Source organism: Panthera leo, chromosome F2, assembly GCF_018350215.1.
Source record: "Panthera leo isolate Ple1 chromosome F2, P.leo_Ple1_pat1.1, whole genome shotgun sequence".
NCBI classification, from domain to species: Eukaryota; Metazoa; Chordata; class Mammalia; order Carnivora; family Felidae; genus Panthera; species Panthera leo.
The window spans coordinates 39,303,170-39,375,258 of record NC_056695.1 but is presented as its reverse complement, the minus strand read 5'-3'; positions in this window follow the sequence as shown (position 1 = coordinate 39,375,258).

Genomic DNA, 72,089 nt, shown 5'->3' with positions numbered 1-72,089 from the left:
AGGGGTAAACAGGTCCCTTCTCAACCTCGAGCATCCTCAGGTTACTTATTTAGCAATATGTGAGAAGGTCTACTTTCCACCCTACTTTGGATACTTAAATGAGCCTAACACTCCAGTTAAGTTTTTAAAAAAAATTTTTTTTAATGTGTATTTAGTTTTGAGACAGAGAGAGACACAGAGTGCAAGCAGGGGAGGGGCAGAGACAGAGGGAGACACAGAATCTGAAGCAGGCTCCAAGCTCTAAGCTGTCAGCACAGAGCCCGATGCGGGGCTCAGACTCACAAACCACGAGATCATGACCTCAGCTGATGTCGGACACTTAACCGACTGGGCCACCCAGGGGCCCCCAGTTAAGTGTTGAATTTCCAAAATTCATCTGGTCTCATATGCCATTCTAGCTATAATAAGTACTTGGCTCCTTGAAACCCTCCCTCCATTTTGTGTGACTCACCTATACAGCACCCTCATTTTGAGTTCTTCTGTTGGCTCTCACTCCTTTACTGGCTCTCTGGAGTCATGCTCTAATTTTGATCTTCTACCCCAAACTCTTACCTTAGATCCCTTCCCCGAGTTGGAATTTAGCCTCAACTTCCGAATACCATGCACCCCTGAAATTTGGGTCCTTGTCTATTCTGTGCCCAATCATATCTTATATCCAGTTGGCTTTCACACAAATAATTACAATCAGAATACTAGAACAGAAGGGGAATCTAGACTGTCTATGCCACCAAATCACCTTTTTAAAAATCAATATTTCATTAATCCTACTAGTCTCTTCTGTCTTCAAACTCGAAAAGTCTTATGCTGTTTCTGGAGCCAAATTTATTAAACCACAGAGTCTTGGACAAAGGCCTCCACTTTTGGACTTCAGAACAGGGCCTACAATCATTTTGCAAGCTAACACCTGGAGAGTTTGGTAACCACACAGAAGACTGAGATTATCTCCACACCCACTTACCTGAGACACATTTGATGTCAATCTGAAAGATAGTTTCGAAAACATGTGTGTGCGTGTGTGTATGTGTGTGTATCTCACTGTCCAAATCCCTAAGGAAATATTCTTTAAGCAAGGCTTTACCCCTTGCATTTTGTGCTTCTCCTTGGAGAAATTCCCCCCTAAACACTTATAAAATGCGATACTTTTTAGATACAAAATCTGTCAAGTCTTAACCCCAGGTAGTATGACTATAGGGATTTCACAGATTTTGAGAAGAGTTATAAATTGTCAACAACTTGCTGGTGACAATGGGCTTTTCTTGTTGTTAGCTTTTCTTTTCTCCTCCCAATCATATTTCTACACCAGCGTTTTAAATCTAGTTTGAGAACAAAACACCAAAACTTTGGTAAACAGAGTTGGGAACATCTGACCATTTGGGACACAGAACTGTCAGGTAGCATCCCCTCCCTAGCCCTAGGATGGCTAGATTGGTCAAGAACTTTAAAATCTCAGATACTGAGTTAGAATTCTACCAGTTGTCAGCTGTTCCAGAGTGGATATAAAAAAGCAGAGCTCTAAATATCACATCAGAGGCAGGAATTTTGAAGACTGAGAACCTTCCCTCATGTATTAATTAATTCATTCAACCACCACTTACCAGCACTGGCTTTTCCTAGTTCCCCAGTAGAGGGTGTAAAGATAAATACGATTTTAACCCTGCAAGGTGTGACTCTTCTTGGTTTGAAGAGAGTTACTTTGCAGTCTTACATACATCTTATCTATTTAACTGTTTTCCAACATATCTTCCTACCTCAGGTCCTCTCAGTTTCTACCCTAAAGCTTTACCAACCTTAACTCTAGTACTTTGCCCAATAAAGGTCTGTCAAAAGAACGAAAAGCAAAGAATCAAATGGGTTTACTATGTGCCAGTCACTCTAGGTTAACTAGAAAAATAATGGTCCTGACCACATTTTACAGTTTAGAGAGAATATAATCAAACAAAAAAGCATTTATTGATATTTCCCTGTGAAGGGAAACCCAATACTTGGGGCCAGGAGACCTTAAATTGAAAGCTAATAATATAACAACAAGTAAGATAAGCCAGGTGAAGAGAAAGACATTCGTGGTTTAGGCTAGGAGAGAAAGATACTTTTTTAGGTGTGGAAAGCAAGAAGGTCCACAAGGAGGACACAGTGAAGTGAATGAATGAATGGATGAATGAATGAACAAACGAATGAATGATGAAGCATTTCCTAACCTGACTGCTTGTCCAATTCTACCCATCATTTAAAGCACTGGAAAACCAGTCATATTTCCTCTGCAAAACCATCTTGTCTGATCCAGTTCTCATTGAAACCCACACAGCACCTCTTATTTGAGTTCTCTTTTACGTTACTTTCTGTTTACATCTAGATCCATTTCATTTTTGCAGATAGATCATTACCTTCTTGAAGAAAGCTGTTATACCTCAGTAATTGATAATGGGCAAAATAAATAGAAAATCTATATACATCTTTTGAGCTATCCAGGTGTCTACAATTCGAAGGAAAACATGAATCTGAACACTGTCGAGAGGTACTATGAGTAACACACTAGAGTGGAAACTATTTACCGAATGCCAAAGGGGTGTTAGGGACTATGCTAAATGCTCCTGGTGCAAAACTAAGTGAGGTGTGATCCATGCAAGCAGGCAGCAGCACTTAAACAGATAAATTGCAATACAGCATGGTAAAAGTCTGTAGTAGATGTGGGAACTCAGCCCCGTAAAAGCCCAGAAGACAAAGGGATCCTAAGGCTGGAGCCCCGGGGACAGATGTAAAAGTTTCACATGGGAAACAGCAGCTGAGCTGATTTTTAAGAAACAATATGAGTTTTGCCAGTGCAGGTTCAAGGGCTGGGCGGAGATGGAGAGAGGGCCGGTCCCTCTTGGCAGTATGCATAGCGTGTGCAAAGGGTTCGGCGTGGTAGGAGCATGGTGGTGGGAAACTTCTAAGGCTGAATTGGCTCGTTAAAGCCTTTTGCAGAGACCCTCATGGCCTTCTGGTTGTTTTTCCTGTGGCAAAAGTGTGCTCACGTTGAACTGGAAGAAGTTAAGTGGCAATCATATTAGTGTTTTAGAAACTATAGTGTAAGACAGAGACTATAGTGAGGAAAGAAGCTGACGGGAGCAAAGTACGTTATTTTAATACTTGAGGCAAAGGATGATGTGTCTAGATTGAGGGTCCAGAAAGATTTCTGTAAGGGGCCAGACAGTAAATATTTTAGAGTTTGTTGGCCACTTGGCCTCTGTCTCAACTATTCAACAATGCTGTTGTAGTATGAAAGCAGCCATAAACAATGCTTAAACAAATGGACATGGTTAGGTTCTAATAAAACTTTATTTATAAAAACAGATATTGGGTCAGATTTGGCCAGATTCTAGTTTGTCAACCTCTGGTCTAGATAAAAGTAATAGCAAGAATGGAGAGGAGAGGCTGGTTGTGAGGTTCATTGCTGAGGTGGAATCTATGTGGTTAGGGGAGAGAACAGTGTAGAAGGAGTAAGGTAATGCCATGTTTGAAATACAAGGAAATGCTAATGCTAGTGAAACATTTAATAAAACAGGAGTTGACATGTTTAGGGGGAAGGGGATTATTTCAATTAAGAAAACCTCCTGTTGACTTTGAAGCGCCATGGAAATAGATGTCCAGTAGAAAGATTCTTCTCATGTTTCCATATTGGATACCTTTGGAAGATAGAAGGGTTCTCACCAACTCATCCTAAATGCTGATTTGTACTTTTTTATATTTATTGATGACTTTATTCACAAATGTAATAGTTTTGCTTTGTACTCAAGTAGAAGAGAGCTTATTCTAAGAATCTCCTGGAAATGAGAGAGATAAGAATGTCAACCCCAGACAGCTCTTTGCACCATGGCTATGCCAGAGCACTCTCCCAAAAGTCTCATAGCATAGTTCTTCTTCCTAGCACCATTCTAAATCTTCTAGTTAATAATGTGTCTTAATAAAGCTTACTAGACTAGAATCTCCATGAGGGAGGAATCATGTCTATTTTCCATTTTGTGCCTCCAGCTACTAGCAAAGTGCCTGGGATGCAGTGGTTGCTCAATAGTTATTTGTTGAATGAATGACCATTCCATATAGGAGCTCAGGACAGCCTCAGAAAGACCCTAAATAAGAATAGGAACTGTTTTTACTGTTTGTTTGTTTGTTTGTTTGTTTGTTTGTTTTATGGAAACCTAGACATAATTTTGGGTATCATTGAGAACCTACCATAACTAGCAACTTATTTTGTCATCCCATCAACAGCTAAAAGTCATTGATCTCTAATGTCAGCTATTACATTGATTCAGCTTCTTCTGTTTTGCCTTTTCCGTATATCTTATGTTTCCATTACAACCATCTCACTTTCTCTTAGAATTTCTTACATTCAAATTCCCCTGTTGTCCTTGTTGGATAAAGCTTTTGTGCGTTGAGTATTTTTTTAACTTTTTAAAAATGTTTATTTGTATTTGAGAGAGAGAGAGAGAGAGAGAGATAGAGAGAGAGCGTGGGGGAGGGGCAGAGAGAGAAGGAGACACAATCTGAAGCCGGCCCCAGTTCTGAGTTGTCAGCACAGAGCCCGATGCAGGGCCCAAACTCACAAGCCATAAGATCATGACCTGAGCTGAAGTCAGATGCCCAACGGACTGAGCCACCCAGGAAACCCTAGTGTCTCGATTCTTTAAAGACCACTCGTCACTGAATGCCCTTGGGTCAGTTACCAATTTCCTGTTCAAGTGACACGTAGTCAGGATGGTGGGGTCATTTGGCATAGAAGATGACAACCGTGTGTTAGGAGTTGCTTAGCATAGCTTCCTTCATGAGTAGATGGGGCAATTTGTCTGAGGAGAAGCCTGTAGGTATGGCAGGCATCTAGAGACACCTCTTTAGTAAAACAAGTATTTTTAGAATACTTGGCCAGGGCATCATGCTGAGAAAAAAAAAATGCTATTAAGTGGAAATTTCATGTAAAAAAGGTTTTGCCTCAATCATCTGGATAGTCTTGGCAAATGCATATTTTGACATTCATTACCCAGAAAGTTGCCTGGGGGTTCTATTTCACTTTTAAGAACAACAACAACAACAACAACAACAACAGTTTGGCAGAATATTTTTAATAGACTTTATTTTTCAGAGAAGTTTTAGTTTCATAGCAGTTTCGAGCAGCAGGTACAGCGATTTCCCATACGTCCCCTGCCCCCACACATGCATAGCCTAGGTCATTATCAATGTCCCCCACCAGAGTGGTATGATTGTTACAGTTGATGAACTTACATTGACACAGCATAATTACCCGAACTCCACAGTTCACATTACAGGTCACTCTTGGTGTAATATATTCTGTAGGTTTGTACAAATATATCATGACATGAAACCACCATTATAGAATCGTACAGAGTAGTTTCATATCCCTAAAAATCTTCTGTGCTCTACCTATTAATTCCTCCCTCTCCTTACCACCTGGCAACCTCTAATCTTTTTATTATATTCATAGTTTTGCCTTTTCCAGAACATCATATAATTGGAATCATACTACAAGATGTATTTTTATTTATCTCTCCCACACCTTTGTGTGTGTGTGTGTGTGTGTGTGTGTGTAACAATAAGCTAATGGTATAATGTAACATCAGCCCTAAGGACAGTGAGAAATAGAGAAATTCAGATTGCTCTGCTCATTTGGAACACCAAAAAATGAGCTATTATTAAATAATGAAGGCCTTGGATTTCCAAGCCCATAGTACACACCTGACACTCACTGGTCTGCCTAAAAATAAAAATTGTCCTTTAGTAGAAAAACAATAAATAGAGTGGCCAGTGCCCCATGATTCTAACTGAGCTGAGATTTTAAAAAAATCACCTTAATCAAAGAATGACCCATGCCCAAACAACGGCCCGATTGCTATGCCCCAGATTCCAAATAATGATGAGAACTGTCAGGATCCTTTCCAAGAGTTGATATCCACTTTAATCAGGGGTTTGAACCTAAATGTGGTACAGTTTTCTGTATCTTTATCCCTTTTAGCAATTAAGATAATCTGGATGTAAGGGCTGGCAAGGATGAATCCACCTGAGTCTCTCAAGTGATTGAGCTCGTCAAGCAAATGTACAGAGAGGGCTAAGCCAAAGGTTTTATAGAAATCTCCTGTAGCTCCGCCAGGGCCAAGAACTTTCTCTTGGGGAAGATTTTTAATTACTTCATCTATTTCTGAAAGTAAAAGGGAATCAAGCAATTCCCCAGTCTTCTGCAAATCACCTAGACAACTTGGAAGGAATGAGAACTGACTGTTTATCTGTTCATGATATCGAGTTTTAATTTCTGTATCAGTCTGCATCCTATTTCTGAAATAACTTACTAAGGTGTCCTGGGTCTGTATTTGTCTTTTTCTCCTTTGGGCACCTAACTCCCATTATAGTTGTGAGATTATTGTCGGAGCTCAGCATCCAGCAATAGCAACCGCTGGCTCTCATCCCCCCCACTGGTGCAGGTACTGCCTAGCTGAGTGATGGATATCTTCACTTTATGGATTATGAGTGAGCTCAGAGCCGCTGGGGCGAAAGAAAAGTTTGCTTATGACTTTTGGCAGAGGTTATCCTTCAAGTCTGGGTTCTGCCTTTCTTTGCTGGATAGGTTGTTTTTTCAATCAACTTTGTCCATGTCTATTTTTATTGAACAGGAGAACTCGAGTCACAAAAATAAAACAAGAGAGCAGCCAACAATATTCAGGACATACCTATAAAGGAAGCAAACAGTCATCATAAATCCTTTGGGAAGATAGATGGATATGAGTAAATCCAATAAATGAAACATAGATTAATAGATTTCACACCAGCAGAAACATTTTCACTTTTGTTAATTTGTGTCATTCAGTGTGTTTTATGACAATTTGGGAAACTAAACCAGGAAATGCATTTCACTAAATCTACTTTCATTCGTCTCAAGACCCTGAAAGCTTCATGTGACAAACATTTTGTTTTGCCAAGAAGACATTCACTAGGACAAATTAGGAGTTTCTCAAGTGATTGTGTTTTCAGGGAAGACTTTTTAAAAATCTGTAACTAGATCAGAACTAGGAATCAAAGCACTTAAGATTCATTTTTATAGGTTTTCCCTTTAAGTAATCGAATGATAAGCTCCGTGGCCCCTTAATGTTAGAGAATTTATTTTCCAAAATACAGTACGGTCTACCTCAAAATGCAGGTCACCATTCAAGTACTTACATAGCACATCAAACGTCGTCATTTCCATTAAAAAAAAAAATCTCCTTTTCACGTTCAGTACTCACTTCTTAAAGTCATGTTGCATTTTACATTTTAAGTGTTGATAATTACGTACACTTTTAAGCTTAAACTTTACCCCAGCTATTTATTTGTTATGTATTTTTGTGATTATTATTAATAAAATTGAGTTTTTTAATATTTTTAAGCAAATTTTAATGAGCCTCTTCAGATACTTGGCATTGGGCCTCCAAAATTTGTTCAGTGTTTTCCAAGTTGTTTAGACAGCAACTTGATCAATATGGTAATTTTCTGGAAACTCTCTTCTTATTATAGTTGATTATTTTTAATTAACTCAAATTTAGTTGCTAATCTGTTATAATCCTTAGTGATGCATGGCACAAGCATGTCTTTTCCTAGTAAGCCAGCATTGATAGCAGAATTTCTGGGCTCTGGTCTCCTCTTTAGACCTATGAAAGCACTAATTATTTGTCCCCCTGGGTGCAGAAGGGGAAATTAAAAGCCTTGTAGTGCACTCCTTTGTAAACTTGGAATTTTGCCCTCCGGCAGAGACCTTGAAAATGAAGGCCTTGTAGAGTCCTTGCTGGCAATGCCAGTTTATAGTTCTGGTGACCAATGAGCCTAGATTTTTCCAGATACACCCGGTTCAAATATTCCGTCCTGTTGTCTGACCATATGTCATCAATTTGGGTTTGGAAAATATGATCATTGCCATCTGACTTATCAGAACATACTCCCAGAGTGCAATTCCCCGCGATTCCTGCCTCTCCAAGCCTCATCTAAGACAGACACATATGACACCTTCGTCCTTTCCAGATCATACCTCTTTAGATATTGCGGACAGGGATCAGGACCATACAGTGGCCCCCTCCTGAAGCAGGAAGACTGCATAAATAGCTTAGCCCAGGGTCTGCACAAAATGTCACTAAATGATAACAACAACAACAACAACAACAAAACCCAGCAATTCAAATCCATATTCTCTGACAATAAGGCAGATTTTTGTTTTGAGTTTCCTTAAATGGAGTTGTAGGGGTTTCACACAGTTCTACACACAGAAAAGTTTCTTAGATTTTCTCCTGAGACACTACTCCCTTCCTCCTGAGTTTTAAACTCAAAGCTTCTGCTAAAACCTTCTTTTATCCCTGACTATCCTCCTCTACTCCCATATCCCTAACCTTAATCTCCCTCTACTCCACGGGGAGTAGTCTCTTTCTTTGCCCCTTCACTTCTTCCACCTCTCCTATGATTCCTTACCTCCCCAAAGGGTTTTTTTCATCCACCAACCAGCCCTACGGGACCACTTCCAGGTACTTAGACTATTTGATCGCCCCTCTGACCACCATCCTCAAACTGTTTATTCCAGAAGGAAGTCCACAGAGACTCCTGGGAAGTCATGTTCTTTCCTCATCCTTACAGATTTTCTCCTCGGAGGATCTTTTTGAGAATCCCCCTTCAATATCAGTGTACTTTGTAGGAGGGAATAAAGAGATTCCACATGTGATAACTGTTTATTTTATGCCAGGCCCTGATGGGCAGTGTGATGTACTAGAGTCCTCTAAGATTTTGATCAAGATTGAGCCAAGTTAGCGCCTGGGTGGCTCAGTTGGTTAAGCGTCCGACTTCAGCTCAGGTCATGATCTCATGGTTCGTGAGTTTGAGCCCCATGTAGGGCTCTGTGCTGACAGCTCGGAGCCTTGAGCCTGCTTCAGATTCTCTCTCTCTCTCTCTCTCTCTCTCTCTCAAAAATAAATAAACATTGGGGCGCCTGGGTGGCTCAGTCGGTTAAGCGGCCGACTTCGGCTCAGGTCACGATCTCACCGGCCGTGAGTTCGAGCCCCGCGCCGGGCTCTGTGCTGACAGCTCAGAGCCTGGAGCCTGTTTCAGATTCTGTGTCTCCCTCTCTCTTTGCCCTTCCCCTGTTCATGCTCTGTCTCTCTCTGTCTCAAAAATAAATAAACGTTAAAAAAAAAAATTAAAAATAAATAAATAAATAAATAAACATTAAAAAGAAAAGATTGATCCAAGTTAGCTACCTATCAGCTCTGTGATCTTGGGTAAGTTTATTATCTTCAGCACTCCTAGGACTATTGTGAGAATCCAAAGACATAATATATGTCACGAGCTTAGTACGGAGACACTCCATAAGTATATCTTTGTAACGCCTTAAGTAAATTTTGCAGGAGAGGAAGCTGATTTTTTCAGGAATTAAATACTTGACCTATGTCACAAAGCTGGTGAATAACAGGGCCAGAAAGAGACCTCAGCCTATAACAAGCGACAGGGAACACTGTGCTGATGCTACATCCATTCAGGGCAGGTCCTCAATAGTGAAGGTGTAGGTCCTCAATAGTCCTCACTGAAAAGTTTTCATTTGGGTTTAGATCAGCAGCTCACATGTTTCATCATCAACATTACTTCCGATCTCCCTTCTACTCCCTGACAACAGAAGCGCACACACTTACACATCGTAGGACATCTGAACTAAGTATTGCTTTTCTTGTCACAGTGCTGCTTTCTCTCTTAGATTGAAAGTTATGATTGTCTGGACAATTCTAAAAATAATTAAAACAAGCTTTCAGTTCAACTGAACAGAAATCAATCATTTCATCTGAGCTGATGGGGAATAGCAGGGCTCCTGGAGTTTCCTTTATACCCAGAACAAGGTCAAAATAAAAAGTGTACTTGTTTGACTTAACTGCCTTCAAATATATTTCAATCTGTCTGCTCAGCTTTGGAATCCAATGTCTTATGGCACATATTCCCTTCTCTGATAACAAGAACTTTATTATAACGTACATGTATTACGTAATATGTAACCGTTCATCATGAGATCTTAACTCCTCTCCGAGTTGTTTGGCTTTTAAAAGAGGACAACAAAAAGGTCAATGTTCAATCCAAGTAATAGGTGGTACCAAAAGAGACTAAGGATTTTGAAAGCATTAACTTGAAAAGAACTCTTACATATGAGATCGCATTTGTTCCTCTGGGTAGCCATGTGTAGATGGTGTTTATTATTCCTTTCTCCTCCTTTTTCCAAACAAAAATACTGAGATCCCAGAGATAAAAAATAGTTGTCTATGTAATCGAACAGTTCAAGCATAGACCTTCTCACCTCACAGATCGTACTTTTCTCACTATAAACTGACCAGTCTCTCCTCCCATGACCACTGCCCATTTCCGGCTACTAATGGATGAGGCACAGGGGAACTTGAGAACAAGATAAAGGACAAATTGATTTGCAGACAGTGAAAAATTGTATGCTGATAGCACCCACGGGGCATCCGTCCAAAAGTCATTTTATTACAATGAAATCTGAAAGTAGCAAAACTTGTGGTTCTGCCGGAGGGAGACAGCTTACACGTTGGAGGCTTCTTTTGCTCCACGGGGAAGGTATGGGTTGAGCAGATTCCTATAGGGCTACCTGTGAGAAATAAGCTGCCGTAACACAACAATACCTACACTGGGTCACTTTATTTGACAGTAAGGAAATTGGGATGTGATCAGGATATACAAGGGGACCTCTGAGACTATTGTGAGAAATGAACTCAATTCCTCTCTTTTTTTTTTCCTGTTTATTCCCAAACCTCCACTCATTATGATAAAACAAATTGTTTTTTAATTTTTTTTAATGTTTATTTATTCTTGAGAGAGAGCGAGAGCAGGGGAGGGGCAGGGAGAAAGAGAGAGGGAGACACAGAAACAGGCTCCAGGCTCTGAGCTGTCAGCCCAGACATAGCCCAACACGGGTTTCGAACTCATGAACTGTGAGATGGTGATCTGATCCAAAGTCAGAGGCTTAACCAACTGAGGCACCCAGGCGCCTCACGCCAAAACAAAATTTTAAGAGCATTTTAAAGTAGCGCTTTACTACAAAAGTAATACAAACTCAATGCAGAAAATGTGTTGGAAAAATAAATTGTTCAAACCACCCTACCTCCCACCGCCCAAAGATAATCACAGTCAATATATTGAAATATATTTTTCCAGTAGGTTTTTTTCCTTTTAAAATATCACATTATACATATTGCTTTATTATTGTTAGTATAGTGTACCTTTTCAATTAAAGCGATTTGTGGTAAATTGAATATATGGCCCCAATGTTTCATGGCACCCTAGATTTGTGCTCTTTCGTTGTGCCTTTGCACACTGACTCTAGGATCTGCCGTGTGACCTGCTTAGGCGAGTAGACTGCAGCAAACTTGAAGCAAACAGACCCAAGTTAACAGAATTTTCCAGCAGACTTTTTTTTTTTTTTTTTTTTTTGAGACAGAGAGAGAGACAGAGCACGAGCAGGGGAGGGGCAGAGAGAGGGGGAGACGCAGAATCTGAAGCAGGCTCCAGGCTCTGAGCTGTCAGCACAGAGCCCGACGCAGGACTCGAACTCACGGAGTATGAGATCGTGACCTGAGCTGAAGTCGGGTGCCTAACCGACTGAGCCATCCAGGCGCCCCTCCAGCAGACTTCTTTATAGACTTTGAGAGACGGTTGTTGTTTTAAGCAAATAGATTTTGAGGTAGCATATTATGTACCAATAGGAAACTGACACAACATCTGTAATGGAGACATATACACACAGGCATATGCCTGTTAAATTTATTCTTTTTATCAAAATTTTTTAACGTTTATTTATTTTCGAGAGACAGGGAGAGACAGAGTGCAAGTGGGGGAGGGGCAGAGAGAGAGGGAGACACAGAATCAAAGCAGGCTCCAGGCTCTGAGCTCTCGGCACAGAGCCCTACATGGGGCTGGAACCCAAGAACCAGGAGATCACGACCTGAGCCGAAGTCGGACTCCCAACCAACTGAGCCACCCAGGCGCCCATAAATTTATTTTTGACTATTCTATCATTTTATACCTATCAACCAGAGTGATCTGATTAAAGTGGAAATCAAATCATGTTATTTTCCTGTGTAAAACATTTCTATGGCTTCCTCATTGTTTGGGAATAAAATTCAATTAACTCAACATGGCCTATAAACCCTAGATATCTGACTGCTGCCACGTGTCCAGCCGTATTTCTTGGCTTTTCTCCCTGGCGTACCGCATTGCAGTCACACTGACCTTTTTAAAACATCTCTTTCCCATTTTAGAGCCTTTGAACAGGGTGTTCTTACAGCCTGGAATGTTCTTTGTATGCTACTGTTCATCCTACAGCTCTGATTTTAAATATCCTTTACTCAAAAAAGCTTTCTTAACCATATTATCTACAGAAGAGTCCCTCAACCCCTTAGTTATTTTCATCCTCAGATGCTTTATCATTTCTCTCTTTAGCACTTGTTACAATAGCAATCAATCCACTTAATTGCTCATTTGCTTCTTATCTATCTATCCTTCTTGGCCATCATATCAATGAGAACAGGGGTTATGTCTGTTTTGTTCACCACTATATTCCCAATATCTAGAAATCTGTGAACCAAACATATTTTGTTTAAATGTATGAAAATGTATACCATATTAATTTTTAATATTCCCTATTATTAGGCATATAGATAGTGTTCATATATATAACATATATATATATATTTGCCTCATATACTAAATATTTATCAAAGTTTTTAAAAATCAATAAGAAGAAACCCACAAGAAAATCAGAGAAGAATATGAACAGGCAATTTCATTCATAAAAAAAAGAAATATTGGCAGACAAAAGCATATATATAAATGTCCCATCTCACCAGAAAGGCCAAGTAAAATATCATGCAAAACATTATACACCATTATTTATATTTCTAAAACATGAAAATCAGTGTTACAACAATTCAAGAATAGGCCATTCCATACACCACTAACATAAGCATAGATGAATATAATCTTTCGGGAGGTTTCACAAATATAGATATCAAGTGTATTAAAAATGCACAATTCTTTTACCCTATGTAATTTCACTTCTGGGAAGTTATCTGAAGGAAATAGTGCTGGAAGATTAGTACCTTTGTAAGATTCTGCCTATATAGCCACGAAGCGACCGCTAAGATTCTGCCCTGCACTGGCCACTCTTGAGAACAAATGATATATAAGGGACAAGACGGCAGAGCCTATCCCTTCTTGTGCACATTTCTTTATTTACTTGGAGTGTTGTTTGTTTGTTTGTTTTGGATACATTCAGTAATGCGTTCCGACCTCTGATAAACCTGCCCTTTATACTTTGAGGAAACACACGCAAAAAAGCTTCATTGCCCTCCTAATGATACCTACTTATCACAGTCTTCTGAAAGAATTAGTCACTCTTTTGAATATCAAAGTGCACAAGTTCAGTTCCATAGAATAAAACTTAATTATTCAACCTCTTAGAGTTTCAAACTACATAATGGGGATTTAAAAATGATATTGTACATAAAATTGCTTTGTCGATTCTAATTGACGGTCTTACTTGAGTTTTTGTGGTGGATTTTTCACCCAGCTCTCTGGTGTCTCCTTTTTATTCACCTTTACTAAGGATTCTTCTTGTACTTAAGTGTCCATGTACCCCCAAATTCTGTTTTTGGCTTCATTTTCACAGTATATATAATTCCTGCGGTTTTTTTTACCTACTGTAATATCTTCAAATAACACTTACTAGGATTGATGGTTTCCAATTTATGTCACTGTTCATCTATGTTGCGGCTCTGCTCTTTTCTTCTAGGCATCTATGTATCTGAATGGGATTGTGTTTTCATTCCTTTGAAGCTAAATCTACCTGTGGGACTTGTTTTGGCCAGTAGAATTTTAGCCAAAAGAGACATGTGTGACTTCTAGAAAGAAGTCTTTAACAGACAGGATGAGATTTTATAAAGCTCTCACCCCCTCAAGGACCAGCCATTTCCCAGTTGATGAAGACTCTTTCATCTGATATCTTGGAGTGAGGACTAAAGGAATATGTAACATGAGCAGAAAATTTAACTGTTTTTAACTCATGAAGATTTCAGGGATGTTTGTTACTGCAGCATAACCTAAACTGTCTAATACTGTCCCAATTCCAATTTTATTTTCAGCCTGGATATCTGCGCTTTGATTTACACAAAGTATAATACAATTTTCCCCTCAAAATTGATCATCTTCTGGTTCTCCAAATTTGTTAATGGTGCTACTGCCCTAGGATTTATCTCAGTCCTTCTGTATCATACCCACATCGAATCAATCATGGAACCCTACCCTCTCCCCATTCACTCTAGCTCCTAAATACCTTCATATGAGTTACATACTCCATAGTAGCTGGTGCTACCTTGGTTCATGCCAGAGTTTTCACAAATCCCTCCCAGTCAGTTTCTAGCTCTTCGGTTTGCCACTCCAGTCTGTCCCTCACATGACAACAGCATGATTACACTTTCTAAAATGTAAAGCTGATCATATGTCTTCTCAACCGAAAATAATTCAATGTTTCCCTTTTTCATTCAAGATTAAGTCCAAAGGTTTAAATGGGATACAAGACCTTTTAACTGATTGTCTCTGGCTGCCTTTCAGGCCTTCTTTCTCTCTCACATGCATACGCTGCACTCTAACTGTACTAAACTTCTGGATGGATTGGCACAATTATTTCCTACTTTTTGCCTCTTTCTTTGCTTTCCTCTTCACCTGCAGGGCTCTCCCAGCCCTCACCCCATCAGCATCTATATATTTTCCAGCTTGTACCCAGTTTTCAAGAGTAACCTCAATCAGCACTTCCTCTATGAAGACTTTTTGGGCTGCACTCCCTTCCCCATGTCAAATTAGGCAATGTATTTTGCAAGTTCCCAAAGAGTCCCTCAACAACTGTTTTGGAGTGCCTGCTATTTTATTGAAAATATAGAAAAAAGGAATTCATCTGCTAATGCACAAATTTAATACATTACAATTATTCATCTGTGTATCTGTCTACTCTTCTAGACTCTAAGCCCATCAACGGCAAGGGCCATTTCTGATTAATGCTTGTGTTGCAGAAATTAGTCACACAGTAGTAATAAATGGTTAGTTAAAAACCAATATTTTAACATTCAGTTCAATAGGACTGAGTAGTAAGATCAGCCATATGAAATCAAAAGAAATCAAGAGTTAAAAGAAGCATAATTCTTTAATATATTTGCTTACTATTTCCTTTTCTCTTTCTAGTCTCGATTCTCAAACATCTCTCTGTCAAATCTCTGGCTCTGGAATATTACAAAGATAATTACACAGTTTTAACTCTGTCTTACAAAGTAGCTTGATTTCTTTTGAAAATTTAGCTAAGAATGGAAGGGAAGAGAATTTCACCATCTCATATTTTATTAAGAAAATGTTGTCTTTATCTCTATAAACTCGAAATATTTTTAAATCATTGTTTATCTTAGAGTTCTCTATGTGGAGCTGAAAACTGAGACTGTAAGTCAATTTATTTATTTGTTTATTTATTTATTTATTTATTTATTTTTGGAGAGAGAAAGAGAGAGCATGACTGTGGAGCCTGACACGGGGCTTGACCTCACGACCATGAGATCACGCCTTGAGTCAAAATCAAGAATCAGACACTCAACCGACTGAGCTACACAGGCACCCCAGACTGTAAGTCATTTTAAAACTTCAATCAATAGCAGGATTTTTAAGACTAGAATGGAATCCATTTGGAATGGTTAAACTCCCATATATCACACTCTACCAGTGTAATGTCTTCTGTGTAAAAACAATGTGTACTATTTAGCACTCAAGCCAAAATGAGTTATCAAAACAACTCTAATCCCATAACATTGCTAAGACCTTCTCCTTATTACCATGAACTTCAAAGTGGCATCCGTCCAATAAAACATAGGTGAGGAAGAAGTTTCAGATGCTGTCATCAAGCCTCAGGTAGAATAGCCTGTATCTTTTGGAAGGTGAAATACATGAAACTGTATTCTGATATCTATCCAACTTCTGATATCTATCAGTCCGATGAAGCAGGCTTGCTGGGAGTTGAAGGAGGTCAATGTATTTGACTGGAAAATACTACCACAAATTCTCATTACCACAAAATAACAAGACGTTATGTAAAAGTGACCTTCTTCAACTTCAAGATTAAGAAAATTACCCCCCAAAGATTCTATGTTGCCCTAGTTGTCTCACTTCCAACCCTCACCTGTCAGTGTTCCAAAGAACTGATCAGAAGCCATTCCTAACACTAAATTTCTTAGAACTAATGATATAAAACTCCTTTCAGAGCACTGTCACCAAGGTGACCCAAAATTTAATTCAGCATATCTTAAATGCTTCGTAATTTAAAGCATCTCAAAACTTGCCTTATATCAGGTAAGAGTGATAAGAAAGAAAATACATTTGTATCACCAGTTATAGGACTTCAGGCAGTTTCAGTTCTTAACATTTTTTTTTTAAACTTGCAGTAAAGATAAAATAAAACAACCATTTTAAAAGGAAGGACCGTTTGAGAAGTAAGCTATTCATCACTGGGATTAACTTGTCTTAAAAATTGTTTTATTTACTTTTAGTAATAATTAACTGGAAAAGAAAATGCTGGTTAAAAAAGAAGACAAAGAAGAAAATATATACAAAAAGTTTGGGGCTGTACCCTAATGACATCTATTCAAGAAAAGCAGGGGCTTCTGGGTGGCTCAGTCAGTTAAACGTCTGACTTCAGCTGAGGTCATGATCTCGTGGTCCGCTGTCCTTGGGTTCAAACCCCACATTGGGCTCTGTGTTCACAGCTCAGAGCCTGAAGCCTGCTTCTGATTCTGTGTCTCCCTCTCTCTTGGCCCCTCCTCTGCTCATGCTCTGTCTCTCTCAAAAATAAATAAACATTTAAAAAATTGAAAAAAAAAAAAAAAAAGAAGCAGCAAACCCAAAGGCAGTCAGTCTTTCAGAGTCTTAGGATGGCTCGATAGAAAGGAACAAAATATATTGGCTATTTCTTCTAGGAAGGACTACTTCTTAAACAATAAGCAGGTAACATGTTTAGTAAAGTCACATTCTATTATATTATAGCAAAGTCATGTTTAACAAAGTCACATTCTATTATACATTAAATTAATAAATAATTTTTCAACATATTTAGGAAATAATAATTACTTCTCTTAAATGGACTTGAATCTCCAGAACTGTTTCATTTGTCAAACCCTTAATATCATTTACCTATCTGGTTTTAAGATTATTTTCCTTTTAAGACAGAAGGTGGTGTTTGCGAAGGGGGGTATTTGGTACTTTGGAAAGACAGGTCTCCTGTAATTTTCTCGTTCTGAGGCAGCCTCCTGGCCAGCCTGACTCCCCTACCCCAGGATGCCAGTCTGGGGCTGTAGTTTAGTGCCCTTGCATATTGGTAAACAATGAGCTAACCATGAATTTCTACTTTGGAGATAAGGGATTGAAACATTTCTATGAGGATTCTAATAGCTTCAGGGTAACGCAATAGTATGAGTAATCTGCATTTTTTTCGAAGACTGCTAAATGTTATGAAATAATAAAAAATTCCATTCTGAAAACAAAACCATGGTGGGGGAGGGGGCGGGGGCGGGGTAAACAATTCCGCTATAACGTAAACTGTAAAGCTCACCACCTATTAGAAACAGCGAGGCATTTGATTTTTGAGTGCTATTGGCCTGAATGTGTATTCCCAAATTATAGTGATAAAAACCTCCATTTCCCACTTTGCTTTACCTACTATGTAGGTAGTAAACATTTATAGAAAAAAATTAAAAGTATTTGCATTGTGAAAATATGTCAAGTACAATTCTAATTTTTAAATTATTTTCCTAAACAGTTTGGCAATATTTATTTGATCTTATCACTAAAGATAACAAAAATAATCAGTGTTGGAAATGATTCCGAATAGCTCTCTTGTATTTCTCCATGTCTGGCAGGTAAGGCAATGGCTTCCCTTTGTTTCTTTGTTTTCAGGGATGGTTGGAGTGAACAGCCTTGGAAGAGAGAAATATCATCCTTCTCTGAAGTACAACTCAGGCGTGCTTACTACCAATTATAATAGATTGTGATTCCTAAGCTCAGAGTCCTTTCCCTGCAATGCAACCCACCCACTGTGCATGCAGACCCTTTGGAGCTCCGGGAACCAGCTCAGAAATGCTGATACTCTGGCTACTGCTAACGCTGTGAGGAATAAACTGTCTTTTGTTCCTGACCCAGAAGTTTCATGGCTTCTACCTACATTAATGAAATATGTCAGGTAGACTTATGAGTTTACAAGTGGAGTAAAATATCAGACTTCACAGTTCTAGACAACCAGATGTGTGGCATTGAGGATGCGTTCCAAACAACTAATTGGATTTAGTACAAGTTTGTAATGAACCTATCACTTCATTGGGTTAAAATGGTGATTGGCCAATGTTTTCTGAAAGGGCCACAGAGTAAAATATTTTAGGTTGTGCAGGCCTTACATTCTCTTTTGCTGTTGCTTAACTCTGCTGTGATAGCACAAAAGTCTATATTATATAGAAAATACATAAGTGAATAATCATGGCTGTGTTCCCATAAAACTTTATTAATGGATAATGACTTGAATTTTCTATAATTTCACATGTAACGAAATACTATTTTTCTTAAATTTTTTCCCAACCATTTTTTCAATTAAAAAAAAATTAAACCCCCCCCCCAAAAAAAAAAATTAAACCCCAGTTACCTCACAGGCTGTACCAAAACAAAGCAGGCATCAGGCTGGATTTGGTTCAGGAACCCTAATAGCTTGTCAACCCCCAGGATAGAAAACAAAATGCCAAAGAGGAAAATTAAAGATATTAGTGTATTTTTTGTTCTCTTTGTTCTAATTATTCTGGGTGAACCATAGGCACATGGAGATCTGGAACAGGAAATATTTCTTAAGCAGAATATAAAAATTTTCCGTCTCTTCACTTTTCAGCCTCAGATCCTCACGGTGTTCAATTTGCCTGTTTTATTGTCCAGAGTGCTAGGGCACAATTGCTAGGAGTTAATATTTAGATTTCCTTTGACTGCCAATAATTTTAATTATTTTTGCGTATATTCTTTACTCTTCTTTTTACCTTAGTCTTCCATGAAACCCTCTCACAGACAGGCGTCATACCTGTGATTAGTTGGTAATGTCTCACAAAGCTTTGTGCTCTTAAAGAGCAGAATCAACAACAAAAGATTTCTTTGTTATGTTATATTTTACGACTCACTCAAAGCAAAAATTATTTGAACCAATCTGATAACTTAAAGAAAGCACCTAGAACAATGGCCCACACGTAGGATGGGCCCAACAGGTACTATATTATTGGCTACTAATAAATGTTGGCTAGTACTATCGAATGATTTCTCAAAGTTTGACTCAAGCTTCCCTGAACCAGGTCATATTGGCTTTTCCAGATATTTTGTTTATTCACACAAACAAGAAAGTAAAGCATGCACCAATTTGCATAATGCTTAAGGCTGACTTTGGATTCACACCTATGTGAAGTTTGCTTTGGTAGAAATGGATGGCTGTTTTTTCTCCAGGAAGGAATTTATAAATAATAGGCAAACATTGAATGAGTGAATGAAACTGTCACAATCAACTTGACCATAAATTCACCCGCTAACCCAGAGCTCAGGCTCCAGAGGGCAGATTTCATAGACAGGTAAACTGGGTAGCTGTGTTTTACTTCTCTCTTTAAATTATCAAGCTGGTTTTTTTTTTTTTTTTCATCCTGAGCACACATAGAGAATGACCCAGCAGAACATGACCCCGCAGTTTGACCCTAATCAGGGCCAGATAATATCCCTGAGTGAATATGTTACTTAATTTGCCGCACAATGGCCGTGAAGCAATACCCAAATCTCAAACACTCAGCTTTGCATTCCTCACACACACATGCCTTCTATCTAGACAGTATTTTCAGTCAGGACTTAAGATTTTCTGCAGGTCTGGAAGAAACCTTTCCTTTGTAAATCAATGCTAGTCTAATAGCGTTAGCAATTTGCCAAGAGAAGAGTGATAACCCTATTGTAGCTCGGTTGACAACAAACACTTTGGTAATTTCTTAGGAAAAGTATTTCCTGTTGATCATTAAAAGCCAAATTTTGAGTCACTTCCCCCTCTGGATTAAATAAATACTATTAGTTTCTCAACTGTGTACAGTAAATATAGATTTCAAGACTTGTTTGTCTGCATTTCTTAAAACATTTATGAACATTGAACAGATGAATTTGTTTTAAGCATATTTTTTCATTTGAACACTTTTCCCAATGGTTTTTAATATGGATACTGTTCATCACATATTGAATAAAGCAACTTTTACTTTATTTAATGTCTTGACCCAAATCACATTGTCTCCATAAATATTTTACAGTCTGTGTGCAACAAAAGCGTGATTACCAAAGTCATGTCTGCACTTGTAGGTAATATACCATAAAAAATGGATTATTTTTCCCCTTCCCTTGTTTTTGAGAGAGGGAATCGGTGCTTGCATTTGCCCAAGTGGGTTTTTTTTCTTTTTCTTTTTCTCTTTTTTTTTACACTAACTAGCTCCTTAGGGGTAAGATGTTGGAAACATGGGCCTGTGCCAAGTTACTATCTCTATAAAATTCACAAAAGAACAAGAAAACATTGCTCACTTTACTTCTTTCCAGCTGCTTTTCCCTGAAAGAAGAAATTTTGAGACTTCCATTATACTGATAAATAGAATGAAACCATTCCATGACTGATTGGGAAGAAGTTACATTGCTATTCAAAGGAGCAATATAAAATAAAATTCAAATATTTCTTTCTTTTGAGAGCTAGCAATCATCTCGCCTTCTCTGGGCAGCTGATTTGTCACACACTTTGAAATTACAGTATTTCATGTAAGCATCAATACTTTGGAAATGTATTTAAAGAGATTTTAGAAAGATAAGGTGGTTTGTCAATTCCATGGGTCATCTTTTGCTTTAATAGTATAAAAAGTAAAGGCACACTCTGATCTCTCAGCAAAATGCAGCCATCCTGGATAATTCATCAGAGTGGGTTTTTGCATTAGTGCTTTCCCCCCTGCAGTGGTATAACCATCTTATTCCTGCTCAGTTCTTATCTACTAAGAGAAACTAAAGCGTGTGTATTTAATAAAAGCCTTCTCTAAGTTTCTAGGGATCAAGCAGCCCTTTCAGAGGGGCCCCTTCAGCGTTTGGCTCAAGTAATGAAGGGTCAGTCCAGCCAGACACGAACCTGAGTGGTTTTTAAGCGAATAACGAAGTAGTCAAATGAACGCATATTTATGTGTTTATGCTTTTTCTATTAGCTCAAAGTAAAATAGCTTTGTCACATTTGTGTGAGATAAGGGAAGTGGGTGCTCCTGCAAGTGTTTGTTTGCCTAAGTACGCAGAGGAAGCCTGGCTATGACATTTTGTAAGTAATACGACATGCTTCTTGGAAACGCAGCATGAAAAAAACCCCCAAACCCAAACCTCTGCAGCGCCTTATAACCATAATGAGATTTATGCCGGGGCTGTTGTGTGTGGCCTTTTCGGCCTTTCCTCCCCACTACCTTCCACTGCTGCTCTTGAATATAGGTTGCACATATAGACAAGGCAAAACCTGGACACAATAAAAGCTCAAGAGACAGGCACCAGTATCCATCCAGCTTGATCAGGACGGTTCCCCAAGGGGATTTTTCATACTGGTGTTGACAGAGAAAAAAAATATATATATAGCCTTTTTTTTTTTTTTTTTCATGTTCAAGACACTCTGAAGATGCAGGTTTGGACTACCAATAACTGAATCCCCTCACCGTGGTTTTGGCTGGTCTGGGAAATTGAAACTGATACGTAAAGGAGCAAGGATGATAGAGGAAGAAAAAGAAAGTCCAGCGGCATTCAAGTCTCCAGTTCCATTTATTCACAAAGCCAACCCCACTCCTGATCTCCTCAGAATCTGGTCATATGAGGCAACAAATCCCTCATTTTGTGTAAAATATTTTGACTTGGGTTTCTCTCTCTTTCAGCAAAACAAATTCTGAACAATACAGTATAGCCAATGGATGAATAAATCTAATTAATACTCTCTGCCAGATGTCAAGGTAAAAGGATTAAAAGCGCCACTGGCCCAAATATCTTCCTCCCTCCGTTTTCCATGATACTGGGAAAACTCAAGATTCCAATTCAACTATAAATATCTCCTACAATAAACAAGTATTGGGAAAGGATTTCTGACTTCTGGCTTGACGATGTTACCTTCTTCCCCTCTTGGAAATCCTCCTAAACAATTAGAAGGATTTTGAAGAATGTGTATGTAAAAAGACATTTTTATTTCTGTAAGATTAAGGTTCTCTGGAAGGTAGACAAAACCTACCTTCAACAACACTGTCATGTGTTGTCCCCACATATAGTAAGTGGGAAAGGTAAAGCTCATGGAGAGGTACCGAGAGATGCTGACAACCACTGATTTCAAATGAAAACAAGGGGAGCCCAGTTCTCCAAAACAGTCAGCGTACCCTGAAGGTGAACATAAGGAAGCAAAAGTACCTGTGGGACCAGCGATACAGGGTGCATAGATTGCAATCGGTACCCTGCTAACATCCTGTGGGCAGTGCCCAAAGTATCTAGGTGTGCAGAGTGAAAAAGGCACGGTCTGCCTATTTTTCCAGGGGGCAGTCCATACATGACTCTTCCTAGAGGATTAGAGTCTAAATTGCACGCAGTCCCAGAGTCACACATTTGTGTTGGCTGGGAATAAAGTATAAGACACCCGCTACTCCCAACACACACACACATACACACAAGAATCCTCAGCACAAGCCAAGAACATTAGCCCAGAACACCCCGTAAATTCACCCCCTTCATCATGCTCCTGTAAATAAAGCTTCAGGTAGAATTCTTATAATTAAAAAATGCCTATCTATCCAAAATGATCAGAACAGTACCTATATAAAAATACTACAAAGAGATAAAGAACAGTCAGCGTAAGATTATATATATATTATGTATAATATATATATTATTATACATACATATTTACCATTGAACAGATAAAAATCATAACTAAATACATTGCCATGAACTCAGTAGGAGAACTTAGGAAAGATAGTATAAAATAATACTTGAGGGGTCTATAAACAATGCAACAAAGGCTAGGATAAGAAAGGGAACAGAGAACTAGAACCAACGGTCACATGATAAGCAACTCACGAAAAAATAAACACTGAGGATAATACAGTTGGATATATAGAAATCAGAAATGAGAAAATTGAACCAAAGTAAGTGGACATGAACTTGGCTTTTAAAATTATTAAAGAGATAATAATAGATATGAAATATGACAAAGGGGATTCAATATATGAATAATTGATGTTCCTAAAAATTAAAATCTGAACAAATGAAATAGAAAAAGAAATGTCAAAAGCTTAATGAAAGAAAATTTTCCCGGAAAAAAGGGAAAATAATGATACAAATGGTCATTGTCTGGTAAAGCTACCAGACCTCAAATATAAAGGAAGACCTCCTTAAGCATCTTCTAGAAGATCAAATCATCTATAGGGGTATAAATTCAGATTAGCCTTTGGTTTCTCCACAATGTACTTCAACCAGGAAGTGCATGATACCGTGCCTTTAGGTTTTCAGAGCAAGTATATCATCTCAGCAACTGCTGGTGACTGTCCTGGCCTGAGGGAGGCCCCAGGAGTGGACAGGACCTACCATGGGAGTTTGAAGGGCTAGCCAGACCCTGGGGAAGTCAGAGTCACCTGCAGTTCTAGATGGACTTCTTGTCATGCTTTGTTTTTCTCTCTCCATTTCTATCATCTATAATTCCAGACAGGATTTTTCCCATTAGTTATAAGGAATGGGGAAAATGTACGTACACGCCCCATGTAAAACTAATCCCTATGTTCTCACACTAGATTCCAGCCCTGCCCCCTTTATCTTCAAGGTTTGTACACCTACAAATAGATTATTTTCCTGCATCATCATTTTTCCCTTTCTGTTGTCTCATCTCACCATCATTAGAACACAGTCCTTTTTCCCATCTACAATTACTTTCTTATCCCCTTTCTCTCTTCAACCCACATAAATCAGGTTTTTCTCCTACCAAGCCATTTTTTAATGTTTATTTCTTTTTGTGAGAGAAAGAGAGAGAGAGAGAGAGAGAGAGAGAAGGAGAGAGAGAGAACAAGCGGAAGAGGGGCAGAGAGAGAAGGAGACACAGAATCCAAAGCAGGCTCCAGGCTCTGAGCTGTCAGCACAGAGCCTGACGCAGGGCTCGAACCCCATGAGCCATGAGATCATGACCTGAGCTGAAGTCATACACTTAACCGACGGAGCTGCCCAGGTGCCCCTCTACTTCTTTTTCTTAATGTTTAGTTATTTATTTTTGTAGAGAAAGAGAAAGAGAGAGAGAGAGTACGAGTAGGAGAGAGGCAGAGAGAGAGAGGGAGAGAAGAATCCCAAGCAGGCTCCACACTGCCAGCACAGAATCTGATGCGGGGTTTGATCTCATGAACCAGGAGATCCATGACCTCACCCGAAATCAAGAGTCAGATGCTTAACTGACTGAGCACACCAAGTGTCCCTACTTCTATTCTTGAACTCGTTGCTGTTAAGTTTCTATGCTTAAGCCAGGTGTTCTTAAGCTGGTGCCTAGAGACCCCTTAAAAATTCACAGATGGTCTTAAGACTGTGAACACCCTCAAGAATTCTTATACAAACTTTTGTATAAATTTATATATAAGCATTATTTTTCTGAGCACAAAGCCTATCAGCTTTCAACAAATTGACATCTACGAATTAAAGGAAGGACGGAGAGGTACCAGAGTCAACACAAGAACTTGTTTTTAAAGGCGAAAGATACTAAAAATATTGTGTTCTTTCTTCATAAACTCTCTTGACCCTTTATGTTAAAAAGGCAAACTTCCAGAGGGATCACGTCTATAAATGAAACATCCTCATGGCCTGAAAAACCTCGTGATGTGAGGTACCTTAGCAGCAGGAACCGAGGCGTGCTGTAAAAACAAAGGCACGTGGTGCTTATGTGCTGGGCAGGAGGTGGGCTGGGCTGTGGACTTTCATTCCATTCACTGAATCTGGAATTTGGAGATCTAGCAACAGTCTTCTGCCCCCTCTCCTCCCTTTTCCTCTCTCTTTATCTCACACCATTATTTGGGAAATAATAGTTATTTAGCATGGAGAATCAGCCCCACTTCCCCAATCAATCTCTTTCTCTCTCTCTCCCTCTGCCAAGAATGGGGGAGGAATTGCTCGGTTTGGCAGCTGTCAGCCCGTCATTATGGGCTCACTGTCCCATCTGCACTACTTAGATTGGTGCAGTCACAGGGGGTTTTACCCAAACAGGCTCTCAGGGGAACAGTAACATACCTCTTGATTTGGCTGTGAAGTTATACTTGTGATTATTAATAGACAAGATAAGAGGCTGGTGCTCTATTCATCCACGTTAGAGCTAATTACTCAGTTTGATCTAAGCTGATTAGAATACTGATAGATAACCACACCACGTTTATAGCTGCAGCAAGCAGTGGCCAAGAGCCTTGACATAGTGCTGCCATTTGGGTTTTATCAGATAGGAAAGAAGGGCGGGGGTGGGGCGGGGGAGAAGAAGCTGCTTTGGTTGATTAGCAATGTGCTGCATGGGACCATTTATAATGAAGCATATCATTTAAATTTTCCTTTACAAATGAGTCCAACGCGCATTGCAGGCTGCAGGCTCTGTTAATTGTCACAAACATTGCTTTTTTTTTTTTTTTTTAACATTATTAGCTCTTTGGCAGGATCTCCATTGTTGACTAAAAACTTGGCATGATCAGGGCTTGCTGAATAATTTAGGTGGTTGGCAGCTGGAGAAGGAGAACACACACATCTAGGCAGACAGACATGCTGCTTGAGCTCTTTATATAATAGGATTGTATACAAAGCAGAGTACAGTCGGCAGTGACTTCTGTGTCTGTTTATAGGTAAACACTGATGTTAGTTTTATAGGAAAACTGGAGGGATACTTCTCACAAATCGTATGCAGCATATGAGACAGATGCACTAGAGGACTGTTCAGATGACTCGGATCATCTCCGGCTCTCGCGGAAGATGATAGCTAGAGTTTTTGCACACTAGTACTTACGTCTGCTCTGCGGTGGGGTATCCGAGGCCTTGGTTGCTGGCCATGGAAGCGCTAATAAGAAGTAAAACCACCTAAAGCTCTGAAAACTTACAGCAGCAGCAAGCAAGCTGCTGACCAGCAGACCAGCAAGACTGATGAGTCACAAAGTCCATGAAACACATTCGTTTGGAAAGTTCATATATATGATTATGATCGGTGGGGGTACACAATCACTGCCTGAGGGGAGGAACGTGGAGAAGGTCACAGATAAGACAGCAGATACTTAGTGCACACATACAATACTTTTGTGCAAGAAGCAGACCCACTGATTGTCTTTCAGTTGGGTATTCTGTACCTATCAGGGTACAGTAGGACTCTACAAGGAGAGTCCTTGGGACAAAAACTCAACCCGAACTTTCTAAACTCAATAAGACTTATCAACCCAGGTAAGTACAAGCACAGGAGTAGAACTGGCTAGATCAAGACTTAAATGATGTCACAGAGGTACAGTTCTTCTGTCTCCACCATTGGACTTTTCTTCCAAAGTGTTCGCTTTAATCCCCAAAAGGCCCCATCCTCTTGATAAGTTGACCAGCCTCACATCACCCTCTGTTCAAGGCCAGCAAGAAAGAATGAGCAAAATTGCATCAATGAAAGTTCTGAGACCGAGTCTTAATGTCCTACCGGTCACACAGCATCACAGACTCCTTTTGAAAGCAATCATCACAGAGCCAGGAGCAAGACTGGGGGCAAGCAAGATACTGCAATAAAAACTAAGAAGGATACTAGGTAACCAGAAAAACCCAGTTGAAATAAAAATATAATGGGTATAGTTCCCTTTGGCTAGTTTCATCTGAAGATCTCAAGCCAATTTCTGTTGATCTGTCTTCTTCACTGACCCAGGGATAGTTTCTGAGCCATAAAATATATTAATGAAATACCTGGACAGGTGTATAACCATAGTTAAATCTACCCCAGCACTAGTGACACAGCAAAAACTGGATCCCAGAATTCTATAACTGCATGCAGTAAGAATCGTCTTATAAAGTAGTAAGTTGAGCCCAAAGATGGCTGCACCCCCCAGCCTACAGAAAGTAAAGTCAGCCATCTTTGATCCCAATCTCCATAGCAAATTCCTCTCTGCTAAATACACTGATGACTGAATTTTAGGTGTTTCTCCAAGAGGAGAGGAACTAGGCGACCACTGAAAAGCTATGACCATTCTCACGTACATTTTCCCCCCCGCTCAATCTGCTTGTTTACCATTCCAGCAGAAAATTGAAGTAAAAACGATGTTTGTCTGAGTCTGAGTCTACTCTTGCCAACCTCCATATTAGGACTGTCCTTTATGCTCTGTCTAGCACATGCAAAATATCACAACCAAACAGCCAGATGACCCTCATCAGGGTAGAATCCATAGTCACGGTTGTATTCAGATGCACAAATCTGCCCTTTGTGGGCTTTCATAGTACATCACAAGCATATTCAAACAGCAGCTTCCAAGAAATGGATCGGTTGCCTGTTCTTATGAGCAGGATCTTTCTTGATTTTAGCTTTTCAATAGTCTATTTTGTAAAGAGCAATCTTTGCTGACCATGGGGATGGCACTGTGACTTATAGTTCAGTGATGCCTCTCATCATTTTTGGCACCCCTGTCTATCTTTCCACAGGCTGCTGACCCCCTAGTATAATTTTACCAGTAAATAATTAATAATTTGAACAATACTCCTATACTAAGGTTCATGTAGACCAAAAAAAAAATGATGCATAAATATCGCAGGATTCTGACGGGACAAGATAATAATAAAGGATACTGACTGCCACTTCTTCAATTACCCCAATGATAGTTTGGGGCCTATGTCTAGATTAGCCGACCCCAAACATGACATTGGGGCATACTGGTTTATTAGAAGCTCCTGTATTTTCTGTTTTGAAGTAATCTGGAAACTCGAATATTCTTCCTGAGCTAAGAAATAACAGAAGTCCTAGAAAAATTATTTCAGAAGAAAACAATGGAATCAGTGCAACTATTATTGTGCTTATGGAATAAGTCTCTGATAACAGAGAATTTATATATATATAAATTTATATTTATATATGTATAAATATTTATATATATATAATGTGTATATAGGCTTTATCTAGCCTACATGTTTTTTACCAGCTTGTGACAAGGAGGAAGATATTATAATTGGCAGGGCAGAATAAAAATATTAAGAAGTTCCTGGGGTGCCTGGGTGGCTCAGTCGGTTAAGCGTCCAACTTCAGCTCAGGTCATGATCTCGCGGCTTGTGAGTTCAAGCCCCGTGTCGGGCTCTATGCTGACAGCTCAGAGCCTGGAGCCTGCTTCTGATTCCGTCTCCCTAGCTCTCTGCTCCTCCCCTGTTCGTGCTCTGTCTCTCCCTCTCTCTCAAAAATGAATAAACATTTAAAAACATTGAAAATATTAAGAAATTCCAAACTAAGGAATTGAGAGAAAAACTTAATTTTAAAATAATTCTATTCTCTTTCCCTTGTGCACGCTGTCTCTTTCTCCTTGTCTCTAGCTTTCCAAAACCTTCCTATTTCTGTATTGCTCCTTCAATTATCTATTTATTTATTTATTTATTTGCTCACCTGCTCATTCATTCTACAAATGACTTCTATGCAATTAACAGATGTCAAGTTCTATGTGAGATTTTGGTAATACAAGATGAAAAAAAAACACACACACAATCTAAGACTTCAGGAGATTAAATCTAGTAAGGTATGACACATCAGTCAAAAGATGAAGATGTCCTTTAGCAAATGCTACTGTAAGGTTGTACAGAGCTCTTATTGGAGGTGAGGGAGTTGTCAGGGAACACTTCCTAGAGGAAGTGATGTCAAAACCAAGTCCTGAAGTTCTAGTCATATTACCTAAGGGTGCAGAGTCTGCAAAGGACTGGGAGGAAGGAGGAGCATGCGTGTTAGGTAAAAGTCTAAGTAAGTACTCCTGAGGCATAGAATACCAGGAGCAAAAGAAGCTGTAAAGGTAGCCAGACCCAGATCATAAAGGAACCTCAGTGAACCCCTAATGTGTGTGGATTTTATCCTGGAGGATCACTCTGGAAGCAGAAGGGGGTTGGTAAATAAGATTGATTTAACACTGGAGATTGCGAGAACAATTATGCAATTGATTAAAAATATGAAAGAACTAAAGCAGTGGCAGCAAGGAGGTATGAGAAGAAACAGAATCAAGAGATTTAAGGAGACAGAATTGACAAGACTGAATTCATTCTTCTTCCTGCTGTCAATTTCCAGCATAGGACATTTTTTCCCTTCATTTTCTTTTCTGTTTATTTTTCTAAAACTTACCATCGAGTGTATCTGTTTTACACTTCCTTCAGTTAAATGGAGGAAATATGGCTCATAGATTTACCTGATCACCAATTGACTACAGTACAACATTTAAAAATACATTAAAATCCTCTCATCAGTAGTGTGAAAATCTCACAGACTGGAATATATTACTGAAATCAAATGCTTTTGCTTAAGTGATGCTGCTATGTGCCACAAATGGGGACATCATTCAAACACGCCCAGTGGAGCTGTATAATGGAACCACACTTGGGTTCAGGTTGCCGGGACAGTAGTTAGGTATTTTCATGACTTCCTTGGGCTTCTTTATTGAATATTACTCTGGCTTCTCAGATCCCAGGAAGAAGTTTCATTAGAAAGACACAGAAAAATAAGATTTGCTCTTCTAAATATTCTGGACAGTGGTGTGGTTCTGCACCAGCAAAAACAACAGGTTAGGGTAAACACTTAAATATCATTTCCAACAATATTATTACTAACCCTGTGCTTCCAGAATGAACATCTGATTACTATTAAACTTTATTCTCCTGGAAAAAATAATCCTTCCAATCGTATAAGCATTCTTGAATGATAGCCAAAGAAATATGTTTTCAGTAGTTCCTTGTAATGTAGATTTCATTATGTATTAATGAATCAAGCAAATCAATGTTCTAATAGACCATTAGATGACTTTTTCATGCATGCATCCATCCTTCTAAACATATAATCAAATAAAGTCAGATCCACATCATAGCTGCAGATTAAAAGCATCACAACTCATAATTTTATCCAGATATAATTTTAAGTAACATTCAAGAAATGTACACAGCAAAATGACACTGATCCATCCCCCACATCCCGCTCTTTTAGTACAGTCATGTTACTCGACTTTATCATCTTATCTTCATAGTAACTAAGTGATGACATTGAGGCCACATGATAAATTAACCAATGGACTTGGAAAACTATGTATAAAGAGCCAAGTAAAAAGGAAGTGTGTGCTCACAGCCCTCAGTTAATAATTGATGGCATTTGGATATCAGAAATATCCTACTAGCAAGATGTTTCAAGGCGAGGGCGATAAAAGGATTGGCATCTGTAGTTCAAGCGATTAAGGAAATTTCACTCTGGATATGTGAGACCCCTTTTCCCTACGTTGAAAAATTAATGTGAAGACCACATTATGCAAATTTCAAATTGTAGCATTTATTCGCAATGAGGCACGAGTCCTTCAAAAATCTCTTTTTAATATCCCACTCATTATAAAATTGAAAGAGGATTGCACTCGATAATCTGAATAAATGCCTTGTTAAACTCAGTTTTATTTTAAGTAACTGTTCTGAGCGTGGGAAAACTGGCTTGAAATCAGGCTCCTGCTTCTCTATCACACCCGTCTCTTACCCTCTCCCTCTTGACCATTATAGTCCAACCTACTGACCTCCTGTTCAGACCCTCCAAAGTAGTCAGCTCCTTCTGCATCAGGGTCTCCACCTCTACTCAGATGACTCTACTATAACTGCCAGGTGTGGGTCTTTTTATAAACAAATCCCCAATGATGCAAATGCGCGGCTCACTTTGAGAACCATTTATACCATGTTGAAGCGGTGAATCTACCGGTTCGATTCACCTCTCCAGCAAGGCCGAGGACATTATAACATTCAGGAAATAATTGTTGAATGAATCAATGAAAGCGCTTAGGGAAAAGATACAAAGGAAGAGAACCTGGGGCTACCCAACCAATTGACAAACTTCCCATGGCTTCTTTGTTTCTCATGAATAAACATGTATTTCTTCTAATGCAATAATGGCAACTCTGAGCTCTTGGAGCTCACAAGAGCCTCTGGAGCACAAGAACCTTTTAATAAAGTAGCTCCTCTTTGTTATAAATCATTCATGGAGTAAGAGACTCTTATAGAACTAGCAGTGTTACTCGCTTTGATAAATCTCATAAAGATAAAGAGTTTAACAACAGACTCATAAAAAGGTTGTTCATGATGAAGTCCAAAGGCCTACAGCTACTAGTGCACGCCGCTCTAGGGTGTCCAAGATGAAGAAATACAAAGAAACTGAAGGCTGATTATGGCATTCAAATAATTTGATGAGCTAACACCCAATAATTCCTCTTGAAATGGGTGGTAGCTCTCCGTATAGCCATCAGCTCCCTAGAACAGTATCAATGTAAAATGATGAAGGTCTTGGATAGAAACAGAAACTTTAAAAGCATAATTGTGTTTTCTACTCCATTTGTGTACTCTCCAGAAAGGTAAGTAGACGGAAGTTGTCCAGGAAAGCGCCTTATAAAGGAAAGAAGGGCTAATAATCATGTCGAGAGTTAAACCATGTTTTGAGTGTTTATCACCTGCCGGGGATCTTGCTAAGAATTCACATGCATTATCTCATTTGATTCTCAAAATAACTCTTTGAGATAAATGATATTGTTCATCTTTGGGAGGTTAGTTGGTCTGCTGAAAGTTGGTCACTTACAGCAGAGTGTTAGACGTGGCTCTCAACCCAAACCTGGTGACCACAGGACCCCACGCTCTACCTCTCTGCTCTCTACACTCCCCCTCAGAGGCCTCCGGGGGGGGATGCCATGTGTACCTCACAAACTACAAGACAAATCCCCAATGCATGTCCCTTTCTTGTAGGAATTTTTCTTGCATTAATCTCTTCGTGGGTGTGGGCGTGGGCGTGCCTGATCGCGAAGGTTCACTCTTTAAGAACAGCTTTAGTACATACACAGTCAAGAATTTCTGTAGAGTCGAAAACAGGTCCAACAGGCACAGTCTTCAGATTTCGCAGATACAAACGTGGAAATCTAAGTAACTCAAGTGTTTCGATGACATATGTTTTGTGTTCTTTTTCCATGAACTTCGACTGCGATCCCAAGCGGCCCAGCTGCCCTGAGCATCCGCTATTCCAGGGACTCAACCAGAGAGTCCTCAGGTCTCAGTTCTCATTTCATTTTCAAAATTATCGTTTTAATTATTGCCACTTACCAGGTAAGGACGCTTGAGCACGGAAGGGTTATGCAACTCGCTCAAGGTAAAAGAGCTAGCAAAGTGGCAGATCTAGAATTCAAATGCGGATTTGTCTTTCCATGATACCAACTGCCTCCCAGGGAAAAAGCTGGGTATTTCCGCATTAGACAATAGTGTATTCAATTCTTCTCTTTGACTTAATTAATAACTTAATATGCTTCTTTACTTCCCACGATGGGTTCTTACAAACACTGCTCTTGACCCAAGCAAGTAGAAAGTGTTATAATGGATGTTTAAATTTCTGAAAAAGAATAAAATAATGCTAAGGAGGAGGGGGAAAAAACCCTTCCATTTTAAAATACTGATTAAAGAGGGAGATGCCAAGGTGCTTGCATGGAAGATGCCTTTCACGACCACTTGGCTCTGACTGGAGATGCTTTTCAGAGAAAAGCCAGTACTTGAGTAAAACATTTTTCATCTGATCACAGCCAAGCGTTTTATTTTTTCAAGCAAAACCAAGTGCAAATTGTGTTTGTTTTTGAAATTATGATCTCTACTTTACAAGTGAAATTCCACACACCAAAGTGTGAGTTTATTTTGATAAAACCACATTTCAGATTCCACATGCAACTATAAAATCAGGACATGTGGTGTGGGGTTTTCATAAAAGTCAAAATCTGGTAATTAGCACCAAAACTGTCTTTGAAATCTGAAAGTATTGGAGATAATAGAAATAAAAGCTCATGGAAATGCCAAGAATTTCTGTTTGTGCTAAATCCTACTCGAATACCACAAAGTACCAAGGTGATATACATTTTGAATCTATTATATCCTGCTTATTAAGGGGAAAAACATGGACATATTTTTGCAACATTTTTTTTTATTTCTATAAAGATTTCTCTTGGTTTTAAGTCATTCACATTTGAAGTTGAGCTTTACCAACTGGGAAACTACAATATAGACCTGAACGTGTGTGTGTGTGTGTGTGTGTGTGTGTGTGTGTGTGTGTGTATATATATATATATATATATATATATATATATATATATATATATTGGCCTTTAGCCAGAAAAAGAAACATTGCATAAAATCTTTAAAAGTACTTCCACTCCATTCAAATAGGTGTCTTGATATCAAGACAAAGAAATGATCTAGATAGTAATTTAGGATGGATTATATGAGAAGAAAGTGGACTGCCAGAGTCTGTAACCCCTGACGGGTATTCATTTTGTCCCTGTTTGTAGGGTGCATGAGTGGGCTTGCATACATGTTAATTCTGCAGCTTTAACAGTAGTTAAAAAAATAAATAAAATAAAATCTACCTTGGCAAGTCTCCAGCCCAAATTGGCGACTGGATGGTTGATTCTGTTGATTTCAATAGCTGCATCACCTCCGATTCTCCAGTGCACCTCCAGCCTATATTATTATTTAGTAGAGGAGTAGTAGGATTTAATGTTTCAAGAATTGGCAGCAGATTGCACCAGCAGTCCTTAAACAGCAGCATACTGTATTTATTTGTATACTGCATTTAATCCAATGTATGTAATTCTATCTCCAAATTCAACATTTGTTGGCCATTGAATAGGGAATGATTCTGTTTAAGTCAAACAGCAGTCAAAACAGGAACAATGCCGTATTACAGCTTGGATGTGAACTAAAGAGTTGATACCAATTTTTTTGGAAAACAACCAACGTCTTTTATTTTGAATAATACACCCTATTTTTATAGAAAGTAAGTCAAACCTCTAGTTATGTAGGCCAAACCATTTTACATATTCAAGGGGAATAAACTTGTAACGAAATACCCCGAAATAATTTCTTAGAAGCCGGTGTCACTTCTAAGACTTAGATTAACAAAATAGTGACATTCTAATACATGTATGAGAAACCTCTAAATAGCAACATTGATGTTAAGACACTTAACATTATTAAAACAATCTTTTTGTATGTAGGTAGGTACTAGGTACAAATGGGGAAGGGACAGAAATTTCGTTGGACAAAGAAAAAAGGTTTTAAATACTGTTAAATACTCACAGGTTTTAAATTGTTAAAAGTTACTTAGATTTGAAAATACAAAAAGATAAAGTTGATCTGCATTTAGCCTTTGTATAGTAAGGTACAAATGTATTTCATCAATTAAAGGAGCCCAGATTATTTATGTGGTAGGCTCCAAATTATTTGTCCCACCCAAATTGCATCACTTTATCTTCTTGATACTGAGTTTGGACAAAATCATGTAGCCAGGCACTGGGCGTGTGAAATCATGCTACCATCTGGGACTAGGAGAACGAAATCTGGAGAGCCAAGGATCACCAGCCAAATGATGGTCCCACTGCCCAAAATCTCTTATGATATCTCCAAGTGGCCTCATATGTTTAATGTATTCCTCTCTGGCTGAGTCTGCACAGCACCGAGTGAGCAAATAGTCTGGTAGAAAAAAATAAAAGCTGTTTTGTTTTTTTTTTAAACTGTTCTGCAGAGAAGGACATTACCACTAACTGTCTCGGAAACTTGGGCAAATCACTTTACCTTCTGGGTCTGTTTCCTTCTCCAGAAAATAAAGAAGTGGAGTCAGGTATTCTCCTTGGGTTTGAGGAGCACTTCTTTATCACTTGCTAGATTAGGTGCTCGAGGAACAAAGATGAATAAGACACAGCCTGGTCCTGGAGGAATTGATAGTCTAAAGGGGAAGTGATACACAAATGGATCATTTTTAGATAATATGCGGCTCAGGGAAACATATTCACAAGGCTCTATAGGAATCTAAGATCTCTTGGATGAATCTTTGCTAATAAGTTTTCTCAATACTTTTGCCTCGATAGGAAGAGAATTGTGCCCTTACCGCAAGCAGGAGGAGGGAATGTTAAAAAGGGTTGGGGGAAGGACACGGGACAAGAGCCATGGTTTTCACTTCCAAGAAAAGACAAGGGGAAAAATGGGAAAGAGAAGCCAGGAAACCTCACATTCAAATGACTTAATTATCTCTCAGCTGGCTTGTGCAATGCTGAAGTGCTCTATCTGTCCAACTTGGCCTCTGAGCAGCCAAAGAAACGCTCTGTCTCCTCTCCTAATAAACACAACGTATGCACTCAACAAACGATCAGATGATTTTAGCGATCACTAAAGGGGTCAAAAAAAAAAACCCAAAAAGGTGTGCTTGACCTTGTTCCAGCCAGAATGTAATGGATGTTATTGATGATTTTGTACATTTAGGAAATCTTCCCTCTGCCAACCATTTCATTTTTAAAATTCATAAACCCTTGGGCTTCAAATGCTAGCGAAATGCAGCTTTTGATAATTTAAAACGGCTGCATCTGACTCCTTTTCTTTACAAAACCCCAAGTAACTATGAAGACTACCGGCGTAGCTCTATGTGTCACGTCGTTTTCACTCCTCTGCGTTACTCCAACCAGGGATGTCCTCACTGATAATTTATGCTGCCAAGATTCTGCAAGTAAAAACAATACTTTAAATAAGAAGATTGAAGGTTTTCCTGAAAACGGGTTGCAAGATAGCTTTTGTGATTTTTCAATACTCTTTTCTTGCTGTGTGTTGGGTTCAGCTCTTCCAAATGGGAAAATATATATTTGAGAGCTGAAGGGGAAAAAAGTCTTCGCCAAGCAGATGTTGGTAAATTGCCAGCTGAAACAAAGTTGTAATGCTGGTGACAACAAGATTGGTTTCCAGAGGATATTTAGAAAGCAGAGAGTCTGGCTTTGCTATCATTTCCCTCAGGAAGGGCCTGGATGACGGGCTACAGCACATTACCAGCTAGTATCTTGCTTCCAAACATCTGGATTCCTAGTCTCATCCATTTAAAAATGATTTACTCATTGTAGCTTGTTGTTTGTTGAGATTTCGGCCGAGTGAGAAAACATTCAGCCCCCTCTCCTCCAGACATCTAACTTCTTAGTTTGCTCCACCATGATCCTTTTAAAAAATCCAAAGGATCTCACCTTTAAAGTTCTATTTCTTCCTACAAAGGAACCTCAAGTTTAAATTTCTATTCATTGTTTTTTTTGTTTGTTTGTTTGTTTGTTTAGAGCATACCCTTATCAAACCAAGGGTAAAAGGAAATCAAAGCAAACAATGAATGTTTTTGCCTCAGTTACTCAGACAGTTACGAGCAAAATATATTTAGGGCTTGATGTCAAGATCAGATCAGAAACTTGATTTGTATTTCACATCATTTCATTGGCGTAGAACCTGGTTCAAACCAGGTTTTTACATCAGAATGATTCGGGGAATTTTTCAGAATATATATGCTCTAGCCCTAGTCCAAACCTATGGAAGCAGGTGAGACCCAGGAATGTGTTGCCATTGTTGTTGTTGTTGTTGTTGTTTTGAGGGAGAGAGTGGCACGGGAGGGGCAGAGGGGAGAGAGAAAATCTCAAGCTGGCTCCATGACCAGCACAGAGCCCCACACAGGGCTTGATCTAACGGCCATGAGATCACGACCTGAGCCGATATCAAGAGTCCGATGCTCAATCAACTGAGCCACCTGGATGTCCCATTATATTTAATATTTATTATTAGGTATTGAACACATGGCATAAATTGGACTACAGTGACATTCTGTGTGTGTGACAAAGATTGGTTTCTAGAGGATATTTAAAAAGCATATAGTCTGGCTTTACTGTCATTCCCCTTGTATGTGACAAAGGAAGGAGAGGCAGTTTGTATACAGAAAAATATAAAAGAATTTACAGATAAATTGGGTCTGAACTTAGCAAAATTATTAGACACAGTGTAGTGTAAAAAATCCATACTATTTCTATATACTATCCAAGAAGGTTAGAATATGAGATTTTTTTTAAATTATAAATTAAAAATCACCAACAATGTCAAATACCAAATACCAATGAATGAATCCACTAAAAGATTTGGGGGGAAAAAAACACAACATTTAAAACATTGTTTCTTTTTACCTATTTTAAAATTTATTCAATTTACTTAAACAAAACCAAAAACATTTCACCTATTTCTCTGGTCCCGCTCTCACCCCCCCACTGCCTGCTTTTGGCAACCACCAATCTGTTCTCTGCATCTATGAGCTTGGTTATATATACGTATATACATATACATATGTATATGTATATGTATGTATATGTATACATATGTATGTATACATATACATACATTCCACATACAAGAGAGATCATACTGTGTTTGTCTTTCTCTGACTTACTTCACTTAGCATGAGGCCTTCAAGGTCCACCCATGCTGTCACAATGGCAAGATTTCACTATGTTTTATGGCCAAATAATATATGTATCTCACAATTTCATCAGTGTATACTTAGGTTGTTTCCATATCTTTGGCTACTGTAAATAATGCTGCAATAAACATGAGGGTACATATATCTTTTTGAGTTAGTGTTTTCATTTTCTTCAAATAAATACCTAGAAGTGGGATGGCTGGATCATATGGTGGTCCTATTCTAATTTTTTGAGAAACCTCCATTTCCAAAGTGGCTGCACCAATTTACATTCACATCAACAGCGCAGAAAAGCTCCCTTTTCTCCACATTGTCCCCAGCACTCGTTCTTTCCTGACTTTTTGAATAGCCACGCTACCAGGTATGAGGTCATAGCTCACTGTGGTTTTAATTTACATTTCCCTGATGATTAATAATCTGGAGCATCTTTTCATGTGCCCATTGGCCATCTGTATGCCCTCTTTGGGAAAATATCTATTCAGATCTTCTGTCCATTTTTTAATCGATTGTTTATTTTTTTTCTATTGAGTTGTATGACTTCTTTGTATATTTTGTATATTGGCTCCTTATCAGACATATGACAGCAAATACCTTCTCCCATTTAGTAGTTTGCCTTTTTACTTTGTAGATGATTTTCTTTGCTGTGCAGAAGTTTTTCTTGTTTGATGTAATCCCATTGCTTATTCTTACTTTTATTGGCTTTGCTTTAGATGTCAGATTCAGAAAATTATCACCAAGACCTATGTTAAGGAGCTTAACACCTATGTTTTCTTCTAGGAGTTTTGTGGTTTCAGGTCTTATATTCAAGTCTTTAATCCATTTCGAGTTAATTTTTGTGGATCCTATAAGATGGTGATCCACTTTCATTCTTTTACATGTGGCTATCCAATTTTTTCAGCATCATTTATTGAAAAGATTTTTTTCTCCCATTGTACTTTCTTGTCTTCTTTGTTGTAAAGTAATTGATAATATGTGTGGGTTTATTTCTCAGATCTCTATTCTGTTTCACTGACCCATCTCTCTATTTTTATGCCAATACCATATTATTTTAATTACTACCTCTCTGTAATCAAGGTTTGAAATCAAGGACCATGATTCTTCAGCTTGTTCTTTCTGAAGATTGCTTTGGCTATTCAGGGTCTTTTCAACGATTCAGGGTCCATATAAACTTTAGGATTGTTTGTTCTACTTCTGTGAAAAGTGCCATTGGAATTTGGACAGGGATGGCATTGAATCTGTATACTGCTTTGGATAGTATGGACATTGTAATAATATTAATTCTTCCAATTCATGAACATAAAATAGCTTTCCATTTATTTGTGTCTTCTTCGGTTCCTTTCATTAATGCCTTGTAATTTCCGATATACGAGGTTTTCACCTCCTTGGTTAAATTTATTTCCAGGTATTTTATTCTTTTTGGTGCAATTATAAGTAGGATTGTTTTTTTTTTTAATTTCTCTTTCTGATAGTTCATTATTAATGTACAGAAACACAACACAATTTTTAGTATTGTTTTTGTATTCTGCAACTTTACTGAACTCATTTTTTGAGTTCTAACGGTTTTTGATGGGACCTTTAGGGTTTTCTATATTATCATATTATGTTACCTGCAAATAGTGATGGTTTTGCTTCTTCCTTTCCATTTTGTGTGACTTTACTTCTTGTTCTTGCCTGATTTCTCTGGCGAGGACTTCCAATACTATTTTGAATAAAAGTGGTGAAAGTGGGCATCCTTGTCTTGCTCTTGATCTTAGGGAAAAAAACTTTCAACTATTACCAGTGAGTATGATGTTAGCTGTCACCTTGTCATATATAGCCTTTATTATGTTGACATATGTCCCCTCTATACCCACTCTGTTGAGAGTTTTTATCATAAATGGATGTTGAATCTTGTCAAAGCCTTTTTATGCACCTTGAGATGATCATGATTTTTATCCTTCATTTTATTAATGTGGTGTATTACCTTGACTGATCTGCTGATGTTGAATGATTTCTGCAGCTCTAGAATACATCCCATTTGATTGTAATGTATGGTCCTTTTGTGAAATTTCATTTGCTAATATTTTGTTGAGGGTTTTTGTATCTATGTTCATCAGTGATATTAGCCTGGAATTTTCTGTTCCTATGACATTTGTGTCTGGTTTTGGTATCGGGGTAATGCTGGCCTCATAAAATGAATTTGGAAGAGTGCCTTCCTCTTTTATTTTTTTTGGAAGAGTTTAAGAGGAATTCTTTGAACGTTTGGTAGCATTCACCAGTTTGAAGACAGCTGGTCCAAGATTTTTGTTGGTTGGAAGGTTTTTGATTACTGATTCCTTACTAGTTCTCAGTCTATTCAGATTTTCTAGTCCATCACGATTCAGTCTTGGTAGGTTGTAGGTTTCTAAGAATGTCTCCATTTATTCTAAATTGTCCAATTTGTTAGCATATAATTACTCATAGTAGTCTCTTATAATTCTTTGTGTTTCTGTGGTATGTGTTGTAACATCTCGTCCCTCATTTCTGATTTTATTATTTGAGTCCTCTCTCTTTTTCTTTTGGTAAATCTAGCTAAGGATGTGTCAATTTTGTTTACGTTTTCAAAGAATTAGCTCTTAGTTTCATTGATCTATTCTTTTGTCTTTTTACTATTTCATTGATTTCTGCCCTAATTTGTGATATTTCCTTCCTTCTACTAACAATGGGTTTCATTTATTTTTCTTTTTCTAGTTCCTTCAGTGTTAAAGTTTGGTTGTTTATTTGAGAATTTTCTTGTTTCTTGAGTCAGACATGTATCACCATGAACTTCCCCCTAAGAACTGCTTTTTCTCACTCCATAAATTTTGGTATATTATATTTCTATCTTCATTTTTTTCCAGGTATTTTTATTTCTTCTCTGACCTGTTGGTTGTCCAGTAGCATATTGTTTAATCTTTATATATTTTTTGAATTTTCCAGTTTTCTTTGTGCAATTAGCTTCTAGTTTCACACCACTTTGGTCAGAAAAGATGCTTGACATCAATCAAATCCTCTTAAATTTATTAAGGTTTGTGCAGAGGCTTAACATATAATCTATCTTGGAAAATATTCTATGTACCCTTGAGAGGAATGTGCATTCTGTTGCTTTTGGATGAAATGTTCTGTAAATATCTCTTAAATCTATCTCGTCATGTCATTTAAGACCAATGCTTCCTTATTGATTTTCTGTCTGGATGATCTATCCATTGATGTAAGTGGGGTATTAAATTCTCCTATTATTATTATATTTCTATTTCTCTCATTAGGTCTGTTAATATTTGCTTTATATATTTTGTTGTTTCTATGTTGGGTGCATAAATATTTACAAATGCTGTATCTTAGGTTAGGTTAACTTTTTTATTATTATGTAACACTCTTTTACTAGTCTTTGTTTTAAAGTTTATTTTGTCTGATGCAAGCATAGCCACTTCAGGTTTTTTTGTTTGTTTGTTTCCATTTGCATGAAATATCTTTTTCCATATTTTCACTTTTAGTCTGTGTGTGTCCTTCCATCTAAAATGAGTCTCTTGCAGGCAGCATATAGATGGATCTTGTTTTTTGTTTTTTTTTTTTTTAACCATATAGTCACTCTCTGTCTTTCAATTGGAGAATTTAGTCCATTCACATTAAAATAATCATTAACAGCTATATGCTTATTGCCATTCTGTTATTTATTTTCTGACTGCTTTTGTAATTCTTCTCTGTTCCTTTCTTCTCTTGCTCTCTTCCTTTGTGGTTTGATAATTTTCTTCAGTGGTATGCTTATATTCCTTTCTGTTTATCTTTTGTGTATTTACTATATATAGATTTTTGATTTGTGGTTACCATGAGGCTTACATATATGTTACATATAGTAACATATATATAACAGTCTATTTTAAGTTGGTAACAATTTAAGTTTGATTGCATTGTAAAGCTCGACATTATCACTCTCTCCCCACCATGTTTTATGTTTTTGATGTCAGGTTTTACATCTTTTTATCTTGTGTATCTCTTAAATAATTGTTGCAATCATACTTATTTTTACTACTTTCATCTTTTACCCTTCATATAGCTTTATAAGTAATCAATCCAATAGTTTTACCATGTTTACCTTTCCAGTGAGATTTATTCTTTCATATGTGTTGTTGTTATTAATTATTGCCTTTTCTTTTCAGCTAAAAAACAGTCCCTTTAACATTTCTGGGAAGGCTGGTTTAGTGGCGATGAAATCCTTTAGTTTCTGCTTGTTGGGAAAATGCTTTATGTCTCCTTCATTTCTTTTTTTTTTTTTTTTTTTTATTTATTTATTTATTTTTGGGACAGAGAGAGACAGAGCATGAACGGGGGAGGGTCAGAGAGAGGGAGACACAGAATCAGAAACAGGCTCCAGGCTCTGAGCCATCAGCCCAGAGCCTGACGCGGGGCTCGAACTCACTGACCGCGAGATCGCGACCTGGCTGAAGTCGGACGCCCAACCGACTGCGCCACCCAGGCGCCCCTCCTTCATTTCTGAATAAGAACTTCGCTGAATAGAGTATTCATGGTGGCAATTGTTTTCTCCAGCACTTAGAATGTATTGCACCACTCTTTTCTGGTCTACAAAGTTCATGCTGAAAAATGTGCTGATTTTACTGACCCAGTAAAATCTTACTGACCCAGATCCAGGCACTGTAGAGATGTCCCCTGGCAGCAACTGCAAAATTGAGGTGCCAGACAGGGGTATGTGCTCCTTTCTTGGTGACACTGATTGTTATAGTCCCTTGGGACCAGGATTGCAAATTCTCCTGGTCTCCAGAGCCAGCTGATCAAGAAGCCTCTCCCAGGTGGCAGCCACAAAAAACAGGCACCACATGGGAGAAAAGGTCCCTTCTGGGAGATACTGGTGCTCTGGAGTACCAGAAAGAGTTCAAAAATGGCACCTGCCAGTGTCTGTTCTCGGACGAGTGTTCCAGCAGGCTCCCATATGTGTATATTAAATTAGGTGCCTGTCCCTCAGGCCCACACTTAATAGAAGCATGCGAGCCTCTTTCACTTTAAGTCCAGGCATGATCAGCTGCCTTTGAGTTGGGCCCTGAGGCAGGTTCATCTTAACTCACAAGCCATTATAAGTGGTTTATCAGATCAAGACAGTCTTGTGGGTCTTGGGACATGAGACCCATTGGTCTCCAAAGTTAGATGTTATGGAGACTCATCTCTCAAACATATGTATGGAAATTGGGGATTTCAAGCCCAGTGTGGGATTTCAAAAACTTTGATACTCAGGAAGAAGCTCAGGGTTTTAAGCTCCTGCCTGGTTGTGGGATGCCGTACCAGGGGCAGACTTTATGGTGATATTATGCCCTCTTTTACTCACTTTGATGTGTGTGTTTTTTTTTTTCTCATTTGATAAATGTGTAGTTGTCACTTAGGTTTTTGTTTTTTCAATTTAAATTCAAGTTAGTTAAATACAGTGTAATATTGGTTTTAGGAGTAAAATTTAGTGATTCATCATTTACATATAACACCCAGTGTTCATCCCAACAAATTCCCTTTTTAATGCCTATCACCCATTTAGCCCATACCCCCATCCCAAATCCCCTCCAGCAACCCTCAGTTTGTTCTGTGTATTTATGAGTTTCTTATGATTTTCCTCCCTCTCTGCTTTTATCTTATTTTTCCTTTCCTTCCCCTATGTTCATCTGTTGTGTTTCTTAAATACCACATATGAATGAAATCATATGGCATTTGTCTTTCATTCTTTTTGATCGCTGAGTAATATTCCACTGTCTGTGTGTGTGTATATATATATATATATATATATATATATATATATACCACATCTTCTTTATCCATTCATCAGTTGATGGACATTTGAGCTCTTTCCATAATTTAACTTTTGTTGATAGAACTGCTATAGACATTGGGGTGCATGTGCCCCTTCAAATCAACAGGTCAATATCCTTGATGAACCTGGATGAAAAATTCTCAACAAGATACTAGCAAATCAAATTCAACAGTCCATTAAAAGAATTATTCACCATGATCAAGTGGGATTTATACTTGGGCTGCAGGGGTGGCTCAATATTCACAAATCAACCAACGTAATACATCACATTAATCAAAGAAAGGATAAGAACCATAAGATCCTCTTGATAGATGCAGAAAAAGCATCTGACAAAATACAGCATTGTTGTTTGATAAAAGCCTTCAAGAAAGTAGGCATAAAAGGAATAGACCTCAACATCATAAAGGCCGTATATGAAAGACCCACAGCTAATATCATCCTCAATGGGGAAAAACTGAGAGCTTTCCCCCTAAGGTCAGGAACACGACAGGGATATTCACTCTCACCACTGTTGTTCAATGTAGTACTAGAAGTCCTAGCCTCAGCAATCAGACAAGAAAAAGAAATGAAAGGAATCCAAATTGGCAAGGAAGAAGTCAAACTTTCACTCTTTGCAGATGACATGATACTCTATGTGGAAAACCCTAAAGATTCCACCAAAACACTGCTTAGCACTGATCCATGAATTCAGCAAAGTCACAGGATATGAAATCAACACACAGAAATCGGTTGTATTTCTATATACCAATAATGAAGCAGCAGAGAGAGAGAAATCAAGGAATCTATCCCAATTAACAATTGCACCAAAAACCATGAGATACCTAGGAATAAACCTAACCAAAGAGGTAAAAGATCTGTATGCTGAAAACTATAGAAAGTTTATGAAACAAATTGAAGAAGACACAAAGAAATGGAGAAACATTCCATACTCATGGATTAGAAGAACAAATATTGTTAAAATGTCTATCTATCCCAAACAATTTACACATTCAATGCAATCCCTAACAAAATGTCACTTAGGTTTTCTAAACAGAAAATTGTTCCATATGTAGCTACAGATTCAGTGTGTCCATGGGAAGTGAGTTTAGGACCTTTCTATGTCACCATCTTGAGTTGGAACAGCCCACAAAGCATTATTGAAACTAATTTAAGACATTTAAATTAGTGAAAAGAGAACATCATATTCAGAGACTGAACTCGATATTGGGAAAATGTCAAATCTCCCCAGTTTGATAAATAGATATATAATCCCAAAGAATCCCAATAGGTTTGTTTCTTTTTGGAACCCAATAAGCTGTTTCTAAAATATACAAGAAGGGGCGCCTGGGTGACTCAGTTGGTTGAGCATCTCCCTCTTGATTTCAGCTTAGGTCATAATCCCAGGGTCATGGGATCAAGCCCCACATCAGACTCCACACTGAGTGTGGAGCCTGCTTGGGATTCCCTCTCTCTCTCTCTCTCTGGACCTCTCCCCAACTCGCACACTCTCTCTTTCTCTCTCTCAAAAATAGATAAAACAAACAAACAAACAAATAAATAAAGAAGAAAATGCAAAGGACAAAGAATAACTAAGATATTTTAGAAAAAGAATAAAAAGATAGGAGGACTTTCTCTAACAAATATCAACTTATTATAAAGCTATAATATTTAAGATGTGTGTGTGTGTGTGTGTGTGTATCCTTTATTTACCAATTGAAAAGAACAGATATCTGAGGAACAAACATTTGACTTATGATGAAATGCCACTGTAGAGTCACGGAAAAAAAGACAGTCACTGTTGTTTTCCTTTTTTCCTAATAAATGATACTGGATAATTTCATACTCATATGGAAAAGATGAAATTGAACATACTTTAAGTTTAACTCCAAGAGGATTAGATCTAAATGTGAAAAAGCAAATCAAGAAAGTTTGTGAAAGAGCATAAAAGAATATTTTTATGATTTCAGGATCAGAAACTTTTTTTTTTGAGAGAGAGACAGAGACAGAGACAGAGACAGAGAGAAGGAGCAAGGGAGGGGCAGAGAGAGAGAGAGAGAGAGAGAGAAAGAATTGCAAACAAACTCCGTGCTGTCCGCACAGAGACTGATGTGGGACTCAAACGCACCAACCATGAGATCATGACCAGAGCCAAGACCAAGAGTCAGACGCTTAACCGACTAAGCCACCCAGATGCCCCAGATCAGGGAATTTTTAAACATTTTTAACTGTAAAGCGGCATCTGGGTGGCCCAGATTTGGCTCAGGTCACAATCTCGTGGTTCATGAGTTCAAGCCCTGCATCGGGTTCTGCACTGAGAGTGCAGAGCCAGCTTGAGATCCTCTCTCTCTCCCTCTCTCCGCCCCTCCCCCACTCACACTTTCTTTCTCTCTCTCTCTAAAAATAAATAAATAAACTTAAAAAATTATAACTACAAAAATTGGTAGGTGTGATGACAATGAAGTAAAAATGTCTCTTCATCTAAAGTGTCATTTGAGAGACTGGAAAGGCAAACTGAAGAGTGGAAGTAGGTATCTGCAATGTAAAAGTTTCACAAGCAACTTGGTAAAAAAAATTAAGATTTTCTTTAAATCGTTTTTTTAAAAGAAAAAGGCATGACTGTTTGATGACAAACAGGAGACTGGAAATCTATAGAGTTGATCAAAATGTGTGAAGATAGCGAACTTCATTCATGATCATTGAAATGCAAACAAAACACCATGAGATACCATGATATAGTCACCAAGGAAGCTAACACTGAATAAAAAACAAAAAAACTAATCATAAAAAGTGTTGGAGAAAACCTGCAGCCGACGTTATACATTACAGGTGGAAGTGTACGTTGCTCTAACTATACCTGGTTTGGAAAAGAGTTTGACATTAGCTGCAAAAGTTGAATACACCCAAGCCTCAGGAACCAGTGGTTTTACCCTCGGTAGTTACCTAAAGAAGCGTGTGCCCATATGTACCTAGAGGTGTCTACAAAAATGTTCGTGCAGGATTGTTCATAATAGCTAAATGTCCATCAGCAACGCAATGGTGCCATATTGGTGCTACGTTCATGCAGTGGAATACTACCCAGCACAGGAAATTGACTACAGCAATATACAACAACATGGGTGATCTCATAAACCTGACAGTGAATAGGAGAAGCCAGACACATAAGACCACAATATTCTTTTTCTAGAAGGTTTAAAACTGAGCAAAACTAAACTATAGAGTTTACAGATACATATGTTGGCATACGAGCAACGCAAAGAAAGGCAAGGAAGCAATTATCATAAACATCGGGATAGGGGATGCATCCAGGAGGAGAGGGTGTGCGATGTGATGGGAAGAGCTGCACAAGGGCCTTCTGAGATACCATCGGTGTGCCCATAGCTGACCAGCGTGCCATCTACGTGGCTGTTCACTATATAACACTTTATCAGACTGTACATGATACATGTACATTTCCGTGTGCCTGTCATGTTTCACATTTGTTTAAGTATAAGACAAAAATAAAGCAAGAGGTATTTCTTACAAAGATCTCCTACAAAAATTGATGCCATTGACCACTAACCACTCCACCATTTATTAAACTCTGTAAACACAAAGGAATATACTATAGTTAATAAACACGTGTAAAGAGGCTGATTATCAATGGTAATCAGAGAAATGCAAATCAAAACATTGTGCTTATAAAATATCAGACTTCCTTCATGCTCTTCCTACTATTCCAGTCGTTTTTTTTTCTCTCAGACTCCTCTACCCCTCCTTAAATTTTTTGAGCCTCAGATTTTGCCTTTGTACAATATGAACTCATTATCTTCCGCCTCCAACCTTCTCCCTCTTTCTGTGCACCCTCCTACACTGGATTTGTTCATTAATAAACTCACTGAGTGCTATACTTGAAGTAGATTCTCAGAGTACTTTGCCTGACTATTGAAGAAATAAAGATGCATAATACACATTTCCTGTGACTAGAAATGTACTTGGAGTACAGTAGGTACCCAATAAAAATTAAGTGGGGGCGCCTGGGGGGCTCGGTCAGTTAAGCGTCCGACTTCAGCTCAGGTCACGATCTCACGGTCCGCGAGTTCGAGCCCCGCGTCGGGCTCTGGGCTGATGGCTCAGAGCCTGGAGCCTGCTTCTGATTCTGTGTCTCCCTCTCTCTCTGCCCCTCCCCCATTCATGCTCTGTCTCTCTCTGTCCCAAAAAAATAAATAAACGTTAAAAAATTAAAAAAAAAAAATTAAGTGAACTAACTCATTCATTATTATATCCTCAAGGTATTTACAGTCTAATGGGTCCATCAGCTCATAGTTCAGAGCATAGCCTCAATACTTGGGAAAGAATTCCAAAGATTTGATTCAACAAATCTCAGGGAGGTAGCATGAAACAGACTTAGTCCCTTCGGGACCAAATATTACCCCCTGTGATCTGAACTATGGGTTGATCTAGATTGCTGACTCCGTCAAGGGAACATAAAAACCATGAGGTCCTACCTCCTTCCCTGCTTAACTACCCAGGATATAGGAAATAACTCTCCACTTATATATGATCGTAATATCCTAATCAGCCAACAGATATTTATTAACGGACTCTGGAGCCAGCCTGCCCGAGCACAAATCGCAACTCCACCCTTTACCAGCCAGTGAGCTCAGTAAATCATCCACCTCTGTACCTCATCTCCCGCTGAAAGTGTGCACAGCTGCAATGGTAACGACGCAAGGACTGGACAGGCTAATGTGTGCAAAGTTTTTACAACTATGCCCAGCACAAAATAATTGATCGAGAAGTGTTCGCTGTCATCATTCACCCAGCAAACATACACTAAGTACCTTTTACTTGATAGGCATTAGGAACACGTCAGTGAACAAAGCAAATATGATTGCTACCTGATGAAACTTCCAGGATGGGAGATCCAGGCAAGCAAACGAGCAAACAAAATGTATTCCTGAATCAATTACTAGGTTTTGTTTTTGTCGGGGAGCTGTTTTGTTCCTCTCGAAGTTAATACAACTTCATTCCTTCCGTGGGAATATCTGTACTAGCAACCAGAGGGGAACTCCCCAAAGATATTATGCACCCCAGCCTGGAGCTCAGAGCTAGAAAGGACAATGAAATCGAGCATACAGCTTCAAAGTTCTATTTGGAAGCTAAGCTAATGCTACCTCATCCTACCTTTTCCATTCCATGTATTTTTTCCCTATTTTTGTGAACAACAAATACATGTAAAACAGGAGAGAACGATGGAAAAATGTTTCTGAGAGAAACAGGAAGAATGACAGAGAGAAAGGGAGACAAGCTGTCCAGAGTTGAGCCAGAATATTCACAGCATAGATTTTTTTTTTAATTCTAAAAGTGAATTTTAATTACTTTAGCATATATGCCTCATTCTTCCTTTAAAGGAAATCAATCAAACTACAGTGTCTCTACAGATACACTGGTGAAATAAAAATGTTACTGTTTTTAAGACAATAAATGCTTCAGCAGAAAAAAAGAAGAAGAAGAAGAAGCAGCAATGTAAATGTGAAAACCAGCAGTGGACTTTGATTATCTTGGGTCTCCACTATTGTTTCTTCACCGAATGTATTACAGAAAGAAAAGGAACATTCTCTCACACTAGTCATTTATTATTTATTTTTCTGCTTTAATTATTTGTGGAAATTTCCTGACAGCTTCTTATTCAGCTGGTTCTCCTGACACTCAAGTTTGCACATTAAGGAGAAGGAGGACAAAGTACCAGCTCGAGGGGAGAAAACCCAGCCAGCAGCCGAGTGGTTAGAAAGGGCAGGGCTGCAAATTTAGAAATCATTTGATGTAACAAGGATAACAAAGAAAAAAGGGGAAAAAAATGATGCTAATGGCGCAGTTTGACCTCTTTTCTAAATGTTTTGAGATGTTTCTCTCAAACCGGAGACTGTTCTTTCACTCTGCTCCAAGGTGTCATGGCTGTGGCTATAGGGGACCCTAGCGAGTCCCTGGAGAGAGATGGCACGTGGTTCTGGAGCACGGGTGTGGTCGTGCGGTAATAATCATTCAGGAAGTGAAAGTGGCAGCATGAGGATTTGTTGGAGTCCATTCGTTCATTCACATATCCATTCATTCATTCATTCATTCATTCACAAATATATGGAGTGCCAAGCACTCCATTAAGTATTAGATCAGGAGGCTATTTAAGTAATTTGGTTTGAAAGAGTGAACATTTGAACCAGAAGAATGGCTCTACTACCTTCCTCTTTGTATTTATTTTTTATAGTTTATTTATTGATTTATGGGGTAGGGGTGGGGGGAGACTGAGAATCCCAAGCAGTCTCCACACTGTCAGCACAGAGCCTGATGCAGGGCTCGAACTCAGAACTGTGAGATCACGGCCTGGGTCAAATTCCAGTGTCGGATGCTTTACCAACTCAGCCAGCCAGGCGCTGTTCCACTACCTTCGTAATTCCCATATATTTTATTGCTTAAATCAGCAAGAGCATTTGCGTGTTTATTTGTTTTGATGCTGGCTTTCATTTTGGTTTATTAGTTTCTCTGTTTTTCAGGTATGAGCGATGATGTTCCCCTATCCGTGTACAAAGACTCATCCTTTCATCTCAAAGATCAATAGAACTCATCTGAGTCTTTGGCTGTTCAAGGTAAGACATGTTTTGAAGATTTTCATCTTAATCCAAGATTTCATACTTTCGTTGTTATTTCTAGGACCCAAATGATATCTGCTATTCCTGGAAGCCTATTCTGTTCCTGACTGTTCTAGCGACTAGGTACTTTAAACCCAGTATCATTACTCCTTCTAACAATTAAAAAAAAGAAGGATTATTATTATTCCCATTTTACAGATTTAAATATTGAGGCTCGGTGAGATTAAAATTCACTCTATAGCTAGTTAACGTTGGTGCAGAGTCTTAACATACCTGGCTCAAAAGACCATGTTCTTCAGAGCTTTCCCTATTCTGTTCTTCCTTTCAGAAAAACTTGACCTTAAGCATAATTGCAATTACAATTTCTCTAACTTTATACCAAAGTGGGAAACTGCTCTTGGTTTTGCCTTTTTTATAGCAGCTCCCCAGAGGATTCATTCCAGCAGCTTCTGACAATACAATGAGCGCACAAGACAGGCATTATCTGCTCCCTGCGCACATGCACCAGGACCTCGAGTTTCCTCATTGCCTTGCATATCACACTCTTTTCTTTGAAGGGAATCCCATTTTCCCACCTGCATCCATCATTCATCTGTCATCCCATTCAACTGGTGAGGTTTTTAACTAGATGATTTTTTTTTCCCCTTTCTTTCTTGGCTAACCTTGTCTCTCAAGGTCTTTGCTCTGACTACAGTTTTAAAGCTCTGCTCATTTTCTTGCCCCCAGTTCACCCCCTTGGGAGTAGCAATTAACACAGGCACCTGTTTTGTTGGGTTTTGCTTTTTACATATTAAAGGGCAAAGGCAACCTGCTTGGGTTGGTCTGAGCTTCCCTTTGATCTTACGGGAGCCACACAACAATATCCATCTGGACAACCTGAGCAGAGTAATTTAGGAATGGTGCATGAAGGAAGCGTGGAGGTGCCATTGCTTGGGTTTGAAGAGGGACTCATACAGTAAGAGCATGACCCCTTCTCAAACACCTCTAGGAGCAGCAGATGTACTGTGCTGGGATCTCACCTCCCTCTTCTGATGCGGGGGATGAAAGTGCCTCTGAAGAGGAACAAAGACCTGCGCTATCACAAAGCGTAGCGTTTTCCCATTGTATCTGAACGGAGTATATTGCTCTTTCAGTTTTGCTAAGATTACACAAAAATGTAATTACCACGACACTATTCACCTGGGAACTTGAGAAATGAATGCTAATGCAGTTGCGTTGGGGGGGTGGGGGGGAGGGAGGGCGGGGGCAGCGCTTCCAATCCGTGCAGACACTTTCTCCCCGAGGCCAGAATTCTGCCTCCATCAGCTATAGTCAACCCAGGCAGCATAGGGAAGTGGTGTGCAGTTTGCACTGTTCTAGAACCCCAAAGTTGCTCCACATGGAAGCACATCGTGCTTTATTTTATAGTGTAGGCTTTTGTGAACTCAATGTTCGCCTTTCCACTTTTACCTACTGAGTCCACCAGAAACCCTGCAAGTATCTATGCATTCTCTGCAAATAACGTTGGGTTTAGGACTAGTTTTATTTTAAATTTTTTAAACGTTTTTATTATTTATTTTTGAAAGAGAGAGAGAGAGAGAGAAGGAGAGGGGGAGGGACAGAGAGACACACACACACACACACACAGAATCCGAAGCAGGCTCCAGGCTCTGAGGTGTCAGCACAGAGCCCGACACAGACTCGAACCCATGAACCGCGAGATCATGACCTCAGTAGAAGTCAGACGCTTAACCCACTGAGCCACCCAGGTGCCCCAGGGCTAGCTTTATTTTAAAATAGAAGTTGAGGGGCGCCTGGGTGACTCAGTCAGTTGGGCGTCCGACTTCAGCTCAGGTCACGATCTCGCGGTCCGTGGGTTCAAGCCCCGCGTCGGGCTCTGGGCTGATGGCTCAGAGCCTGGAGCCTATTTCAGATTCTGTGTCTCCCTCTCTCTCTGCCCCTCCCCCATTCATGCTCTCTCTCTGTCTCAAAAATAAATGAAAACCGTTAAAAAAATTAAAAAAAATAAAATAAAATAAAATAAAATAAAAGTTGAATCAGTGTGTATTTGTGTCCCAAAGGAGAACTTAAAATTTTGATTTATATCTCCTGCTTCATATTGAGCTCCTTGCTTCAAGCGGTTTTTTAAATGCTTCAGGCATACGAGAGAAATCGTGGGTTTTGTTTGTTTGTTTGTTTGTTGTGTTTTTAGTGAAGAAATACAATTAGAGTGTGTGTAACTCTAGTTATTTAGCAGCTGGCTCTACCTCCATACCCGCATCTACACATGGTAAAGTTATGTGTCTTAGAAGAAAAAAAAAATCAAGACTTTTATGTGGCTTGCTCCTTGAAAAACAGAAACACACCAAAACAAAGCTTGTACTTGAGATTGGCAAGCCAGACGATGGAAATAGAGAATGAGGGGAAAAAGAAAATGGGAACAGTACAAATTTGTAACGAGTATTCGAGACAATGTACAGAAAGCAAAGAGCATAGAACCAGGCACATGAGTTCTAGTCAGGAAGAGAAAGAAGAGAGAAGTGTTGCCATCCCTTCCAGCTTCATCGTTAATTGTGTATCCAAGTTACGGCACTTTGAGATATAGTATTTCACTGCGTGTGAGGCTGATAACAATTCTGGGTAGATGGCTAGGATAAGTGGTGATAGTGTTAGTATTACAACGTAACGTGGGTTGGGGTCAGCAAAACCTTTACTGAGCACCAACTATGTGCCACACACCGTGCTGGGTACTGGAGATGCCAGGCTGATAGGGGAAAATGCCGAGTTCTGGGTTGTGAAGGCAGTTTGAAATATATGCCTTCACTCTCAGTCGAACCATAGCAAAGAGCTTTCTCTATAAACAGACTTAAGTCATAAAAATGCAGAGACCTAGAGAGAAGGTATGAGAAGTACAGTGTCAGAAGCCAGAAAGAATGTAAACCAGCAGTAAGTGACCTAGAAGACAGACGGCCAAATCTTGGACTGACGGTGGGGAACGTAGAGCAAGCCAGCATATATAAGATCCTCTGAGTTCCCATTGATCTTCCAGATGGGTCATAAACACACATAATCATAGGTTTGACTGATGAAGAAGGTATCTCTTTTTCTATGAGACAAAGACATACCCTGGCCCTGGAGTGTAGCTTGCCCCTTCCATACTCACGCTGAAGCAGCCTGCAGGCTCCCTCTTCTTTAGTTAGCTCAGTCCCGTTGGACCAGAGCTCCCTGCCCGGGCCCAGAAAGAGGAAGGAAAGGGAGCCAGAAAGACCGAAGACTGCCAAAAGCTTTAGAGAAATGGTTAGCTCCTTCTTTACCTCACTCTTACACGATGGTCATCCCACCGAGAGACCAGAATTTCACTCTCTGGCGAGAGTAGAAAGTCTCTGGCAGAGGGGAACAGGTGGGTGTCATTCTGAAAAGAGAGAAATTATCCATATAAGTGCTGAATACTTAAAAGTCCTCAGCCCCTGTTTCTAGATCCTTTGCATCTAGACTTTTACTCTCTAAGCAGGAAAGAGAAGGTTACTTCTCTCGAAGTTCTAATTGACTCCCCTTCCACCCCACGGAAGGACCTAAAGATATTGACACTGAATTCTTTAAGCAATGTCTCACCCACTTTATCTGGCAATAAAGCTAAAGCCACATAGCTTTCCTCGTGTCCTCAGGGCTTCCAGACAGCTCCTTAATGCTCCAGTCTTAATCATGAGCAGACAGTCAAGAATTACCAGTTACCTGAAAGAAATTTCTAACTTGGAGTCTAGAGACTGAAACAAACATAAAGAAAAGTAAACAAACAAAAAAGCAACTTGGAGAAAACAGAAACTATGTAGGGAGAAAAGTGTCAACATTAACACTAACAATAACTATTCTAAATACCTTTTGAGAGATAAGAGAATATATTTTAATCTTGAAACAAGAAGTGGATGCTATAAGAAAGAACTGAGGGGGAAAAACTGTTAGAATGTAGCAATAGCATAGGAAAAAAAAAGACAAAAACTTCAATAGATGGCTGAAAGAAAACGGAACAATTGTCAGAAAAGCAAATTAAAAACTTCAAAGACATTGAAAACAGGAGACAACAGCTATGAATATTATTTCAAGAGGTCTAGCATTCAAATAATTGGCTTTCAGAACAAAGTGCAAAGCAAATTGAGGAGAAATATCAAAGAAAAATGCAGGAACATTTTCTCACAACTGCAAACCATAGATTTCCAGATTGGAAAGGCCTATGGAGGGCCCAGAAATATACAATGAAAATATATCCATACCAAGGCAAGTCATTGTGAAATTTCAGAACTTTGAGAGCAAAAAAAAAAAAAAAAAAGAAGTTCTACAAGGTGATCAAAAGAAAATTCCAGACACATTTAAAGGGATAGTAACCTGGAATACTGGAAGTAATAAAACATGAGCGTAATACCTTTTAAAGCCTGAAATAAAATAATTTCTAACCTAAAGTTCTATGCCTGGTCAACTATCTAATCAAGTACAAGGGCAGAAGAAAGGCATTTTTAGACATGCAATATGGAAAATTCCATCCTTTGTGAAGAGTGAAAACTGTCACCAGAATATGGGAATAAAAAGAAATCAAAAACAGAGAGAGTCCAAAACTGGATAGAAAGAAAGGGCATCTTTAGCGAAGAGAGAAGCCACAGAAACCACTCATTCATACCTGCCATAGCGCAGTTCAGGAGACAGGATTTGGGGCCATCACCACACCTTCCTTTATCATCTTGCTATCTTTTCAATCCAACTAAAGTACTGAATGATGTGCTCTTTTGAACAGAGAGTAAAACCAACAAGGTGAAAGGCATGAGTCTAAGAAACAGGCAAAGAAACTCAGAAGGCAGGCAAAGGGAATTATAAGTATCAAATAAAAGTATTAAAGAAAAGTATAAAAGTGTAAAAGAAAAATATTTTTAAAAGCATAAAAGAAAAAATTCAAAATATGACCTGGGAAGCTCAGATGACAGAATCTCTCAAAGGATTTCTCTTAAAAAAAAAAAAAAATGTGACTATAAGCATGCTAACATTAAAGGAAATGATGCTTAGAGGCTAATAAAAAGTATGGGAAGAATAATTGCAAATAGAGAAATTATTAGCCTGAGTAACAATAAAAAATAAGAAAGGAAACATAATCGTGTGACCGTGCTCATTTGTGAATAATATTTGCATAGACATAACAATGAATAATAAACAATGAATAATGATGTAATCAAATGTATAAGATTACTATATTGGGAGGATGGGAAGTAGGGTGGCTAGTCTGAGAAGATTAAGTCGACGATTCAGTAGAAAACATGTAAAACAAAAACAATAAGGGACACACATTGCTTGGAAATACAAGAGTGTGTAGATGCCAAAAGAAACAGCTGGAAAAAACCCAACTAGCTGGAAGGGGTCTGGGTGGCAATGAGGCAGGATGCGTGGGAAATCACTGTATTGTATTGGTAACTTTGTAGTACTATTTAGTTTTTGTAATGTTTATTTATTTATTTGGGGGGGTGGGAGGGGCAGAGAGAGAGAGGGAGAGAGAGAATCCCAAGCAGGCACCATGTTTCAGTGCAGAGCAGGACATCGGCCTCGAACTCACAAACCGTGAGGTCATGATCTGAGCCAAAATCAAGTCAGACATTTAACCAACTAAGCCACCCAGGTGCCCTGTATTATTTATTTAGCTTTTCAAACTATGTGGATATATTATGCTGATGAAAATATTTTAAATCATTAAATGTCTGGCTTAATCACCATTGTATCTCAAGCACCCAGCACAGTGACTGGCAGGAAGCAGGCCTTTCATTTATGGAAAATGAAAAACAGGACAAGTCATAGTCCCTTTTCTAGAGAGGCCTGCATCCGAAGAAATGAATTCCTTGGAGGGAAAATTCACAGGACCAGGCACAGTTGTGTCCGTCTCCTCTCGGAACAATCAGAACCGCTGAATAGAGCTGACCCGCTCTGTTACCCTCTGCCAGTTTCCGAGGCTGTAGAAATAGCAGCTTTAATGAAGAGGTAAGAAGTCGTCCTATTCACGTTGGTTGGCAGCAATGTCATCGTAACAGTTAGCAGCATGATGGGTCCTGCCCATCATCATCATATCATCAGAATATTAAAAACCGCAATATGTGAAGAAATGCCCTGGATTTCTCTAGGGCAGTAGACTATATGGGAAGGAAGACAGCTTCGAAGCAAGACAGACCTGCATTACCATGGGAGAGTCATTTAAGCTCCTTTTGCTCATTTTCTCAACTTGAGAAGGGTAATAATAGCTCCTGCCTTGAGAGAGTTTTAAAAGAGAAAAATCTGTGAAGACGCCTTGGAGTCGAGTAAGCATTCAGTGTGGGGGTGCTGTTTTCACTCTAGTTACACTGGAATGAAAGTTCCCCTGAGATTGAGAAGGGTGTCTTTTGGTTCTCCAGGACCTAGAACAGTGCCTGGCACATAGCTGGAGGGCAGTGAATATTTGCTGAATGAATGGATGAACGATCGTTTCAAAAGGAGCAACATTTATCTGGGGACTGGCTGCTTCCGTGGACATAGGTTAGCTGCTACCATTTCATACGGCATCTTAGGTCAACACCATTTGGGGGGGAATCAATTTCCTCCAAGAATCGCCCTGGTTATCTGCAGAAAAGCACCTTGCCCTATCGTAGAATGCCTCCTCCGCTCAAACATGCTGACTTTGAGGTCCTGTGCCTTCCAGGGTGATAGGTGGTGAGGCTATAATGAACAGGACATGAACCTGCCATCTCAAACATGTCCCCCTGTATCGTGGTGTTTTGTTGTTTAGTTTTGTTCCATGTAGCCTCCAGCAAAGCCTCCACAATCTTTAATTACAATCCTCTCTCCTTAGATTGTTCTTCTCATCAGTATTTTTTTTTCTTCTCATCAATATTAAGATACACGTTGACTTACACAATTTTGCACCCCAAGCCTTTTGTCACTCTAACAGGCGCAGGGTGCCTGTACATCCTCTTCAGGTGGCAGGTGTCTGTGCAAGGAGAGCTTCCTTTGTGACCAGGAAACCATTCAAGATGTTTCAGCACCTCTAAATGAGCAAAAAGCATGTTTCTCTGTAACAGTTGCTGTATTACCCTACCCACAAAACCAGATTATAATAAAGAAAAGACAAAAGCAGCTTAGCTACTTTTCTGACTCTTTTTTTTTTTTTATCCCCCTCTGTATTCCTTCCTTTTAAATGTATCCTTTCTGCTGTCCATGACCATCTGGAGAACATAAACAACCATTTTAGAACCCAGATGCCCAGCCACTGAGAATTCCCTAATTGAGTTATGCCGCAGTCAGCTGCACGGAACCACACCCACAGCCTTGGCATGCTCCACAGCCCTGTTGTAGAAACTCACAAAGATTCTGAGGTTTCCAACTGGGAGGTGTGCTGCTTCAGGAAATCTCTGTTCTGCCCTCCCTCCAATTTCCCATTTGCTGGCATTTTTCATTGATCTTGGAAAACACATGGCCAGCATCTGCCTGTGAATAACTATTTGTCATTGTGTAAAACATCTATGAAACGTTCTGCTTATAGAGATGTCTGCAAAACCAAACACAGACTATGCCTTTTTGGTGGAATTGTTTGTCTCAGCCAAGTTGTGAAGCAGCTACCACAATAATAGGGTGGAGATAGGTATCTTGATCGCACCAAGGGTAGAAATGTTCTTTATGAATAAACCTACATGCGGAAATAATGATTTCTGGTTTGTTATTGCTGTTCACAGAGAGAGTTCTGAAGCCCTGCATCATTAAATTCTCACTCTAACCCTCAGATTGGGCATTCTTATCCCATTTCAGTGTTGAAGAAACTGAGGTCTAGGGAGGTTAAGTGAACAATTCTATAATTAAGCTATTCTAAATCCAAACACACGATTCACCATTTTTAAATTGAAACCACACAACACTCTTTCAATCATTTGTTTTTTATTCATACGTCCATTCAACAAACATATTCTCTAGAATAATGTTAATAGAATCAAATTTCACGGTGAGGCTTTCTGATAGCTGTAATCGCATTATGTGAATTCTCAGAGTATTTTATGTGTGACCAATTTTGAGGGCAAAGATGAAGAGAAATGATAGCAATTACATCATTTAATGATAACTTAGAAATAAAATTTTCTTGCCAAGATCCAAGGAAATGTCTTATTAGAGCAGGTATACATCGCAGCATCACTCACAAACACTATTTCTTTCAGTTCATTCAGTAAGCATTGCTGGGGTGCCTGGGTGGCTCAGTCAGTTAAGCGTCCAACTTCGGCTCAGGTCATGATCTCGCGGGGTTTGAACCCCACATCGGGCTCTGTGCTGACAGCTCGGAGCCTGAAGCCTGCTTCGGATTCTGTGTCTCCTTCTCTCTCTGCCCCTCCCCCTCTTGTTCTCTCTCTCTCTCTCTCTCTCTCTCTCTCTTTCAAAAATAAACATTAAAAAAATTTAAAAACAAAAGCATTGTTAAGTGCTTAACAGGTGTTTGATGCTGGTTGTCGATGACCACATGAGAAAAAGAATCATCTGGCCCTGTCTATGAGGATTTGGGGCATTGAATTATGATAATAACAAACACAGATTGGCTCTTCATCTACTGTGGCTGGCACATAGCTCCTAAAACCCTAGTAATTTCTTATATAAGAACCTTAAGGGCATCTTTTGTTATAATATCTGGTCTTCTGTCATCAGTTCCCGAAATAGCTGCAGAGCCATCAAGGTGAAAAGTGTCTCATTATCCACACGGAGCCCCTTTCAAACACACCTGAGTTTATGTTAATAAGGTGACTTTTGGAAATCTCTTAAGGATGGGAGCTGGTTGCCAGGGGAACCCACCACGGTTAGAAGATTGGGACTCTCAGTCCCACCCCAACCCCCATACCCTCCCACCACTCAACTCTTCTCAGCCCTCCCAATTCAGAGAAGGGAAGAGGAGCTGGAGATCAAATCAATTGCCAATGACCATTGATTTCATTAATTGTACCTATGTAATGGGGCTTCCATTAAAATCCCCAAAGGAAGGGATTTGGAGAGCTTTGGGGTTGGTGGACATGGAGGTCCTAGGAAAGTAGTGCACCCAGAGAGGGCATGGCAACCCTATGCCCCTTCCCACATACCTTGTCCTACACATCTCTTCCATCTGCCATCCCTGAGTTATATCTTTTTATAATCATTTTATCCTTTTATAAAATCATTTGATTTGCTATAGCTTAAAGCTTAGTTGGCTCCTGGTGGTTGGTTGTCCTTAGGTCTCAATTTCATAACCTTGAGGCATGTACAGGCTTCGATGTTGATTTGCTTACACAGGCCACCACAGCATTACAGCCACATCGGTCTAATGGCCTCGTTCAATTAATGTAATGGGGAGAAGGGGTCGTCTTGTTGGACTGAGCCCTTCTCTGTGGGATCTGACTCTTTTCTGCCGGGAGACAGTGTCAGATTTGAGCCAAATTGGAGGGCACCCAATCAGTGTCTGCGGAGAATCACTTGCTGGTGTTGGAAAACATCCTCGACCAGACCAAGAGACAAATATGTGAGAAAAGTAGGACACCCACCTGTAAGTCCTACAACCAAGAGTCAGAGGCCAGAAGTGGAAACAACCACCTGCCTACGCAATAGGGAAAACGTCACGCAGGAGGTAATGCCTGAATGGCTTCTTGATGGGTGATTAAAGGGTTTACACCATAAGAAAAGTCAAAGGCTCTTCAAAAATAGAAAAGGTAATGAAAAAAAGGTGTGGACACACAGAGGAACCTGGTGTTTGAGGCAAGAAGTCTGTTTGGAGCAAAGGTGTTGGGGGGTTCTGGAAGATTAGCATGAGTCACCTGGAGGTCACGTTCTATGCCATGATGGTTGGACGGTCCAAGGCAAAACAGAGCCACATGAAGGTTAAAACGGAGAGGTGACACGTTCAGCTGCGTTTTTTCAGAGATACAACCTGGTGCCAGAATGAGGTGAAGAAAAGACAGAAATGAGGAAGCAGGTAGAAATAGAAGATTGAAAAACTACTCTGACAGAAGATATGCCTTTGGGAGTTGTCACGGAATGAGTAAATAAAGAAGGTGCTCGTCATTTTCTGTGGTTATTTATTGTGGTCTATAAAGTCACCGTGGACACTAAATTAGCAAACACTGAGACGTTACTCCTAGGGGAAACACATGGTTAGGTTTCTTCAAGCCCCTTGTCATACCATTTTTGTCAACCAATCAATACATAACCTTGTTTCATGTGTTTCTGTTAAAGACACCTTATTTAATATATACTGATGATTTATTAACAATGAACGGCCAATGGCACTGTAACTCATGCTTGAAAGAAGCTTATCTAACGCATGTTTTTTCTCTATACGGCATATCACAGTCTTTTTGTGCTAGAAATACTAGACAAAACTTCAGCACTCAACACTATGCTTGGGCCATTATAAACAGAGGAATTGGCAACAAAAAGCACAAAAATACAAAAAGCATGGCACTAAATAGACTGTAGAAAGGAAACTTGCATATGGTATGAAAACTGAAAGAAGAAGACAGAGCGTTGCCTTGTTCAGCCTCAGCTGACACATGGGCAGGCATGAGGGTGACTCAGATTTTTTGCCACTCTACTGTGCATGTTTGTGATTCACCCTAAAGGCAATCCAACCCTAACCCTAACCCCGAGGGCAAACCCTGGGTTTGGGGGTTGTAAATAAATTTTAGCAAGAAGGTGAATTGGTAAATATGAAATCAATGAATAATCAACTGTACTACAAATCATTCAAGAGGATAAGAGAGCCAGAGGTATAAGCAGAGAACCCCAGAGGACAGGAAGGGGGACGAGGTGGCGAATGCCCAGGAACAGATAGAAAGGGGAAAATACCACTGTCTGAGAGACCAAGGAAGGGAAGAGACTTGAGAAGCAGAATGTGCTCAAAAATGTATAGGTCTAAAAACGGTACGATAAGGCCGGAAAACGGGATTAGGATGGATCTCTTCCACCATGGGGACCTTAGTGGCAGTGGTTTCAGTTGCGTGGACAGTGACAACCAACATAACAGGATCCCTCCTTGGTGCTGGCTGTAGAAAGAGTAGTAAGATATCCGTGTTCTTAAGAGGTTTTCTGACTCTGGAGAAACGCGGCAGGCCTGAAGAGTCATTCACTTGTTCAACAAATATTTATTGAGCGTCGCTACGTGCCAGACGTTAATCAAGCACGGGGAAGAGAGTAACAAGCAAAGTAGGCAAAATCCTTGCCCGCATGGAGTCCCCGTTCCAGTGAGGGAGATACTCAATAGAGGAGCAAATAACTAATAATCTACTGCCAAGTGCTGAAAACACTGTAAAGAAAAGGATAGCAATATACGGGGAGAGATATTAATAGTGTTTGCTATTTTAGCAAAAATGGTGAGGGATGAAAGTTGGGCAGAAACCTAAAGGAAGTGTGGGAGCGAACCATATGCGTACCCTGAGGAGGAGTGTCCCGGGCAGAGGGAACCGTGAGCACAAAAGCCCTCCCTCCTGCAGAAACTTGCTGAATGTGTTCCATCAACAACCAGGACGCCAGGGCGGCTGGAAAAGGTGAGCAAAGAAGTAGGTGGTAGAATCGGTAGTCAAATGACTATAACTGTAGTGGCTTAGTCAGCTCTGGTGGCTCTAACAACATGCCATAGACTGGGTGGCTTAAACAACAGACACTTACTTCGCACCGTTCTGGAGGCTGGAAGTTCAAGATGGAGGGGTAGGCCAATTCAGTTCCCGGGCACAGCCCGCTTCCTGGCTGGTTGACAACCACTTCTCTCTGTGTCCTCCCATGGCCTTTCCTCCATGCACACATGTGGAGAGAAAAAGATCTCTCTCATTCTCTTTCTCTCTCTCTGTCTCTCTCTCCCTCTCCTCCTCTTCCCTCTCTTTCTCCTTATAAGGGCATTAATCCCTTTGTGAACTCATTTTTAGGACTTAACCTAAGCACAACTGCCTCGCAAAGACCCTTCTCCAAGTACCATCACACTGAAGCTGGGTCTTCAGAGTATGAATTTGGGGGGCGGACAGAGACACCCAGTCGGTAACACGTAGCAATCCAAATGAAGGCAAATGCTGACGGGTCTAGGTGAGAGAGGAATCACAGAGAGCTGACATAGTTGGGAAGGTTTCAGACAACAAGTCAGACTTGAGCCGAGCTTTCTAAGAACAAACTAAGCTATGTGAACAGGAGTGAAAGAGCAAACGACTGGAGGTGGGGGGAGGGTAGATCATGAAGAGAAAAAGAACAAGTGAAAGTATGCATAAAGTCAATCAGCTGGCATGGGACATCAGTGCAGGGTGATTGGGCAGGAAGCTGTAGAGGTTAGGTAGTCTGAATGTGGGGGACCTTGAAAGCCAACCTAACGGGCAGCCAGAGTTTTCTTAAGAGTCCCGTGATAGATGACAAGGTGCTTCGGATAGATGACAAGGAGTGGCAAGACAGCTGCATATGTCACGAAAGGACTAAGGCCAAGCTTAAAGATTTGCCAACAGGGACGGGTGACTGAAAGGATGGTGGCATCCCTGACACAGAACTGGAAAACCATCGGAAAGAATCAGCTTAGGGAATGGGTGAGGAATTGGAACATGAGAAAATTCTAGGACCTCGAGATGGAGAGGTCCTGCTGCAGTTGAAAGGTCAGGCTGGAAAATCAGGAAGACGTTAGGGATCGTAAGATAGGGCAGACATCTGATCTGGTTCACCTTAAATAAACCCCGCCCCAAGCACAGTAGCTGAAACTCTACAATAAATGACAGCGACGTGAATCAAAAGTAATCCTTCCACCAGCTGGTGTTTGCTTTGAAGGAGGAGAGCAGGAGGAAAAGTCCAGAACTGTGGAATGTGACGGTACTTGGTAGAAGTAGAAAGAAAAAGAAAACCAAAGGAACAATCACAGAGTAGTCTAGACATTTCACAAAATTAGGCTGAGCTCATTTTAGAAAAGAACCAAGTGGATAGGAATTCCCGGTGGAAATTGAAACTTACAAGTGTAGAGTCTACATCTGGGCCCACAGGGAACGCATCCCATTTGCTACATGGCTGCCTGGGACCCACAAGTACAGTGTGAGTAGAGGTCACTTTGGGAATAGAGTTCTTCAGTGCAGGTGAAAGGGGTGAATTTTTCTTAAGAAGGGAGTCTCTAAATAGCATCGGAATAACTGTAAGCTGTCTGCCCCGCCTCCCCCCATGGATGCAGGGAGAATTCTACATAGCTCTCACACAGCTTTATTTAGGACTGGAGGGGAGCCAACTGTCTATTGTTCAAGTTCACATTTTAGCTGATGATGGAAATTCACACATTCTGTACGAGGCCATCCTGAGGAGCAGTCCTCAGTGTGGGACTTTGGCAAAAATACTACATTCTAGGACAAACATGCTTTCCAGAGAGGCAAAGATTTTTCAAAACAAACAAACAAATCAGCCAGCCAGAAAATGGATCTTTGTTTTAAGTGTTTACCACAGGGAAGATGTCTGCGGAAAAGTTTGAGAGTGGTGATAAGCGTCATTTCCCCCCATTAATTATTTTGTTAGATTAAAAGAGAAAGCCCACCACCCAGTCCTGGCATTTTCCTGGGATTATAGGGGGAGTCCCACCTTGCTCTCCATAAGCTATGGTTTCTTTAAAACCTCAGAATCTTTAAAAGAAAAAGAGAAATCTCCACTATCAAAGTGTACTAAAAAATTTTGAAGTCCAACATGAATTTGGGAAAGAAAAAGTAACAGCTATGTGACCTTCGACAGGCGCTTAACCTCGCATAGCTTTGTAAAATAAGGTTCTCATTACCTCTGGGGTTGTAGCAAAGATAAAATAAAATGTTGTACACTGTCATCTCCACAGGGAAACCATCCCTACCCATCCCGTCTACAGTAGATGGCTAGCCATTCTATGTACATCATTTTGGTTCAAGTCTTTGCTGAGCGTTTATGTCTATTTATTAGTTACTATTTATTGTTTGCTGACTTATCCATATAATACCTGCCTCATCCGAGCGGACTGTAATCTCTGAAAGAACAATGACTTTGTTTTTTTTCCACTACTCTATCCCTAATGCCGACAACAGTGCCTGGCACAGAGTTAGTGCTCAATAGATATCCATTGAATAAATGAAAATGGGTTGCCTATTACATACTGGTTCTCTTCCCACCCTGTCCCAAATTCACACGGCAAATATGTAGTTTATATACATAGAATTAGCTCTAGCCTTTCAAATGGGATCATCACATAACCAAGAGACACAGAGGAGGATCCAGGAGCTATTTCCCTGGCCGCCAACATTGAGCTTATTGTTTTACATTTGCACTGTAAATGTAAACGCCCAGCACAAATTGGGTCCATAAGACAGGTGCTGAATATATGTTAGTTTCCTTTCCTTTCTGTTGTATGTATTTCCACCGCTCATAATATATTTTGGATTAAAAACCAGAAGCTTAGAAGAAAAACACTCAGAGGAATCTCAAAAACTCTGACTCCCACAAAAACTAAATAAGAAAAAGGAGCCAGAACATTCCAGTTGACTTCAGTGTTGCTGCCTGATTTCATTAAGCATGACCTGATTTCTCTGAGTTCCTGGAAAAGTGCTATTGTCATAGTGCTTCTAACGTGCTTTTAGTTCCTTCTAAGAAAAGCTCTGTGGAATTCTACCATAGATTTTTTTTTTAAGTAAATCTTTGAGATGACAGCTCAAAGGGTTTTGAATTCAAAATACTCTAATCTTTTCCCAAACTCTGCTTTGTGTGGAAGGGGGAAAAAAATGCTTAGAATCCCAATTCAATGTATAAAATTTCCCAGCACTTCATTCTGTGAGGATATTTTTACTAAAACTCATTAGCTTTTTAAATATTATACTTGTTCTAATTTTCATGCAACACACTGAACTATGAGCCAGTTCAAATAAGACTTAAAATAGGACTCCATTTTCTTTGCACATAACTACTCTTAATTGCATAGAGCAAATTTGTCCAATTAAGACAAAAGGTAGAAAGGATAATTAAAAATAAATCAAAACAATCAAATGTTACATTTGTAATTTCCCTTTACATGGTGTTTGGGGTTCAGTTTCATTTTGTTTTGTTCTTGTTAATTTTTTTTTAACGTTTATTCATTTTTGAGAGACAGAGAGAAACAGAGCATGAGTTGGGAAGGGGCAGAGAGAGAAGGAGACACAGAATCCGAAGCAGGCTCCAGGCTCTGAGCTGTTAGCACAGAACCCGACACAGGGCTCGAACTCAACAAACCGCGAGATCATGACCTGAGCCGAAGTCAGACGCTCAACCGATTGAGCCGCCCAGGTGCCGCATGTTCTTGTTTTTAATCCAGGGTTGGAGGAATTGTGAATTTAAAGGAATACTCTCAGTTTGAAAAATGTTACACAGATTTTTCCAAAAAAGAAAGACTGGGTTCTCTCAGAGAAGGAGCTCTGAACACTGGGATTAAGGCGAAAGCTGTTTCTCTTTTAAGCTCAATTTTTAAGGAGCTAAGATTGTTTCCTCGTCTGTAAAAGGAGTTAGTCAAAAATTCCCTATACTTTCTAAATGCTACAGAGCTCTATATAAGGATTTTTAGTTAGCCTCAGTTGGAACTATAATTTTGATCTGCAACAAATTATTCTAAAGGATTATTACTTTGGGTCATTTAAGTATTGAGAAATGTAGCTTGAAACATATCAGCCATTAAGACTTTGGAGTACTACCAGAGTTAAGACTGTTTCCTTTAAACAGAGTTAATTCTGCTTTTCTATTAAAGAATAATTAGGGACTGAGAGATCTGAAAATTCACTTATTAATTAACCACTACCCATAATTTTATATGCTGGTTTGGGTCTTTACCTCCCTACTTAGTAAAATTGCTTTCTCATTTCAATAAAACTCCTTCATCATATTTTTTAATGATGATTTAATGTCTTTATGGACTTTCCATTTTCCAACTCTGAGTATTCAGAACGAATCTCCTTTGGGGCACCTGGGTGACTCAGTCGGTTAAGTGTCCGACTTCAGCTCAGGTCAGGATCTCACGGCTCAAGAGTTTGAACCTCACGTCGGACTCTGTGCTGACAGCTCAGAGTCTGGAGCCTGGTTTGTATTATGTGTCTCACTCTCTTTGCCCCTCTTTGCTCATGCTCTGACTCTCTCTCTCTCTCTCAAAAATAAACTTTAAAAAATTTTAAGTAGAATGATTCTCCTTTTTAAATCTTATAAACAATAAGGCAAAGAACATCTTCCCCACAAATTTTTATTTTGCATTTCCATATGGTCCCATACAGGCGCAAGGGGCAGTTACAAAGTCTTATGGAAAAATCTTTTCACTACTTCTCTTTGGAATGAATATCATTAGTAACATATTAGAAATGGAAAAATGACAGGGTGAATTACAAATAGATTTCCTAGTATAAAAGTTATTCAGAGGTGGACCCATCACATGTAAGACATATTTTTCTCTCAAGCCTTGTGCTTCACTGAGATGCCCAAAAGATATAATCCAGCCTATTCCCTTGTCCATTTTATTCTCTCTGGATTTTTAGAGATGATAAAAAGTCTTGGTTCAAAAAATAATATTTTTGAATGAAATGTGTTATGAGCAAAATCATTGAGCCCCCGCCCCACCAACAAATGTATTGGATTCTACAGCTATGTGAAAGTATTTCTGAATATATATATATATATATATATATATATATATATATATATACACACACACACATATATGTATATGTATATCTCCACTGAATAAATTGCCTGAGTAAATTAAGTTAGGCTAGAAGCAAATACTACAGAGGCTCTAGTGTACTTTTTTATAAGTAGTTAAAGTACATCCCTGCTTTTTAGTTAATATTCACAAACAATCTGATGATGTCTATTCACAAAACAGTTGCTCAAAGTAATAACTATATTTGAAGAAAGAACTTTTATACAATTCCTAATTGTTAACAAACATATACTAAAAATCTCTTTGAAGGAAATATTAAGCAAGTAGCCCAAAACATCCAGAGGTTACCTACATATAGCTAGTATTTTCCATTCAATGGATAAGTCTTTCAGGCTTTTGCTTGGCCATATATCTGAATACTATTGTGTGACCATCAATAACATCAATAATCATTTCCAAAAATGAAATGTCAGAACTCATATCTTATCATCTCCTTCTACTGAAACTGCAGTTCACTTTTTTTAAACCAAAGGTTGTTTTCTAATAATAAAAGTAGTAAACTTACTACTAATAATAAAATTGTTAGGTTGTTTTCTAATAATAAAAGTAGTAAACATTAAAAATGTGTGAATTCTAGAAATGCATGAAGAAGAAAATAATGGCTCACCCTTAATGACATTGCACAGTGACATCCTTACATTGTTTCATAATTACTTGCTGTCTTTTTTCTACAGGTTTCTTCTGTTTTCTTCTTTTGCTATTTATATGGCAGCATATCTTCTGATTTCTCTCCTATCTATTCTTCTCTTAATATTTATAATCATGCTGTATACATAATCTTGTGTGCTGCATGTTGCTTAACGGTACTGATTATTAAAAGCATTTTCATGTCATTAAAGCACTCGTCATTTTTAATTACTACATAAATATTCTATTGTGCAACTGTACCATAATTTATTTCCTCCAATTCAGGATATTTAAGGAGATTTGATTTTTTTCATTGCAGAAGCAATGCTTCAATAAACAATCTTGCTTCCAATTTTTTCTTTTGCATTTGTTATTATTTCCTAATGATAGATTCCTATAAGTGGAATTCATGGTCATAAGGTATAAATGTTTTAAGGCTTCTCAAACAAACAGTGGTAGCTACTAATTTGCACAATTAAATTTTAATGAAAATATTGATTATAAAATCTATACGAATGAAAAAATGGTAAACATTAACAGATGTCATTTAGTAGTTTGTGCATTAAGGAACCCATAGATAACAAATTTGCAGAACATTTCAAATATTCATCCAGTTTGCATCCCCATGAAATACCTCATGAGGGAGAGCTTTCATTTTAAGCAAGAGATCTCATACCCATGCATGGCCCAAGTTGACACAATATGTCTGATACACAAGTTGGTTGCTTAGAGTCTCTTGAGAAATTAGGAAAAAATAAAGAAAAAAGTCTTGCCACTTCTCATCATTAGACTATTGTATTTTTATGAAGCCATGCTTATTGCTTTGAAGAGACGTGTTAGACATATCCAATATTATGTCAATTGTTTCGAGATTTTTTTTTTCAAACTTCAAGTTTTCTTGTGTTTCTCCTCAGGCAGCACGGACCTAAACCCAGAGGACAGAACAAGAGTATGCTTCTTTAGAGAAGCAAGAGGCTAAGTTAAGCAGTGATGTTTAGGTATCTAAATCATTTGAATATTTATTCAAGTCCTAACACACTTTTACACATATAGATGCCTCTTTATTCCTTTAAGAAAACAAAATGATGCTCATCCCTAAAATTTTATTCTATGAAAAAATACCTTTTTGACTTAAATACGACCTATTTTAGAATGATTCCTCTTCTCATGCTATGAAAAATATTAGCTTATAATTACGAAATTCCATGCCTTTTTCTTCAATAATCACCAGAATAGTGTATTACTTAAGTGGATGGGAGTCGAATTAAACCACCTGGGCTCAAATCTCAAAGCCAACATTTACCAGCTGGGTGGCATAAGGCAAGTCACCTACCTGCTCTCCGCCTCAGTTTTGTCACCTTTTAAACAGATATAATAATGTCACCTACCTCTTAGATTACTGTGAGAACTAAGTGACTTAATACTTGTAAGGTGCTTGGAGCACTGTTTATCTGGCACATCGTATTCAGTGCTAGAAAGCATCATCAATGGGGCGCCTGGGTGGCTCGGTCGGTTAAGTGTCCGACTTCGGCTCAGGTCATGATCTCGCGGTCCGTGGGTTCGAGCCCCGCGTCGGGCTCTGGGCTGACAGCTCAGAGCCTGGAGCCTGCTTCGGATTCTGTGTCTCCCTCTCTCTCTGCCCCTCCCCCGTTCATGCTCTGTCTCTCTCTGTCTCAAAAATAAATAAATGTTAAAAAAAAAATTTTTTTTTAAAAAAAAGAAAGCATCATCAATGCCACCAAACATTACAGAGTACAGGATTCTAGGGACACAATGCTTGTGACATAAACAGAACATGAAAGTACAATGATTAATGAATATGATAATACGGTGTGGCATGCATTCGGTGCTAAATAAATGTTACAAGTAAAAGAAATTACAGGACTGCCATGGAGGAAGCAATTATTAAAGTGCAGTGTTCTGTGAGTGGTCTCACAGACAAGGTGGGACCTAAACAGTACTTTGAAGAAGAGAGGACTTGGCAGAAGACTGGAAGAGCATTTTACACAAAAGATATGTTGAGAAGCTGTTGATAGATTCTGGGAACAATCCTGGGAACAGTTAGGCTATCACAAAAATGGTTCTTCTAGGAAGGAACCAGAAAGTGGAGGGTCTTAAGTAGTAACCTCCTCAGAAATTTGATTGCCTGTAAGCACCTGGGAACTATTGAAGTTTCTGAGAAGGACAAATGAGAGTAAAATGAGAAGGAGATTAGTCCATCACTAATTTTCAAGATGATTTATATTGGGAAATATTGGGGATAAAAATAAAATTAAAAACTTAATCATGAGGCTATTAAAATCTCCCCCTCTCACCAAATTCTAGGAAAGTTCATACTAGTAGAGATCTGGCAATTCATACTCTTCCTCTCTAGTAATTCTTTTCTCTGCGAACTGTAACATAGAAATAACCTCGCCTGGTCTAGTCGGTTGAGTTTGGTCTTAAATTGTAATGTCTTTGTTGAGAGTAGAGCTCTGAAAACTTGCTAAACTTTTCATCTAAACCTGTAGCCCCTATTCTACCAAGAAAGAATAAGAACACAAGGATCTTGATATATGTAATTTGAGAATTCAGGTATCTAACAATAGATATCTTAATATCCAACAATATATCTGACAATATCTCATTGTGGTCCAGTGGTTATTGGCACAAATACAGTGAGTGTACAACTCGTAGAGTTGTAGGAGTGCTTTCTAGGAGTTTTTGGTTAAACAGAGTTGACCGTTTGGTTAGCAGATGACCCACGATGCTAAGATGTTGGAGGTTGATTGAGTTTCCAGATATCCTTGGGAAATTTGAAAAATTGACGCAACCAATGGAGAGATAGTTCCAGGAGAGACCATGGAGCATCTGTCTTTGCAGATCTGAAGGAAACAATTAGCAATCAAGTGTCTTTTTCTAATACAGAGGACCTGATAGGTAGATGTGACCTTTCATGACAACTCTGAAAATAAACACTGGCCAACGTACCTAAACAGAAAAAGAAATTAGGATAATTACGGACATAAGAATATTAATTAAAATATATACAATATGCTTTGCTTATCTTTATGGGGTTTTGTAGTGGAATTTTCTTTTCGTGAATAATGTGAAATATTTTTTTCCTGAAAAGTCTATTATCTTAAAGTATAAAGAGATCAGCATAAAGGAGGTAGGGAGACATATCTATTTTTCAAGCCAAAAAAAAAAAAAAAAAAAAGCCTGTAGGTATAATTTATTCTGTAAATGAATTGAAAGGCTATTTTTAAATACTTCTATTACTGTGATTGTGGGATATTATGAAACTTTGCTGTTAGAATTACTCTGTGACCCTAGAAAGTCTCTCCAAGCCACTGAACCTCAGTTTCCTAATCTACAGATGAAGGTAAAAACAGCAGGAGAGTGATGAGGGCACATCCGATCAAATGCTTATAAGGCTTTTTGCAAAATATAAAATGTTGGCAATCATTTCCCTAGCAAGAACTCACCCGCTATAAAATTATGTGGCTTGCTCAGTTCTTTAGAAACCGCTCAGGCCAAGAGGTATTCCCTTCCCTGAATGCACTGTGTGTTGAACAATATCTTCCCTTCAACGAGCAGAGTCCAAAACCAAATGAATGTTCAATTACTCGGACACTTTTCTTCTAGGGTGAGCCCGCATTGGCTACGATAATAAGAGTCCCAATTAAGCTGAAATCCTCTGAGGTTATATTTAGGTTTTACTGGTATGGAAGAGTCTGTGAGGGGCTATGGATGCTAACCATGGATTAAGTCTGAGAGATTACTTCGTTCTCTTCATGTTCTGTTTCTTTTTCTCCCAGCAAGCATTTTCAGTCATTCTCTGATGCCCCCCTAGACTCTACAAACTAACACCAAGGCCGAGAGTTTCCTCTTGATAGTCCAACCTTGCTCTGCATTTTCAGTCTGCCATTTGCTAACATATTACATGACCAGCTGAGCCACTGAGCTAGAATAAACAGAATGCACTTTAGCATACAGGGATATTTTGCAAGAGATATATTCTCAAGTCTTGGAAACTTAACTGTGTGTTACCATATTGTCTTCCTTATGCTCCTTCTGTTTCGTAATTTCACACATCACTCCATTCTTTGAAGAAATTTTCCCCCAATGTGTTAAGAAACTGAGTCATGTCCTAAATTCTGTGAAAAAAATCAGGAGGGTGGGAGGAGGTTTATATCTGCAAAGAGCAATCTTGTTTTCTCTCAATAAGTTAATCGACCTGGTCATTTCACATAGGAGTTAAGGGACATAAAAGTGCTTTGAAAATTCCAGAACCACACAAATATGTGTTATTCCAGGATTCCTTTTCAGTTGCGGGCTATAAATGGGTCATACGCCAGTCCTTTTGTACTCACCAGGCCCGTTTTAGGTGAAGTGGTTTCTCTGAAGTTCTCCAGCTGAAGGCATTTCAGCTTTAATAGGTCACTTTTTGCTTTGAGCAGCACAGAGGTCCTCGTTTGCAGGGAGATGACCCTTACGAACCTTGTTCAAACTGCAGGATCTGGGGACGATCCACTAATCGGTTGTTCACAAAATCAAAGGATATCTCTATGAATGTTATCATATATTTGCTTATTCTACATCAATGGTTTTGCTAGTCATATGGCATGCTGGCCTTTCAGACTAATATTCTCTCTCGCTGGAGTGGATTTTTTTTTTTTAAAGAAGGGGTCTCTGTGATCTCAGAAATAGAGAAGTGAGTTATAACTAAAAACT